This window comes from Haematobia irritans, chromosome 3 (assembly GCF_050003625.1).
Source record: "Haematobia irritans isolate KBUSLIRL chromosome 3, ASM5000362v1, whole genome shotgun sequence".
NCBI lineage: Eukaryota > Metazoa > Arthropoda > Insecta > Diptera > Muscidae > Haematobia > Haematobia irritans.
Window position 1 is genome coordinate 43264782 of NC_134399.1, and position 72089 is coordinate 43336870.

At 35.8% G+C, this 72089-nt stretch overlaps 2 protein-coding genes across 2 annotated transcripts; both read left to right on the forward strand.

The window, feature by feature from the left end:
• Nucleotides 1-32100: 32100 nt before the first annotated feature.
• LOC142230872 (uncharacterized) lies at nucleotides 32101-33306 on the forward strand. Its single transcript, XM_075301494.1, has one exon. The coding sequence runs from the start codon at nucleotides 32101-32103 to the stop codon at nucleotides 33304-33306; it is 1206 nt and encodes a 401-aa protein (XP_075157609.1).
• A 750-nt stretch (nucleotides 33307-34056) lies between these two features.
• Nucleotides 34057-40434, forward strand: LOC142230873 (uncharacterized). Its single transcript, XM_075301495.1, has 5 exons — nucleotides 34057-34876; nucleotides 35098-35489; nucleotides 35546-36943; nucleotides 37018-37200; nucleotides 40318-40434. Exons 1-5 carry the CDS (start codon nucleotides 34057-34059, stop codon nucleotides 40432-40434), a joined length of 2910 nt encoding a protein of 969 aa, XP_075157610.1.
• Nucleotides 40435-72089: the final 31655 nt, after the last annotated feature.

The following is a 72089-nucleotide window of genomic DNA, read 5'->3' on the forward strand; positions in this document are numbered from 1 at the left end:
GAGAAGCATATTTCATCCGATCCGGCTGAAATTTGGTACATGGTGTTGGTATATGGTCTCTAACAACCATGCAAAAATTGGTCCATATCGGCCCTTAATTATATATAGCCCCCATATAAACCGATCCCCAGATTTGGTTTGTGGAGCCTCTAAGAGAAGCATATTTCATCCGATCTGGCTGAAATTTGGTACATGGTGTTGGTATATGGTCTCTAACAATCATGCAAAAATTGGTCCACATCGGTCCATAATTATATATAGCCCCCATATAAACCGATCTCCAGATTTGGCTTGCGAAGCCTCAAAGAGAAGCAAATTGCATCCGATCCGGCTGAAATTTGGTACATGGTATTGGTATATGGTCTCTAGCAACCGTGCAAAAATTAGTCCACGTCGGTCCATAATTATATATAGCCCCCATATAAAACGTTCTCCAGATTTGACCTCCGGAGCCTCTTGGAGGAGCAAAATTCATCCGATCCGGTTCAAATTAGGAACGTGGTGTTAGTATATGGTCGCTAACAACCATACCAAAATTGGTCCAATCACACAAAAATTGGTCCATAATCATGGTTGCCACTAGAGCCAAAAATAATCTACCAAAATTGTATTTCTATAGAAAATTTTGTCAAAATTTTATTTCTAGAGAAATTTTTGTTAAAATTTTATTCGGTTCATAATAAAATTTTCATCATTGTCAAAATTTTATTTCTATAGAAAATTTTGTTCAAATTTTATTCGGTTCATAATCATGGTTGCCACTCTATAGAAAATTTTGTTAAAATTTTATTTCTGTAGACATTTTTTTCAAAATTTTGTTTCTATAGAAAATTTTGTGAACATTTTTATTTCTATAGAAAATTTTGTGAAAATTTTATTTCTATAGAAAATTTTGTTAAAATTTTATTTCTGTAGAAAATTTTGTCAAAATTTTATGTCTACTTTGTCAAACTGAATTATATACGTATTGGATCGATCTTTTTTGATTTAATATATACCACGTATGGACTTACATACAATTTAGAAGATGGTGTTAGGAGGTTTTAAGATACCTTGCCATCGGCAAGCGTTACCGCAACTTAAGTAATTCGATTGTGGGTGGCAGTGTTTAGAAGAAGTTTCTACGCAATCCATGATGGAGGGTACATAAGCTTCGGCCTGGCCGAACTTACGGCCGTATATACTTGTTTATTTCTAACACCCAATTCCAAACAGAGTAACTGTCAAGAGTTTCGTACATGGAATTGAACACTTGACCCAATGTATGCAAAACGGGTATGCTAACCATTACATCACGGTGGATCAGTAAAACTCTATCGTTGGAATATTTGGAATTAGGGTTAACCGTTAGACCCTAATTCCAAATATTCGAACGATAGAGTTTTACCGATCCACCGTGATGTAATGGTTAGCATACCCGCTTTGCATACATTGGGTCATGTGTTCAATCTCAGTTTGAATTAAATACCAAAATACTTTTCAGTGTTGGATTATGACAACTCAATAATGCTGGTGATAAGTTAATGCTTCTCTATGTTGTTTCACCATAATATGAATCGTCGTTCGGACTCTGTTATAAAAGGAAGTCCCTTATCATCGAGCTGAATATAGAAGCGTGCAGCACTCATTGATTAAAGAGAATATCACCACTTGTGGTATTACAATGGAATAAATATTCTAAGGGACAATAAAATGACGGGGTCCCACTATTTCCAACTTACCTTTTAGTGTAAGTTACATATGTGGACTTTCTGTTTGTAGGCCAATTTTCGCTCATGTAGCATCTTAATAGCTTCGACATAAAAATTTCAAGGAATCCCAAACATTTCTCGCCATTTCTAGCAATGTTCAATGGTTCTAAATCGTTTTTTTAGTATTGATAATTTTGAACGCTGTATGCTCAGCTTTCATGTGAAACTGAGGTGTTTTCCTATAAGTTTGTAAGTTTTTGGGTCCTGTAACATAGGAGTTGAAAATTGCTCACCTCGGGTGTATGAAATTTATTCTTATCTGTCAAATCCGCAATTATGAACCAATTTCGATGATTTTTTTTTTTGCTGGATAGAACTTGTAAAACTCTACAAAAAGGTCGCATATCTTTTTGAGTCCACGAGATATAGGTCCCACAATTTATTTTTTTTATATAAATTGGAATGTGATATCTTTATCCGTTCAAAAGTTTCAGCATTATTTCCAAAAATAATTTGCAAAGTATTTGCATTCCCTGTCAAACACTTTGGAAATGCCACATTTAAGTATTGCTTTCCATAATCGAGATGCAGGTGTCTACGACTGAAGAAAATGAAACTCCATTAAAATGTTTCACGTCCAACAGTAGTGGTTATTTCCAAATATTGTTACAGTCAAATTTATCATTGCTGTCATTACTCTAATAATGTATTTGAATAAACGGAAACGGAAGGAAATGAAATTTTGTCTTTTATTTCAACAATGATTTGCTTTACCTTTTATTCTTTTCATAATTTTGGTGGCTGCCTTCGATGGATGCACAGTTACATTGCATGGTGGCCAATATCTCATATTAAAACACCATTATATTTAATATTTGATATATACTCAATAGACTTATGGCAGTATTCAAATTAATTTGTATACAGATTATGGAAGTAGGTTTAAAGTTTAAGTTATTAACCCTCATTGGATATATATTATAAGACATTAGATCGAAATATATTATAGACATCAGATCCCATCAAGTATATATAGGCTAGGTCCTGGTGAAATTCTGAGTCGATCTAGCAATGTCCTCCATACGTCCGTCTGTTGAAATCACACTTTCGAAAGAAACAAGCTATCGACTCAAAACTTGCCACAAGTAGTTTTTATTGATGTATGTCGGATTGTATTGGATTCCTAGATTTGAGTTTCGGAGCCTACTGGAATAGTAAATTTATATATATATATATATATATATATATATATATATATATATATATATATATATATATATATATATATATATATATATATATATATATATATATATATATATATATATATATATATATATATATATATATATATATAAACCGATCCCTCGATTTGGCCGTCGTTGCCGTCCTCTGTAAATTTCAATAAAACAGGAGAAATTTAGTTTTTTACTGTACTTTTAAAAAAATCGGCCAAAGGGGTGGTCCCCCTCACCGACCAAATATCGAAAAATAAGGTAGCAGATCATAGACGCCACCTTTGAACATTTTAAGCAATTTTGAAAATGTCTGACAAGGGGTGGTCCCCCTCCGCGACACAGATGTCAAATACTGAGGTATTCTATTTTCACCACACAAACGTATAGTCGCAACTTTTATCCAAATATACAAACAGTTCTATACAAGTTTTATATCCGACAAACAATCATATAAAGTGACCTGTTCAAGATCTCCCAGTTTGTCTTATAGCCCGTTCACATTAGTCTCGAAATCTCCTAAAAGTGGATTTGAAATTTCTTTTTTTGTAAAGCAAATGACAGTTGAAATCTATTAAAAGTCGATTTTGGAAGTGTAATGTGAATGAGGTTTTACAATTACTTTGCGTGCTTGACATTTGTTATTAAATTTACATGGTAACACTGTTTAACCCTATTCGTACCAAGCAGTGACCTTGGATCACTTTTGAAATTTCCACAAAGCGTTTCCACAAGCGTTTGTTAAAACCAGGAAATTTTAATGCCCTGTTTTACTTTTTAACTGCAATTCACGAAATTACATCATCTCATAGAAGAAAAACTTAACTAAACGTAAAGATGAAAATCATTGGCGCCAAATCATGACTATTTTAACCATACAGTAGTTCATTCTTACTACTTTTGGGAACCGTACGAAAATCTTCTTTTGCTTTAGTTCATATTGAAGTTATGTGTACGGTCATTGAACTTTATACTCACGTTTATTTCATAAAATTTTTGAGACATACATAAAAAGTAAGAGTTCATTAAGCTGTGGAAAATTTCGATAAAAATAATTTTTTCCAATAAAAATAAGTTAAATTTAGCGTTAGTTTATCTACGGAAATTTTTTCTGTGCGGTAATGCAATTAGCAACAGATATAAAGACGACAAACAGTCTCAATATAAGACAAAAATTTAATTCTTTTTAGTGGTTGTACAGTTTAGTCGTGTTTTTGATCGGATTGATACAAACATTAAATTTGGTGGTGGATAAGTCTATACTAAAATAATCACTTTCAAATGATACGAAAAGCGTTTGGTTTTTTATTATATCTTTAAACTTGAATTCTCTTTTTAAAGTTTATATAAATAAAATATTAAAAAGTTTTCACAATTTCTCGATTTTTTAACACCACACGGATGAAAAAGACTGTTTTTCATATGTTTGGCTATAAACATTATACGTTTGGAACACAAATTTTTAAACATAATATTTTTGAGTGCAAGCATATAATGTTCATAAACTAGCATAACATGTTTGGGACATATATGTTAATATGTTAGAACATATTATGTTTGGGACATAAAATGTTTGTAAATATAATATGCTTGGATGCAAACATATATTAATTTAGAAATAGCCTATAAACATATATGTGTTTAGTAGCTTGGAGCGCTATTTAACAGGGAGCGATATTGAATTAAGTTGGTGGTTGTTGCTTGTTATTACAAAATTAACATTTTATTTTTCCTTGGGCAATTGATCAGCTACTTCTTTGATCCTTACAAACTGTGTGGTCCGCTGTTCGAATCCCCGTCCGGCAAAAGGTAAAATTAAAATAAAAAAAATCATACAATTGAATAATTTCTTCTACAATGTTTGTATTACAGAAAAAGGTGCTAAGAACTAAAAAATCTCGTGGAAGTGAGAAAGATGTGGGGGAATACACAATTGGGCAGAAACAAAATTTTGAGCATTCAGGTCGAAAACCTATGTTGTTAGCACCTATATTACCTGTTTATTTTCATAATTCATTATGATTGTAAATATATAAATAAATTTTTTTAGCATATAATATTTTTTTTAAGCATATAATATTTTTGGGTGCAAAATGCTTCCAAACATATTATATGTTCACATAATAACATATTGTTTTTTGGAAGACAACATTATTGAATTTGGGTGCAAAAATACAAAATGTTTGGAACTTAGACTACCCAAACATATATTGTTTAGACCAATATGCTTTCAAACATATTATATGTTGGAAGAGATGAAACATATAAATGTTTGGGCAATACCCAAAAATATATATGCTTGAAGCAAAATATGTTTGGGAGTATATGTTACAGAAGCGATTTTTTGTGAGCGTGCAGTGACTTATAGCCACTGCATGGTACACAAGTAGCTTGGTACGAATAGGGTTAAAACGACGTTTGCTAAATTTTTAGCACAACAGTGTTCTACGAAGTGAATTCAATCCATTCCAACGCAACATAGAATTCAACTTGGTTTGTGGTGCTTTTTTTACATTTTGCCTCACTTGCTGCGATGGTAGACAGTAAACGCACAGACATAAAGAGATAGAGAGAGAAAGTCGCATAGTCTCAGTAACTACTCATACACCCTCAAGTGTATCGAGTACCACGGTGGAAAAGAGTTGACATGGCAACACCGGAAATTGATTTCTTGTGAATATTTCATTAAATTACATTTCACTTTTTTATAGCGAAAGCATTTAAAAGCATTTATGTCGTCATTTCCGATAGCAATGACAACCGTAGTAAGTGCTAGAATAACAAACAAAAGCACACTTACGACTATAGCATATCACATAAATAATGAAATATTAATAAAAAAATTGCATTTATCTCGCAAAAGATGTGAAGAGGCCAAGCAAATGAAAGTTGTATTCATAAATATGTCATGAATATGAATATTAAGAGAATTCTGCATATATTTACCAACACACATAGTAGTTGGAGTTACATTTTTTAAATAAAGGATGATTTTTAAGAGCTATAGGAATATTTTTCCGAAAAAAATAAAGCACATAAAAGCACATGCCCAGGGCCCCGCGATAGATAAGGACCCCCTAGTTCCTACTAGATTGCTGAATTTTATTATGAAAATGAGAAAGAGTTAGAAATGGAATGTTTGCATTTAACAGAATACTTGACAATTGTGGACAGTGAAAATGAGGGATCTAATTCTATGTTAAATATATATCAACTTTTGAAAGAAAACAGCATTAACGAAACATTGCCAAATGTAGAAAACGCAATAAGAATCTTTTTAAGCGTGATAGTTACTAACTGCAGTGGGAACGTTCCTTCTCCAAACTTAAATGGATTAAAAATGAATTGAGAAGTACAATGGTTCAAGAGAGATTAAGATTAGGGAGATCGCTGATGTCCATAAAATGTGATGTGCATAAAAACATAGAATTTGAAGAAGTGATTAATGATTTTGCTTACTCAAATCTAGAAAGGTCCCTCTTCAAACGACATAAATTAGGCGGCGATCCTGATGATTTATGTCAATTCAGTAAATCGTGAACAAAATCAAAAGTTGTGCACCGATTGTAACGAAATAAAGGTCATTTTATTCGAAATATATTTAACTAACTGTTTCTGGATCAAAACTGTGATTTCTGTCTCATTTAGATTTTTTTTGGAATTTTTTAAGAACAAAAAATTTTTTTTTTGGTAAAAATTTCAATTTTTTATACCCACCACCATAGAATGGTGACGGGGGTATAATAAGTTTGTCATTCCGTTTGTAACACATCGAAATATCGATTTCCGACTATATAAAGTATATATATTCTTGATCAGGGAGAAATTCTAAGACGATATAACGATGTCCGTCTGTCCGTCTGTCTGTCTGTCTGTCTGTCTGTCTGTCTGTCTGTTGTAATCACGCTACAGTCTTCAATAATGAAGCAATCGTGCTGAAATTTTGCACAAACTCGTCTTTTGTCTGCAGGCAGGTCAAGTTCGAAGATGGGCTATATCGGTCCAGGTTTTGATATAGTCCCCATATAAACCGACCTCCCGATTTGGGGTCTTGGGCTTATAGAAATCGTAGTTTTTATCCAATTTGCCTGAAATTGGAAATCTAGAGGTATTGTAGGACCACAAATACGTGTGCCAAAAATTGTGAGTATCGATCCATATTTTGGTATAGCCCCCATATAGACCGATCTCCCGATTTTACTTCTTGGGCTTATAGAAATCGTAGTTTTTATCCAATTTGCCTGAAATTTGAAATCTAGAAGTATTTTATGACCATAAAGAGGTGTGCCAAAAATGGTGAGTATCGGTCCATATTTTGGTATAGCCCCCATATAGACCGATCTCCCGATTTTACTTCTTGGGCTTATAGAAACCGCAGTTTTTATCCAATTTGCCTGAAATTTGAAATCTACAGGTATTTTATGACCATAAAGAGGTGTGCTAAAAATGGTGAGTATCGGTCCATGTTTTGGTATAGCCCCCATATAGACCGATCTCCCGATTTTACTTCTTGGGCTTATAGAAACCGCAGTTTTTATTCAATTTATCTGAAATTGGAAATCTAGAGGTATTGTAAGACCACAAATGCGTGTGCCAAAAATTGTGAGTATCGATCCATATTTTGGTATAGCCCCCATATAGACCGATCTCCCGATTTTACTTCTTGGGCTTATAGAAATCGTAGTTTTTATCCAATTTCCTGAAATTTGTAATCTAGAGGTATTTTATGACCATAAAGAGGTGTGCCAAAAATGGTGAGTATCGGTCCATATTTTGGTATAGCCCCCATATAGACCGATCTCCCGATTTTACTTCTTGGGCTTATAGAAACCGCAGTTTTTATCCAATTTATCTGAATTTGGAAATCAAATGGTACTTTTGAACCGTAAAGAGGTGTGCCAAAAATGGTGAGCATCGGTCCATGTTTTGGTATAGTGCCCATATAAACCGACCTCCCGATTTGGGGTCTTGGGCTTATAGAAACCGTAGTTTTTATCCAATTTGCCTGAAATTGGAAATCTAGATGTATTTTAGGACCATAAATAGGTGTGCCGAAAATGATGAGTATCGGTCCATATTTTGGTATAGCCCCCATATAGACCGATTTCCCGATTTTACTTCTTGGGCTTCTAGAATCCAAAGTTTTTATCCAATTTGCTGAAATTGGAAATCTAGAGGTATTTTCGGGTCATAAAGAGGTGTGCCGAAAACGGTGAGTATCGGTCCATATTTTAGTATAGCCCCCATAAGAACGATTTCCAGATTTAACTCCTTGGGTTTCTAGATACCGTAGTTTTTATCTGATTTGCCTGAAATTGTAAATATACTGGTATTTGAGGCTTCGAAAAACGTGTATCGGATTAATTTTTTATCGGTCCATTTGGTAATGCCTTCATATAGACCGACTTCACTTCTGGAGGGTGTAGAAGGCGCACTGATCATGAAAATTGCTTGAAACTTAAGATTTCAAATCAAGACGTTATTTTATAAGTTTCTTGCACACTTACACTCACTCACTCAAACAAAAATTGTTCTTATAAATCCAGAACCTGATATAGTCCTCATAGGTGGAATCTTTAAATTTATCTTCCGGAAGTGTCCTCAAGCCCTCCTGAAATTTCAAAGGAAACCCTAATATTTGATTCATGGTGGTGGGTATTTAAGATTCGGCCCGGCCGAACTTACTGCTGTATATACTTGTTTTTTGGTAAAAATATCAATTTTTTTTTCAAAACTTGAACGATATCTCTAAAACTACTTGAAAATTGAAAAACAATGTAAAGACGGCTTAAAGAGAATATTGTTAGGGATTTTCTGATACTTCAAGTTATTCCGATATGTGTAGCGGAAGTGCCTTAAATTTTAATACAACGGTTTATCTCGAAACACGGTATATCTCGGGATGATAGAAGAAAACCATGTGCCTACCGGAAGTTCACCCCTGTGGTATCACAATGGACTGAATAGTCTAAGTGAGCCTGATACATCGGATAATAATAATAAAATATTTATTATTAATAATAATAATAATAATAATAATAAATAAATAAATATATATATATATATATATATATATATATATATATATATATATATATATATATATATATATATATATATATATATATATATATATATATATATATATATATATATATATATATATATATATATATATATATATATATATATATATATATATATATATATATATATATATATATATATATATATATATATATATATATATATATATATATATGTGTGTGTGTGTGTACCGCCGGTTTCGACAAATGGGGTTACGTTGCCCTTTTTTACAAACGGATCGTCACCAAATATAATCTATAATATAATATAAATATAATCTTTTTCATCGCCCTTCAAGTCTGCAAAAAATCATCCAAATCGGTTCAGAGTTAGATATAGCTCCCATATATATGTATAGCCCGATTTTGCCAATTTGGCCGCAAAACCCTTATTTATCAACCGCACTTACTCAAAGTTGGCTAAATGTAATCTTCTATAGCACTAACTACATGTGCAAAATTTCATCGAAATCGGTTCAGATTTAGATATAGCTCCCATATATATATCGCCCGATTTTGAAAATTTTTTTTACCATAGAGGCCTCATTTCTTAACAGATCTTACTCAAATTTTGCACAAGGTAATCCTTTGTGGTATTAATCAAACCCGCAAAATATTATGCAAATTGGTTCAGATTTAGATATAGGTTCCATATATATGCATCGCTCGATTTTCCCAAATTTGGCCATAGTACTCTTATTTATTAAACAATGTTACTCAAATTTCAAATTTTGATGTACTAGCCGATCGTACTTATACGTACCTGTAGGTTAGGTTAAGGTTAGGTTAAAGTGGCAGCCCGATTAAGATTCAGGCTCACTTAGACTATTCAGTCCATTGTGATACCACATTAACTAAAAGTACCTATTACATATGGGCACTTCTAGTTTTAACCGCTGAACCTTCTTGATTATTTTTCTTTGTTGAACCAACCAGATTGTTCCAAAAACATTAGCAGACTGCTTAAGTTAACGTTTTCCAGATCCGCCAGTAATCTGAAGCTATATGCTCCTAAAAGTTGCTTGCGCTTTACACAAAATGCAGGACACTCACACAAGAGGTGTTTAATTGATTCTTTTTCCTCCGCATCATGACAGCTCATACAATAGTCATTATACTTCGCGCCAATAGTTTTTGCAAAATCTCCTATCAGGCAGCGACCCGTTATAGCAGATATCAGGAGTGATATCTGACGTCTCGAGAACATTAGCATATCTAGTGTGCGGTTTAAGTTGAAATGGGGCCATATTTGCTTGGTGTCGTTACAACCCTTGCAATTCTCCCATCGAAAATTTGCCATCATAACAGCCTTCTCACGCAGCATGAGCTTGCACGTAGCTAGGGGCATACCAACAAATTCTAGTTCCCCTGGAATATGTAAGGTAGTCCCTAGCCTTGCCAACTCATCGGCTTCGCAGTTCCCCGGTATGTTCCTATGGCCAGGCACCCATATTAGGTGAATATTGTACTGCTCAGCCATCTCATTGAGAGATTTGCGGCAATCGATGGCCGTTTTCGAGTTGAGGAACACAGAGTCCAAGGATTTTATTGCAGGTTGGCTGTCTGAGTATATATTAATACCCATATTTTTTGGAACATTACTTCTCAGACAATTCGCCACCTCTCTTATTGCTAATATTTCAGCCTGAAAAACACTACAGTGATTAGGTAATCTTTTCGCTATTTGAAGTTCCAGATCATTAGAATATACTCCGAAACCCACTTGTCCATCCAATTTGGAGCCATCAGTGTAGAAATCTATATATTCTTTATTTCCCGGGGTCTGTGTGCACCACGCCTCACTGTTGGGGATTAGAGTCTCAAACTTTTTGTCGAAAAGTGGACTCGCCAAAGTGTAATCCACTACGTTAGGCACATCTGACATTATTTTGAGGACAGAACTGTGACCGTAACCATTTTCCGACCACAGCGATAGTTCGCGCAACCGCACAGCCGTTGTTGCAGCTGACTGTTTGGCCAAAATGTCTAAAGGCAATAGATTCAGCATGACATTAAGGGAATTTGTTCCTGTCTTGCTGAATGCGCCTGAAATACACAAACACGCCATACGCTGAACTTTATCTAAACCAGTCGGTTTCTGAAGTGCCGGCCACCAGACTACAACACCATATAGCATTATAGGTCTAACCACTGCCGTGTATAGCCAATGCACAATTTTTGGTTTTAGTCCCCACTTTTTTCCTATTGCCTTTTTGCACGAGTACAAAGCTACAGTTGCCTTCCTCGCCCTTTCTTCAATATTAAGCTTAAAGTTCAGCTTCCTGTCCAAAATAACGCCAAGGTATTTTGCACAATCACCAAAGGGAATTTCAATACCCCCTAAGGAAATAGGCCTAACCGTGGGAGTTTTGCGATCTTTGCAGTACATGACTAATTCTGTCTTTGCGGGATTTACCCCAAGACCATTGTCTTTCGCCCATTTTTCAGTCATCCGGAGGGCCCTCTGAATAATATCTCTGATTGTGGATGGGAATTTTCCCCTGACTGCCAGAGCTACATCATCTGCGTATGCCACCACTTTTATCCTTTCTTTTTCTAGAGTAACCAGAAGGCTATTTATAGCAACATTCCAAAGAAGAGGTGATAGAACTCCTCCTTGGGGAGTGCCTCTGTTCACATACTTTTGTATGTTTGCTTGTCCTAGCGTGGCTGAAATACGTCTCTTCATTAGCAGTTCGTCTAACAGCCTGAGTATACATGGATCAACATTCAGAGTTGTCAGTCCATTTAATATCGAGCTCGGATGGACATTATTGAACGCCCCTTCGATGTCTAGAAACGCCACGATTGTGTATTCTTTGACAGATAGTGAGCTTTCAATAAAGCTGACTAGTTCATGTAGTGCGGTCTCAGTAGACCTGCCCTTCGAGTATGCATGCTGTCGTTTCGAGAACAAACTTGAATCGATGCTAGTTCTAAGATAAATATCTATCATCCTCTCCAGAGTCTTAAGTAGGAATGAGGATAAGCTGATTGGTCGGAAATCCTTCGCCCTCGAGTGAAAGGCTTTTCCCGCTTTAGGTATGAAAACGACTTTTGTTTCCCTCCACTTTCCTGGGATATATGATAAGTTGATACATCCTTTATATATCACCGACAACCAGGGGATAATTTTGTCAGTTACAGCTTGTAACTCCGCCGGAGTAATTCCATCAGGTCCAGGGGATTTGAATGGTCCAAAGCTATTTAGCGCCCATCTTATTCTAGTTTCCGATACAATTTCCTCGACAGGAGACGACCGCTGAGCAACTGTGGCACCGCCAGTACATGGTTCAACCGTCTGATTTCCAGGAAAATGTGTGTCCAATAGTACCTCCAGCGTCTCCTCACTGGACGTTGTCCAATTGCCCTCCGATGTTTTAATGAAACCTGGAGCGGAGTTGGTGGATGCTAGAACCTTCCGTAGTCTGGAAGCCTCGGACGTATTCTCAATACTGCTGCAGTAAGCATTCCAAGAGTTATGCTGAGCCTTTCTCAGTTCTCGCTTGTATCCTCTCAGAATCTTCTTGTAAGCGTCCCAGTCCTCAGAAGCTCTGGTGGACTTTGCCTTGTTAAAGAGCTTCCTGCAGGATTTCCTCATATTACTTAATTCCGTAGACCACCATGGTGGTCGATGTTTCCCCCTTGGCTTTCCTCTAGGGCATGCAGCTTTCAGTGAGATGTTGAAGGCCTTAGTAATCCGCTCCACTGCGTATTCGATATCTTGCACATTTCTCATATTTGTCTCTGTTATTTCCGGTATCATCATATTGAACGATTCCCTATACCTATTCCAGTCAGCTTTCCTAACATTTGGCGGAAATATGATCTTGGTGATATGAACATCAAATTTGAAACTGATGTAGCGATGATCTGAGAAGCTGTGTTCACTTAAAACCTGCCACTCAGATATCATTTCATTCAGTTCTTGCGAGGCCAAGGTGATGTCCAAAACCTCTTGCCTGTTTTTAGTGACAAAGGTTGGGACATCTCCCTTGTTGCAAACTACCAGATTATTACGCAAAATAAACTCTATTAGCGACTCTCCCCTTGCATTAGTATCACTACTTCCCCATATACTATGATGTGCATTCGCATCGCATCCCATAATGAGTTTCGTCTTTGTTTTCCGTGACTCCTCCACTAAGGTCTTAACGGCATATGGAGGCATCTCCCTGTCATGTCCCATGTAGACCGAAGATACCCAATATTTGCATTTGGCTATTTCTAAACTGGCAACGACAGTGTCTGTATTGCACATTGAAGGAAGCAGAAACAAGTTGAGCTCGTTTTTAGCAATTATACAGGCTCGATTTACATCATTACCACTATACTGCAATAGTTTGAACCCCGGAGTACTTAATTCACATATTTTGTTTTTATAAACATATGGTTCTTGAATAAGAACTATATCTATGTCCCCTTTCATCAGGAGAACTTTTAAGGCAGCACATGCAGCCTTACAATGATGAAGATTTATCTGGAGGATCCGTAGGACCATCGAGATTTTCAACAACCGTCACATCAGCCGCTTCAATCGAGTCATCAAGAATGTCCTCTTCAGAGATATCGGTGACTCTCGCAATAACCATAGGTTCAACTTTGGTGAGTTCTGAGGCAGTAGAAGCCTCCTCACGCATACTGTATCTATCCATGTCTTCAAATGTCTTGGTATCCCCCTCGACTTCGCAAGAGGATCCGCTTACTTCTGATTCAGACAGAGGCTTGTCCATTTCTGAATCCTTTAGCTGATCGTTTTTATACACCTTCATTTGGATATAATGAAAGCCATAACATACACGGCCCTGGGACTTTGCTAGATGTGGCAAAGACTGAGTGTTCAATATAAACACTGCATGCCGTCTTGGCCCATCCACTTCATCCAAACGGCCAACCTTCCAATCAGCTGTTGGAAGATCTGGATTGCATTGTTTCAGTCTATTTAAAATAGATTCATGGTCAGGAGGGTTTGCAGGTATCCACGCATGTGCTCTTGGTCTAGCCGGTATGTCTTTCTTCTCGACTAACTCTAGAGCAGCTCCTTCCCAAACTTCACCAATTAGTATCAGAGCAGCTTTAAAACATTCTATAGACCTCTGGTCCTCAAATGCGACTAGCTTAAATCGTCCTTGATACCAACCAGCCTCTTGGTGTCGAGGATCTGGGCCGGGAAACTTTTCCAGCACCTGTGAGTAGACGCCAGACAAAGCATTCTCAATTTCCCCCCCCTGTAGCTCTTACATAAGAATATTGCTCGATTTTTACAAATTTGGATTTATTACCCACACTAATTCAACGATTTTCTCTTTTTTAATAATGGGTCCAATATCAGTAGCATACTAACTCCGTAGGTGCAATATCAACTATGTTACAGCCAGTGTTGTTAGTAGTAGGGGGAATTCCCTACGCCCAAAGAAATGTGTTAGTAGGGACAGCAGAAAAGTCTGCAAAAACAACAGAAAGTCTGCTGAAAAAGGGACAGCAGTTCGATTACTCTAAAACATGTTTTATTTTGGCTAAAACAAATAAAAATGTCAACTTAGGAGCTATCCTAACATAATTAAAACAACATTTTATGAATATCTATAGTATTTGAACAAAAATCTGAATATTTATCGAATTGAGGCATAAAAGCAAACAAAATATTTGCTGATCGTATTTAGGAGCTTGTAAGTATATTACAGTGCAAAAATATACCAAAAAACTACTTTTGGTTCTTAAATATGCTCTGGGGAAAAATTTATAACCTAAAAATCTTATAAATTGTTTTTCATTAGGCCCTGAAGTACCAAAATAGAACAGCAGACATCGACTGCTGTTTTTAGCAAACTTTTTTCCATGAGTGTATATATAGGGGTTTTCTAATATTTAGCATTTTGTAGGCACGTAGGACCACAATGTAGGGACATTTTCACTCAACACAATTTGTAATAATTTTTACACTTTGGTGGCTCTAGAGGAGGAAATTAGAAGCCGGCAAGGCTTGATCTTTAATAATGTGTGGTAACAACATTTACCACTCGTGCCAAAAAAAAATCTAACAAAAAGATTGCCACAAATCTACCAAACAAATATTTCTATAGAAATTTTTGTCAAAACTTTCTTCCTGTAGAAAATTTTGTCAAAATTGTATTTCTATAGAAAAATTTCTCACAAAAATTTGTTTATAGAATCTTTTTTCAAAATTTTCTTTTACCATTCGTCGTAACCTCTCTTCGATACCACTTGTACTTTATGCAAGTAGTGACAACTGTTGCAATGCGAACAGTGACGCAGTCAAGCAAGTGAGCATAGGTGTACGAAGGGGGAAAAATGGGGAAATTAAATTAAATGAGGTACATTGGTACGAGGGCTAAATTAATTAAATCGAAAAAAAAAACAGTATGTACGAGCAATTGGCTCGTTACACATAAAATGTTTGAAATATTATATACTTGGATACAAACATATATTAATTTAGAAATAGCCTATAAATATATATGTGTTTAAAGGGTGATACGGTCAAAATTTGGTCAATATAAACTTGACGTATTTCTTTCAATTTTGCATTTAAAAAACCTGAACACCCCTCATTTTGAAGTTGTGTGTGTGTAGTATGTTGCTCCTATTTTGATTTTGGAATTCACTCTTCAGTTGTCAAAATGCCGTCAAAAATGCGCATCGCGAAAATCCGAGCTACTCGCACGCAAAGCTGGCAAAATGGCTAAAAGTTGCCAAATCAATCAATACAAATGTAATTAAAGTGTTTGGGGAACGTTTGTCGACAACCAGGAAGTCTGGATCGGGGGGAAATCGAAAACCGGAAGCCGCTGAGACGACAAAGAGAGTTGCCGGTAGTTTCAAGCGAAACCGTAACCTCTCTCTCCGAGATGCCGCAAATAAGCTGGGTGTATCGTCTACAACCGTGCATCGAGCCAAAAAAACGATCCGGACTATCGACAAGAAGGTAGTGACTCCAAATCGCGATGATAAACAAAATACGACGGCCAAAGCGCGATCCCGGAGGCTGTACACGACGATGCTGACGAAGTTTGACTGCGTGGTAATGGACGACGAAACCTACGTCAAAGCCGACTACAAGCAGCTTCCGGGACAGGAGTTTTATACGGCAAAAGGAAGGGGAAAGGTAGCAGATATTTTCAAGCACATAAAACTGTCAAAGTTCGCAAAGAAATATCTGGTTTGGCAAGCCATCTGTACCTGTGGCTTGAAAAGCAGCATTTTCATAGCTTCCGGGACTGTCAACCAAGAAATTTACGTGAAAGAGTGTTTGAATAAACGTCTGCTGCCTTTCCTGAAGAAATACGGTTGTTCCGTACTGTTTTTGCCGGATTTGGCATCTTGCCATTACGGTAAAAAGGCCATGGCGTGGTACGCCGCCAACAACGTGCAGGTGGTTCCCAAGGACAAGAACCCTCCCAACACGCCAGAGCTCCGCCCAATTGAGAAATACTGGGCTATTGTCAAGCGGAACCTAAAGAAGACCAAAAAACTGCTAAGGACGAGCAGCAGTTCAAGGCAATTGGTCAGTACCTGAAACATGTGTACAATATAATTTCTATGGACAATTGGGATGTTTCGAGCATTTTGAAGACTGAGTATTTCAATTTGTACCAAATAGGTCATTCTACTACCATTGTACTTTTAAGAAGTGGGATTTACCAAATCTAGTACAATTGTACCAACTTTTACATACTTGAACCACATATCATGCAAGTCAAGCACATGTATTTTGGGCAAAAAAGTTGGATATCATCAGTTCATAAGCTGCTCCAAACTGCGACATTTTCTACACAGAATCATGACCATTTTAACCATACTGGAGTTCATTCCTACTATTTTTAGGAATCATATGAAACGTTTCTTTTGCTTTAGTTCATAATGAATATATGTGTACGGTCATTGAACTTTATACCCACGTTTAGTTCATAAAATGTTTGAGACATACTTAAAAACAAAAATAAAATTTCATTGGGCTGTTTAAAATTTCGAAAAAAATAATAAAAATTTAACAACAAACACATAAATAATTGCAATAAAAATAAGTTAAATCCAGCGTTAGTTTAACTACGAAATTGTTTCGGAGTAGATGCATTGGTCGTTTTTGCAATATTTCTGGCGGATCTTCACTCCAAAATGGACAATTCTGCTTATTTAGGTGCCTATTGAAAATGGGCTTCGTCGCTGAACACAACTTTTCAATAAAAAATTATAATGAACTTTCTTATGATGAATGTATTTTGTTAAATAAATTCAATAATTTGCAAGCGTTTCTCGTTTTTAAGACAATTCATGGTTAAATTAAAAAAATATTTGTAAAAAATCACCCTTTATTATAAAAACGCTATGATTATGTACATAAGTATAATATTGATTTAATATTATTTAAGACTTTATTTAATAGCGTATTTTTATATCCTCCGCCATAGGATGGGGGGTACACTAACATTTTCACTCCGTTTTTAGCACATCGAAATATTGACCTCGTACCCCATATATAAGTATATAAACCGGCAATATGTCTAGTATCTTTTATTATTTTCATAAGGTTTAACATACACTAAAAAACGTATTGTGAAGCCAGAGATTTTTTGTTCCTACAATAAGAATGCGAGTTTTGCTTAGCATAGAAGAAAAAAAATTTAATTTTCAAATACGGCTCCTAGTATCAAGTATTCCGAACTCAAATTTAAAAGAGAAATATCTTAAATGTGTTCTTACATCAACTCTCCGTTTCTTTGGCTCGGAATCAATACGAAAGATCTTTAGAATAAAGACAAAATCTTTTTAACCGGAAAAGCTTTTTATTTTATATAATTATACCCCCCACCATAGGATGGGGGTATATTAACTTTGTCATTCCGTTTGTAACACATCGAAATATTGCTCTAAGACCCCATAAAGTATATATATTCTGGTTCGTGGTGAAATTCTGAGTCGATCTAAGCATGTCCGTTCTTCCGTCTGTTGAAATCCCGCTAACTTCCGAACGAAACAAGCTAACGACTTGAAACTTGGCACAAGTAGTTGTTATTGATGTAGGTCGGATGGCATTGCAAATGGCCTATTTCGGTCCACTTTTACGTATAGCCCCCAAATAAACGGACCCTAAAATTTGGCCTGCGGAACCTCTAAGAGAAGCATATTTCAACCGATCCGGCTGAAATTTGGTACATGGTGTTGGTATATGGTCTCTCACAACCATTGTGAAGATGCTTCTTCACATTGTTTTACGGCAGTTATGTCTAAGTAGCTTTCCAATGAAAAGGGTTTCTATAGGAATGTTGTTCCCATAGGAATTTGAAAAACAAATAAAAATTTAAAGATTATTCATTTTAAAAATTTCGAACTGATACAATCAGTAGTCATTTGGTGTCGTTATAAAATTTTGCTTTTGTATTGGAAAAATAAGGAAGCACATAAATAACATATTTATTACTATTGTGCGTAAGGATCCTCCAAAGAGTTCATAGTATAATCATTTCCCGTCTTCCAGAGAGTGCTCATATTATCACTTAAAGACAAGATTTTCATTTTTCATCTGAGAAAGGCTGTGGCAAATATAAAAATAAGGAGTGGCTGGACGGTCAGATCGAAAGAACCCGAAGTTTTCCGGTACTCCTTATTTATTACCATCCCGAGCAGTACTAATTCGTAGCGTACAATAATCGCTAATATTTACATCATTTGGGCCAACAAACTAAATTTATTGTAACTTTCGTAGGAACTAATGATTCTCCCGAAACCAGAATAGTCTAGGATTGTCACGAAATTTTAATAACAAATACTTTCAAAACACGCGGATTTTGATGGATCATTATAATTTCTTTAATTAAGTTACCACCACAATATAATTTAATTCAAAACAACTTATGTACAGAGCTATTCACATTAAGAGTACAATTTGTAAATGAATGTAGCACAGTGAACCTCCATCAAGAAACAGGCCTGTTTACAACGATGTATGGTGAGTCCAATTTCATATACTTACATTTGTAATAGCTCTCTTATATAAATCATTACACAATATTAGCCTAAAGCACAGGTAGAAGTCCTTAAGGAAGAATGTAAACGAAATAGGAAAGATATTAACTGGCTCCAAAATCAAATACAATCTTGCAAGCTGTTCATTAAGGGTTTGAATAATTCCAACAATCCTCGAAAGCAGATTGTGGACTTAATGAACGACGTACTCGAAATAAACCCGGAAATAAAATCTGTATCTAAGGTTTTCGAGCGTAATGGAAAAATGTCTGTGGCAGTTCAATTAGAAAATTCTCATGGGATAAACGAGGTTTTCAAAACATAAAGAAACTAAACAATTCCAACATAATTATAGAATGCGACATTCCCCCAAGTAAATTGATAAAAAAGAGAATTCTTCGGTATATTAGGCGTGAAATTCTTGAAATCAGCAAGGCGTATAAGATATGGGTAAGAGCGGATTCGATGGTAATAGATAGTAAATATTTTACCTGGAATGAACAAAATCAGTTAGTCTGCGGAAAAATGACTGCAGAGCAGGAGCTGATAAAACTTTACGGAGAAGATATAAAATGTTTGAATATGAACTATAACAATATAGAACAGATCTTGAATTCAAAAAACTAAGGCTATCAAAACACGAAAACTTTAACTTTAATAATATTGAAATATTATCGTACAATGTAAATGGAATAGAGAATAAATTAGTACACCCTTCATTTTTTAATTATGTAAACCAAGCACATATTTTTGTATTAGTGGAAACACATCTGTCAACAGAAAAGTTTGATCAATTAAAAAAATACTTTCCAAAACATTACTTACACAATAAACCAGCAACAAGAAATCAACGATATGGAAGAAGAATTGGGGGAATTTTGGTTGGCGTCAGCAAGGATCTAGATGAAATTGGTATTACATTTGAAAGTCTTAATGACGAAATGTTCTTATGTTTCATATTTAAATCAAAACAGTATGCATTTACCATCATTCCGCTATACTTAAGGCCGGCAACATGGGACAATGATCTTGTTCAGTTAAAGAATAAATTAGAGAATGGTGAGCTTATAAACCCTATTCTAATTGGAGATATGAATGTGAGAATTGGAGAGGATAACCAAGAGGTAGATAAATGTATTATCGATAATTACGCAATGGGATATGTAACACGAAGATCGAAAGACAAAACTCTAAATAGCAAGGGCCAACGTTTCTTAGAGCTGTGCACAGATTATAGCATGCTGGCTCTAAATGGAAGAACCCAAGGAGATGAGAATGGCGAGTACACATATATTGGAGCTAGAGGCAACTCCGTAAATGACATCTGTGTAGTTTCATTCGATATTCTGGAACATGTTGATAAATTTAAAGTTGACTCCAAAACTTGGTCAGATCATCTACCAATAACATTAAGTCTAAGGTCAGTTAGTCCAAACAATACCAAACCGTTAGGCCTTCTTCCAAAATTGATATGGAGAGAATCATTTAAGAACATATATCAATCAAGACTGAATAATAAACTTGGTGGTGTTTTAGAAGATAATGAAGAACCTACTCTGGAACTGCTTAGTAATATTATTAAACAATCTGTTACAGTCGAAACACAAACACAACAATGCTAGGAAGAAGAGTTTTGAGATGCTTGAAAGATTTAGAAAATCCAATAACTTATCCGACAAACAAATATACATGCAAGCTTTAAGTGAATACAAACGTATTGGCTACGATAGCAAGATGATGTACATTCAACAACTCGTTATTAAAATAAACAATGTATGTAATAGCAAAGAATGGTGGAGCCTTGCACGCGAAATCCGAGGGCACAATCCCCAAATAGGTGCTCAAATTAAGTCTGCTGAGTTTAAAAACTACTTTAAATCCCTACTTTATCAAAATGAACAGAGGATTGAAATCCAATACGCTCATATGCTCCATGAAGATGTCGATTTAGATGGACCCATCACCACAGATGAATTATACCATGTATTAAAGAAAGCCAAATTGAACAAAGCGCCGGGAGAAGATCGGATCCCGTATGAACACATAATCAACGCAACACACAATTTTCATATAATAATGGTTAAAGCGTTTAATAGAATTTTAGATAGCGGTCAAATTGAAGATTCATTTACCAAATCAATCATATTCCCTATTTATAAGAAAGGAGATCCCAGTCAACCATCTAATTATAGAGGAATTTCCTTTATGAACACTATTAGCAAAGTTATGATGGGCATACTTAACGAGAGGTTACATAATTGGTTGGAAAAACACAATATTTTACTTGAATACCAGGCCGGTTTCAGAAGGCATTATTCTGCAGCAGATAACGTATATAATCTTGCATCTATAGTACACATAAAATTAGCTGAAAAAAAGAAAGTATATGGGTTCTTTGTAGATTTTAAAGCGGCATTTGATAAAATATCAAGATCATCATTGATTTATAAATTACATGCTATGGGTGTGTCATCAAAATTCGTAAAACTCATCGAAAGTATATATAGAAATACCAGATCGGCGGTATGGACCGGTAATGAAATATCAGATTATTTCGACACCAAAGAAGGAGTGAAGCAGGGATGCCTATTATCACCATTGCTGTTCGCGCTATATATTAACGATTTACATGAACATCTGCAAGGAGGAGTCAACATTGACTAAATCAATATCAGAATATTATTATACGCATATGATATTGTTATTTTGGCGGATGATTCTAGAACTCTTCAAAATATGATTCAAAAACTAGAAGATTTTGATTTATGGAACCTTGAGGTCAATATGGCAAAATCGGAAGTACTAATTTTTCGCAACGGAGGGGTGCAAAGGAGTGATGAACAATGGACTTATAAAGGCGCAAATATAAAAGTATCAAAAAACTATCAATACCTGGGTGTTCTGCAAACTCCACGGATGAGCTTCAAAACCCATGTTATTAATCGCACAAAACAATCGAAAAATGCTATAAACACAACATGGAGAGAGTTTTTGGGGAAAAAGGATATTTGCTTGAGCATGAAGTGGGGAATATATACAGCAGTATGTCGGTCGATACATATATTGTCTTAACAGTGATTTCATCAATCATATTCTTAAATCTATTGCTTAATTTAACTACATTTTTATACATAATTAAATTCTATACCACAATAATCAAAACATTATAATTATTATTTATATCATCCATATATATATTCGCCTTAATTTCATATTGAGTTCTATCAAATATATGTAATTAATTCTAATTTAATTTTTAAATGAAAAACTAATTTGTTTTAGTATTTTCCACGAAAGGTAAATGAGTCTTCGACGGGATATAGTAACAAAAGTTGACCATTGGTTCAGCTTAGTATATAAGGTAACGAAAGTTTGGTAACTATGTAATTTAAAACTAAGCCATTATGATGGTATGTCATTTCCTTTTCTCTCCCTCTCTTTCTATTTTCTATGTTATTTAATTCCTCCCGTACTATACTAAGAGCTACCTTATGTTTTCTTTTATGGAGTCGCATCCGACTCCTTCTCCGATGAACAAGAACTGTCCCAAGATTGAGCACAGCCGGGGCCAGAAGGTAGCCATGTTCAAAGCAGAAGGAACCCGAGTGGTGGATCGTCACACCATATAACCCCCATATAGCCCCCACACTCTTAGAAAAATATGTTTTTCATATGTTCCGATATAAACAAAATGTGTTTCGGGCACAATTTTAAAACACAATATATTTAAGTGCAAACAAGGTGTGTTCCTAAACGAACACTAAATGTTTGGGACATCTATGTTAATATGTTAGAATATATTATGTTTGGGGCATGAATGTTTCATAAAAATCATATGTGTGAATGCAAACATATATAAATTTACAAATTTCGACTAAACATACATATGTTGTGATATTTTATTCAAAGCGACAGAGAGTATAGAGAAAGAAATAGAGATGGAAACCGGGAGAGTTGACTGGAGAGTCCACGTGGCAAACAAATGTATGTTTCTGTTAAATAATGTTATGTTTGCATGGGCTCGTGGGCGCTGCAAACTATGCTATATAAGTGTAACTTATAACGATAATTATCTACTGGTGACTATAACAGCTACGTAGTCCAGTGGGTAGTTTGTTGGCTTACAAACTGTATAGTCCTCGGTTCGATTCTCCGTGCAGGCGAAAGGTAAAATTTAAAAAATGTATAAAAGTGAATAATTTCTTCAACATTATTTGTATTACAGAAAAAGGTGCCAAGAACTAAAATATTTCGAGGAAGTGAAAATTACGAGTATTAGGCAATGAGCACAATCGTCTTTGGGAAAAATTCTTCCAAGCATATAATATTTTTGGGCTCAAAATGCTTCCACACATATGATATGTTCACATAAAACAAACATATTAATGTTTCGGCAGTATCCAATAATATATGTGCTTCCTGCAAAATATGTTTGGAACATATGTTAAAGAAGCGATTTTTTTTGAGGGTGCATATAAACGAACCCCCAGATTTGGCTTGCGGATCCTATAAGAGAAGCAAATTTCACACGATCCGTCTGAAATTTGGTACATGATGTTTGTATATGGTCTTGAACAACTAAGCCAAAATTGGTCCATATCGGTTCATATTTACATATAGCCCCCATATGAACCGATCCCCAGATTTGGCATGCGGAGCCTCAAAGAGGAGCAAATTTTATCCAATCCGGCTGAAATTTGGTACATGGTGTTGGTATATGGTCTTTAACAACCATACAAAAATTGGTCCATATCGGTTCATAATTATATATATCCCCCATATAACCCATCCCCACACTGTTAGAAAAATATGTTTTTCATATGTTCCGATGTAAACAAAATGTGTTTCGGGCACAATTTTAAAACACAATATATTTAAGTGCAAACATGTAATGTTCCTAAACTAACACAAAATGTTTGGGACACATATGTTAATATGTTAGAATATATTATGTTTGGGGCATGAATGTTTCATAAAAATAATATGCGTGAATGTAAACATATATAAATTTACAAATTTCGAGTAAACATATATATGTTGTGATACTTTATTCAAAGAGCGACAGAGAGAAAGAGTTAGTATAGAGAAAGAAATAGAGATGGAAACCGGGAGGGTTGAATAAAAAGATATCAACATAACACAGCGAGAGATTGAAATGAGAGCAATTTCTGTGAAACCGCTTGTATGTTGTTTCGGAAAACTGTTTTATGATAAGGCCATAAATATTATTTAATTTGAATAAAGAGAATAGACATTCGGAACAAAGAGAATAGACTTTTGAAAAACAAACAAGTATATAAAGCAGTAAATTCGGCCGGGCCGAATCTTAAATACCCACCACCATGAATCAAATATAATAGTTTAGTTTGAAAATTCTTCGTCGTAGTGGGTTCCTTGATCATATATAGAATTGTAGGGGGTTTGATGACAAATCTTCTCCCAAGCAAGTCAATGAAGACCAGATCAGATTCTGGATTTATGAGAACCAATTTTGTTTGAGTTTTAGAGAATTATAAACATATCGTGTATATGATGAAATTACGACTTGATTTGAAATCTTAAATCTGTAGATTATTTCCGCCATTATTTAAACAAATACGATGAGTTAATTCTGGAAATTCTACTTTCAGTTTCAAGCAATTTTCATGACCATGAAATAAGTGTTTTCTTTTTTGAGAAACGTAATTTTAGGCAAGTAAAGTTTTTTTTTTTTTTGACATAAATTTTAGAGACAATCGTTGAATAAACGAAAATACTTTATACGAAAAGGAAATTTCGTTTGTCTAAAATTTCATTATAGATTACTAATTTCCAGCAAATCGTATAAAAACTACGGATTCTAGAAGCCCAAGAAATAAAGCCGGGAGATCGATCTATATTGGGGCTATACCAAAACATGGACCGATAGGCATCATTTGCTACTCACATATATGTGTTCTTAAAATACCTCCAGATTTTCAATTTCAAACAAATCGGCTAAAAAATATAGTATCTACACGCCCATGAAGTAAAAATCGAGAGATCAGTCTATATGGGGGTTATACCAAAAAATGGGCCTCGATATACCTCAATTTCGGCACACTTATTAGTGGTCCAAAAATACATCTCGATTTCGAATTTCAGGCAAATCGGGTAATAAATAAAGTTTATAGAAGCTCTAGAATTTCAGGCAAATCGGATGGTAAATATAGTTTTTAGAAGCCCAAGAAGCAAAATCGGGAGATCGGTCTATATGGGGGCTATACCAAAACATGGACCGATGGGCACCATTTTCGACACACCTTTTGATGGTCCCAAAAGAACTCTAGATTTTCAATTTCAGGAAAATCGGATAGGAAATATAGTTTCTAGAAGCCCAAGAAGCAAAATCGGGAGATCAGTCTATATGGGGGCTATACCGAAATATGGACCGATGAGCACCATTTTCGGCACACCTTTTTATGGTCCTCAAATACCTCTAGATTTCCAATTTCAGGCAAATCGGATGGTAAATATAGTTTCTAGAAGACCTAGAAGCAAAATCGGGAGATCGGTCTATATGTGGGCTATACCAAAACATGGACCGATACGGACCATTTTTGACACACCTCTTTATAGTCCCACAATACCTCTAGATTTTCAATTTCAGACAAATCGGATAAAAAATACTGTTTCTAGACGCGTAAGAAATAAAATCGGGAGATCGGTCTATATGGGGGCTATACCAAAACATGGACCGATACGGACCATTTTTGACACACTTCTTTATGGTTCCAAAATAGCTCTAGATTTCCAATTTCAGGCAAATCTGATAAAAACTACGGTGTTTATAGGCTCAAGACCCCAAATAGGGAGGTCGGTTTATATGGGGACTATATCAAAACTAGGACCGATATAGCCCATCTTTGAACTTGACCTGCCTGCAAACAAAAAACGAATCTGTGCCAAATTTCGGGACGATAGCGCCATTATTGAAGGCTGTAGCGTGATTACAACAGACAGACAGACAGACAGACAGACGGACATGCTTATATCGTCTTAGAATTTCTCCCTGATCAAGAATATATATACTTTCTATAGTCGGAAATCGATATTTCGATGTGTTACAAACGGAATGACAAACTTATTATACCCCCGTCACCATTTTATGGTGGTGGGTATAAAAATGCTGCTCGCCTTGAGAGCAGCATTTTATGTATGTGTGGACATGTGTTTTGTTTATCATTTTGGCATTATGGGCACAATTTTTTTCTTGGTTCGTTAAAAGAAATCAGGGGTCTTCATAAAAATAACGAAAGGGCACTATACTCTTTTTAGAGTTGGAACAGTAAAATGAAATATGGAAGAAATAGTGAAAAATGACCCAGTAAAATGTATAAAAACAAAGTTTAGTTCCTCTTTATTAATAAGTAGTCCACGAGGAGTTGACGGGCATTAAGTTCGAGTTTTGCAGCTAAAACAATTTAAAAAGTTTATTTTCTTTAAAATGAATTATTAAAGAAAAATAAAAGGAATTTTAGAGCGTATTTAACACCATATACTAGTAAAAAACTGTTCACGCCTAAATAAGTTTATGTTTATATTATAAAATTATTTATGTATGTTTATACTCGACTCCACGTTCTTCTTTTGTTAGAGTTTTTTAATTCCTTCCAAATTTTAAAGTTTTGTACCAAAAACAGTTTTTTGTTACAAAGGTGTTATTTTTGCAATAAAAAAATAATATTTTATCCAAAAATCAGTCAATTTCGTTTATACCAAGCACTGTTCGAAGTTTCATTATAAAAATTTAATATAGTATAGATATAAATGTGTAAATTAAAAAAAAATGTTCGGTCGGAGCAGGGATTGAACCCACGACCCTTTGCATGCAAGGCAGACATGCTAACCACTGCTCCACGTGGCAAACAAATGTATGTTTCTGTTAAATAATGTTATGTTTGCATGGGCTCGTGGGCGCTGCAAACTATGCTATATAAATGTAACTTATAACAATAATTATCTACTGGTGACTATAACAGCTACGTAGCCCAGTGGATAGTGTGTTGGCTTACAAATTGTATGGTCCTCGGTTCGATTCTCCGTGCAGGCAAAAGGTAAAATTTAAAAAATTTATAAAAGTGAATAATTTCTTCAACATTATTTGTATTACAGAAAAAGGTGCCAAGAACTAAAATATTTCGTGGAAGTGAAAATTACGAGTATGTTAGGCAATGAGCACAATCGTCTTTGGGAAAAATTCTTCCAAGCATATAATATTTTTGGGCTCAAAATGCTTCCAAATATATAATATGTTCACATAAAACAAACATATTAATGTTTCGGCAGTATCCAATAATATATATGCTTCCTGCTAAATATGTTTGGAACATATGTTAAAGAAGCGATTTTTTTTGAGGGTGCAGATTTGACCTCCGGAGCCTCTTGAAGAAGCAAAATTCATCCGATCCGGTTACATTGCGCTAGTATATGGCCGATAACAACCATGCCAAAATTGGTCCGTATCGATCTATAGTTATATATAGCACCCAGATAAACTGATCCCCAATAAAAGAAAAATCACGATTGCCACTCGAGCCAAAAATAATCTACCAAAATTTTATTGCCATAGAATATTTTGTTAAAATTTCATTTTATAGAAAATTTTGTCAACGTTTTATTTCTTTAGGAAATTTTGACAGAATTTTATTTCTGTAGAAAATTTTGTCAAAATGTTATTTCTATAGAAAATTTATGAAGCATCTCCTACTTGGAAAGGAATATATTGCAGAATCTTCCAAAACATCAAGAATTCTACCAAACAGTAAAAAAATCTGCCATTTTTGGTAGACTCGTGTTCATAATTGTATATAGCCGACCCCCATATTTCAATTCTGGCTCTATAATTACCGCACAAAAGTTCGTATCGGTTCGTAATTATTTCTTCCCTATATATACCGGTCAAGAACTGAATATATACAAATTTAATCGACATTTCTTTTGTCTAGTATATATCCCGCATGGACTAACTTACAACTTAGAAGATGATGTTAAGAAGTTTTAAGATGCCTTGCCATCGGCCGCAACCCAAGTAATTCAATTGTGGATGACCGCAATCAATGGTGGAGGGTACATAAGATTCGGCCTGACCGAACTTACGACCGTATATACTTGTTTTTTAATAATCTTGTAAACCAGTTCTTAACATATAAATTAAAATATACTATTAAATTAAACATACTACCTCAAGAACACCGAATCACATGATACGCTTCCCGAAGTTAAATATAAAGTTTCTACGTATTAAGACTAGAAGATTCTGAATTTGAAGATATTAAATTTATAAGAAGAAATTTTGTTTGAGTTTTACACGAATCTTAACCCTAGAAAGCTTATCCTACTGAATGTCACTGAAAAGCTAAAACATACGTCTGTGGGACATATAATAGTTTGTCATCACGTGGAGAAATTTTGTGGTTTTTTGTTATACATTTTTGTACTTACACCGATTCTATATACAAATCCTTATCATTAAACACGTTTTTGGCTAAACTTTTATTTATTGTGTAACAAAAAAATCACATTTTCGGTACCCATTTTTATGAGAGAGAGCGAAAAACTAAAAAACGCATACGTCTCTCAGACGTAGATAAGCTGTTTGGGGTTAAACATTCCGATACAGGGTTTTGTGTGCCTAAAATACCACAAGATTTACAATTTCAGGAAAATCGGATAAAAGCTACTGTTTCTAGAAGCCCTAGGAGTAAAATCTGGAGATCGGTCTATATGTGAGCTATACCAACACATGGACGGATGCATCCCATTTCCCTTACACCTATTTGTGATCCTAAAATACCTCTTGATTTCAAATTTTAGGCAAATCAGATAGAAAGTACGTTTTCTAGAAGACGAAGAAAAAATAATCGGGAGATCGGTCTATAGGTTAGGTTAAAGTGGCAGCCCGATTAAGATTCAGGCTCACTTAGAGTATTCAGTCCATAGTGATACCACATTAACTAAAAGTACCTATTACATATGGGCACTTCTAGTTTTAACCGCTGAACCTTCTCGATTATTTTCTTCTGTTGAACCAACCAGATTGTTCCAAAAACATTAGCAGACTGCTTAAGTTAAAGTTTTCCAGGTCCGCCAGTAATCTAAAGCTATATGCCCCTAAAATTTGCTTACGCCTTACAAAAAATGCAGGACACTCACACAAGATGTGTTTAATTGATTCCTTTTCCTCCGCATCATGACAGCTCATATAATAGTCATTATACTTCGCGCCTATAGTTTTTGCAAAATCGCCAATCAGGCAGCGACCCGTTATAGCAGATATCAGGAGTGATATCTGACGTCTCGAGAATACTAGCATATCTAGTGTGCGGTTTAAGTTTAAATGGGACCATATTTGCTTAGTGTTGTTACAACCCTTGCAATTCTCCCATCGAACATTTGCCACCATAACAGCCTTCTCACGCAGTATGAGCTTGCAGGTAGCCAACAGATTCTTGTTCCCCTGGAATATGTAAGGTAGTCCCTAGCCTTGCTAACTCATCCGCTTCCCAGTTCCCCGGTATGTTCCTATGGCCATCTCATTGAGAGATTTGCGGCAGTCGATGGCTGTTTTCGAGTTGAGGAACATTGCTTGGAACATTACTTCTTAGCCAATTCACCACTTCTCTTATTGCTAATATTTCAGCCTGAAAAACACTACAGCGATTAGGTAATCTTTTCTCTATTCGAAGTTCCAGATCTTTAGAATATACTCCGAAACCCAATTGTCCATCCAATTTGGAGCCATAAGTATAGAAATCTATATATCGTTTATTCCCCGGGGCCTGTGTGCACCACGCCTCACTGTTGGTAATTAGAGTTTCAAACTTTTTGTCGAAAAGTGGTGTCGCCAAAGTATAATCCACTACGTTAGGCACATTATTTTGAGGACCGAACTGTGACCGCACAGCCGTTGTTGCAGCTGACTGTTTGGCCAAAATGTTTAAAGGCAGTAGATAAAGCATGACATTAAGGGAATTTGTTGCTATCTTGCTGAATGCGCTTGAGATACACAAGCACGCCATACGCTGAACTTTGTCTAAACTTGTCGGCTGGTGAAGTGCCGGCCACCAGACTACAACACCATATAGCATTATAGGTCTAACCACTGCCGTGTATAACCAATACACAAATTTCGATTTTATTCCCCACTTTTTTCCTATTGCCACCAAAGGGAATTTCAATACCCCTAAGGATATGGGCCTAACCGTGGGAGTATTGCGATCTTTGCAGTACATGATTAATTCTGTCTTTTCAGGATTTATTCCAAGACCATACTCTTTCGCCCATTTCTCAGTCATCCGGAGGGCTCCCTGTATAATATATCTGATTGTCGATGGGAATTTTCCCCTGACTGCTAGCGCCACATCATCTGCGTATGCCACCACTTTTATCCTTTCTTTTTCTAGGGAAACCAGAAGGTTGTTTATAGCAACATTCCAAAGAAAGGGTGATAGAACTCCTCCTTGGGGAGTTCACATACCTTTGTATGTTTGCTTGTCCTAGTGTGGCTGAAATACGCCTCTTCGTTAGAAGTTCGTCTAACAGCCTAAGTATGCCGGGATCAACATTCCGAGTTGTCAGTCCATTTAAAATCGAGCTCGGATGGACATTATTGAACGCCCCTTCGATGTCTAGAAACGCCACGATTGTGTGTTCTTTTGACAGATAGTGAGCTTTCAATAAAGCTGACTTGTTCATGCAAAGCGGTCTCAGTAGACCTGCCCTTCGAGTATGCATGCTGTCGTTTCGAGAGCAAACTTGAATCGACCCTAGTGCTAAGATAAATATCTATCATCCTCTCCAGAGTCTTAAGCAGGAATGAGGATAAGCTGATTGGTCGGGAATCCTCTGTTGAGTCACTTTAAATTCCCGTGTTTTTTATAATTTTTGAAATTCTAGTTTTAAGTGTAACCACACCTTAGTATATTACATGAATACGATTACTTTGAATTCGATTACTTTATATCTCTCAACATAGCAAAGAAATATTGCTTTTTTGTACTCTTTTAGTTGTTAAGTCTACTTTGTACAAGAAGAACGTTTTCGACCATTAAAGTGGAAGCATCAAAATAACTTGTCGTTGTCTTTCATTTTAATCCAAACATAATTTGGCGACCGTGACAGGACCCAATTATATGACAAATATTTTTTGGGTTCTTTGAAATATAACAGTATAATTTGCAAAAAAGCAATATTATCGTTTGATGTTGTTATAAAAAAAATCTAAATTTCATCGAGAAACAAAGCCGACGCTTCGCTTATACAGCTGGAAGCAACGGATTTTTTACCATCGTTTTTTGTGATCATATGCCGACGCTTCGCTTTACAGCTGGAAGCAGGAGGATTTACATCATCATTGAATGTGCTAGCCACCATACCCCCCGAAACCATCGTCACTTCTTTCTGCATTCATCATCTCATATCGTAGCAGCATTAGAATTTAGCAGCAGCGTAGGTACAACAAAAAACATTACTGATTGGCATAATCATTAGCCTACAGACATAGTCGTCGCATTGTAAGTACATCTTGAGTTTTATTTGTCTCAACCATCAACGTTGGATATAAAACATATATTTGTGCATATATCGAATATACATACCGACGAATACCGTTTTCTTATATAATTGTCATCGTTTGAATTTATCTCAACAACACTCTTCGATTATCTCGCGCTCACTTACTCTCTACACATCACTCTCGCTCATTGTCTCTTCGAATATCACTCAATCCATCGTTTCGTTCATTCTCACTCAATTTAGATTCCTTTTACCTATCTTTCGTTTGGAAGCACTCTCACCTAAAGCTTCATTATTCCCCCTTCGTTTTATAAATTATTTGTCGTTAATATTGCGGCAATTCTTTTTGTATGTCACAATCGATCTTTGTAATGTAAACAAACGAATATATCAAGGTTTACATACAAAATTTCCTATTTCTAAACATATGTACATCAATTACTGTTAACAGAGTTATTGTAACATTTGCTGTCAATTCATAACATTTATTGAACATTGCAACACATAATTAACATTACGAAGATAGGTAACGGCGAAAAACAAAAAGATGAGCCCAACCAGGAATTAACAATGTTGAAGTCCCAGCGAAGCTCAATGAAACGAAATATTGGAATGTTAAAAACAAAAATAGAAAAAGATGGTGATTCATTGGATAATACGATTCTTGAATGTAGATTACAAATTCTAGAATCTTATTTCAAGCAGATAAGCCACATTCAATCGCAAATAGAGAAAATGTGCCCAACAGACAATGCAAGATCTGACATCGAAGACACATTTGCTTCTGCAAAAGCTGTCATACTAAGGCGGTTGAATACTCATCGTCGTTCAAGCACCATTGAGCAAAGTATTTTAAACACAAGTGCTCAAAGTTTATCACATCATTCTCGATTACCACAATTGAAATTACCCAAATTTGATGGTAAATATTCGGAATTTGCTCGATTCATGAGTACATATAAAACATTGGTTCACGAAGAGGCAAGCATTCCTACCATTGACAAATTCAATTATTTGTTAAATTGTTTATCAGGACAAGCACTAGCCGTAGTAGATGCGTTTCCTGTTAGTGAGGAAAATTATCAAACGGCAGTTGATCGCTTAAATGAGAGATATGGAAACAAGTCATTGATTTTCATCGATACGATAAATTCATTATTTTCAATTAATGCGATAACAAGACCAAATGCACCAGGTCTGCGGTTCATACTGGACAATGTTTCCGCTATTCGTTCATCTTTGTTATCAATAGGCTCGGAAGTAGATGTGGTCAACGCTATGTTGATCCACATAGTTTTATCGAAGATAGACCAAGAATCGAAGAACGCTTACAACGAAAAACGAGACTTAAAATCACTGCCTTCGTGGGATGATTGCTATAACATTTTGAGTAGACGTTGTCAGTTTCTAGAAACGTCATGCTCCACAGTCCCTCAAATTCATGACCGTGACAAGCAACCTCGATATAAAGATAGGCGTCCAGGGACTTCCCTTATGACCTCAAACGCTTTGTGTGAGTATTGCCAAAGCAAAGATCATGGAATTAGTAGCTGCTCTACATATTTAGCACTACCAGTGGCTCGTAGATTTGATTTTGTTAAATCTGCTTCTTTATGCATTAATTGCTTACGAAAAGGACACAGAGTTGCCAAATGCACATCGAAAACAAAATGTCGTGAATGTCGTGTTTCTCATCATTCTTCGCTACATAATCCTTTCTCGTCTAACAACACAGACCAAAATGTTTCTTCGCATCCAGCTAGTCATCGATTATAGTCAAACGTGCCTTCGTTCACTTCATCTTCTTCTACTTCATCGACAAACAAATCGACCCCACAGCCAACTCCTTGCACATCAAACCAAGTTCCATCGACACACATTACGAGAAAAGTAGCATTAGTAAATCGTAGTTTTCGCCAAAGCATTTTGCCGACTGCTGTTGTTTTGATGAAAGATGGTTTAGGCATCTTTCAGCCAGTTCGTGCTTTACTCGATTCTTGTTCCGAAATAAATTTGATCACTCAAGAAACAGCCGATCGTCTTCGTTTGCCTAAAACTAACACTATGCAACAAATTGAAGGTGTTTCAGAGATCAGAACCAAAATTAAGCACTCTGTTACTGCAAATGTAAAGTCTCGTTCATCAAGCTATGAATTCACCTCTCGCTTTCTGGTTATCAAATCCATATCGTCTCCACAGCCATCAAATCGAATAAACATTTCGCAATGGTGTATACCAGAAGGTGTCGAATTTGCCGATCCCCATTTTTTCGTGCCATAACGTATTGAGGTTTTGATTGGCTCAGATGTTTTTTTTTTTGATTTACTCATTGAAGGAAAAATTGTGCTTGGTGAGGGGCTCCCCGTTTTAACAAATACTGTTTTAGGATGGATTGTAGCTGGTACAATCGATACACATGTCCCCTCGAAAGTGATTACGTGCAACGTCATTACTAAATACGATGAGCTAAATACTCTCTTAAAACGATTTTGGGAGGTTGAAGAGTGTTAGCCACACGACTCGTCAATGACAGAGGAAGAAGAGCGCTGTGAAGCTCATTATGTTAATACAACAATCTTCGATGAATTTAACAGAGTAAAAGTTCGACTACCATTCAAAGAGTCTGTTAGTAAATTGGGAGCATCGTTAGAAATAGCCCAACGTCGATTTACATATTTGGAAAAAAGATTTTTGAGAGACGAATCGTTAAAAAATTTGTATGTTGATTTCATGAATGAATACTCTCGGCTTGGTCATATGACAAAGGTATCATGGGATAATATTGATAGACCACATTATGTCATACCCCATCATTCTGTTCATCGGCCTGAGAGCACCACAACAAAGCTCAGAGTCGTTTTCGATGCCTCGTCGCGTACATCAACGAATATTTCACTTAACGAAGTTTTAATGGTGGGACCTATCATTCAACAAGACTTGATAATAACAGTTCTTGGTTTCCGATTAAATAGATACGCCTTGACTGCGGACATATGTAAAATGTACAGGCAGTTTCTCGTGGATGAAAGTGATTGTAGTTTCCAATTAATTTTGTGGAGAAGTGACAGCAACCAGCCACTTGAGTTATATCAATTGAATACTGTCACCTATGGGACTTCGGCTGCGCCATTTCTTGCAGTAAGAAGTTTGTTTTTCATCGCAGATAGTTACAAAGAAATATTCCCTATTGGCGCACACGTTTTAAAACAAGATGTCTATGTGGATGACATTTTGACTGGAGCGGAGACTATTTCTGAAGTTTTAGTTAAAAAAGAACAAATAATCAATATTTTGAAAACAGCTGGGTTGAAATTATCAAAATGGAATTCAAATTGTGATAGTGTGGGTATTGTAAACGGGGAACAAATTTGCCAATTGAATAAAGATTATATCTCAAAAACTCTGGGGATGTCCTGGAAATCAAATTCTGATCGTTTTTGTTTTCGATTTGAGCTTAAAACACCACATATAGTGACAAAACGATCCATATTGAGTTGTGTGTCGAATTTTTTGACATTCTTGGTTTATTGAGCCCAATCGTTGTGTCGATGAAAATTCTAATTCAAGATATCTGGAAGAGAAATGTCGATTGGGATAAGCCTGTTGATGAAACGATCGAAAATCGTTGGCTACAAATTCAAGAAAGTCTTCCTCATATAAACGAAATTGAGATTCCACGTTTTGTACTAACATCAGTTCAATACCAATTTGAAATTCATGGTTTTGCTGACGCATCGCTGTTAGCATATGGGTGCTGTATTTATATTCGAGCTCCTGTGGAAAACGATTTCAAAGTGACTTTACTAATTGCAAAGTCCAAAGTAGCTCCAGTTGTACAGCAATCACTCCCCAGACTTGAGCTGTGCGCAGCATTGCTTCTTAGTAGAACATGGGAGAAAATTCGAAACAAATTTGACACATACAATTATCGAGTATTCTTTTGGTCAGATTCGAAAATCGTATTGAGCTGGCTCTCAAAACACTCATCGTCATTTGTATGCTTCGTCGCCAATAGACATCAGAGATACAAAATCTGACTCATAACATCTCTTGGAAACATGTCTCGTCCAAAGAAAACCCAGCAGACGTCGTTTCTCGTGGTTGTCTTGCAAATGAACTGGAATCAACCATATGGTTTACTGGCCCACAATTTCTATCAAGACCTGAAAGAGAGTGGCCTAATGGTGCAAACATTTTTACTGAGTTGCCTTCGAAAGAAATGAGAAAGTCTGCTCTTAAAATAACAACAACAACAGAATCCATCATCGGGAGCATTATAACTCGTTCGTCGTCGTATCTTCGTATCTTACACGTCATCGTTTACGTTCATCGGTTTATTGATAGAGTGAAAAAGAGTTCATATGTAACAGCAGAAGAACTTCAAATAGCATTTTGGACAGTCGTCCATCACATACAGAAGACTACATATGAGGAAGAGATTGAGCGAATTAAGAGTGAGTTGGATTTGAAACCACATCTACAAAAATTATCGCCTTTTATACATGAGATAGAGTTTCGCAAACAAAAGAGAGGCATTCTTCGGGTTGGTGGGCGGCTAGCAAACTCACCACTACCATTCGACGCAAAATTTCCAGCGCTGCTACCTAAAGATCATCGTTTTTCAAAACTCTTCGTGGAATATTTACATAGAAAACACTACCATGCGGGAGCAAAATGCCTCATTGGAATACTTCGACAAAACGTGTGGATTGTCAATGCACGAGATTTAGTACGAAAAGTTGTTCGAAATTGCATCCACTGCTTTAAATACAAGCCGAAGCTGCAACAACAAATAATGGGTGATCTGCCAGCTGACCGTCTAAATGCTCATCGGCCTTTTTTAGTATCTGGAGTAGATTTTTGTGGCCCATTTTACACCACTTTTCGTATTAGGGGAAAAGCGCCTTACAAAACTTACGTGGCTATCTTCGTTTGTTTTGCCTCTAAGGCAGTTCATATTGAAGTGGTGTCGGATTTATCTACTGATACATTTCTGTTGGCACTAAAGCGCTTCATTGGCAGACGTGGAATACTTATTCGGCTCTACTGCGATAATGCAACCAATTTTGTGGGAGCTAATTCAAAACTGGCAGACTTTAGAAAACGATATTTAGATTCAGCAAACATTGAAGCACTACAGAAATACAGCGCTATGACTGGATTTCAATTTTCGTTCATTCCACCACGATCTCCACATTTCGGTGGCCTCTGGGAGGCTGCCGTGAAATCGACAAAATCCCTTCTCGTTAAAAACATATCTCAGGCCAACATAACTTATGAAGAGCTACAAATTGTTTTAGTCGAAGTTGAGGCAATATTGAATTCGAGACCATTGACCGCTCGGTGCGACGATCCAAATGATGGTGAAGCTCTTACTCCGGCACACATGCTTATTGGTTCATCGCTTTTATCGGTGCCAGATACAAATGTTGAGCAATATACCAACACAAACTGTTTGAAGCGTTACCAATTGATCACTTTTTGAAGCAGCAATTCTGGAAACAATGGTCTCGCGATTATATACTTGATTTACAGCAAAAATCGAAATGGTACAAGACTTACCCCAATATCAAAGAAGGTACTCTTGTTATTGTGCACGAGGACAACACTCCACCTCAACATTGGTTGCTGGCTCGGGTAACAAAAGCAATACCAGCGCGCGATGGCAAAGTAAGGGTGGTGGACCTGAGAACTATTAACGGAATATTTCGGCGATCAGTCCAAAAAGTAGCACCATTACCCATCGGAGAAGATTATTGAAAGTGTCCTTTCAATGGGGGCAGGATGTTGAGTCACTTTAAATTCCCGTGTTTTTTATAATTTTTGAAATTCTAGTTTTAAGTGTAACCACACCTTAGTATATTACATGAACGATTACTTTGAATTCGATTACTTTATATCTCTCAACATAGCAAAGAAATATTGCTTTTTTGTACTCTTTTAGTTGTTAAGTCTACTTTGTACAAGAAGAACGTTTTCGACCATTAAAGTGGAAGCATCAAAATAACTTGTCGTTGTCTTTCATTTTAATCCAAACATCCTTCGCACTCGAGTGAGAGGCTTTTCCCGCTTTGGGTATGAAAACGACTTTTGTTTCCCTCCGCTTTCCTGGGATATATGCTAAGTTCATACATCCTATATATATCACCGACAACCAGGCGATGATTCTGTCAGTCACTGCTTGTAACTCCGCCGGAGTAAATCCATCAGGTCCGGGGTATTTGAATGGTCCAAAGCTATTTAACGCCCATTTTATTCTAGATTCCGATACAATTTCCTCGATAGGAAACGACCGCTGAGCCCCTGTAGCACCGCCAGAACATGGTTCGAACGTTTGATTTCCAGGAAAAGGTTTTAATGAAACCTGAAGCGGAGTTAGTGGATGCTAGTTAGTACCTTCAGTAGTCTGGAAGCCTTGGACGTATTTTCAATACTGCTTCAGTAATCATTCCAAGAGTTATGCAGAGCCTTTCTCAGATCTCGCTTGATTCTCTCAGATTCTTCTTGTAAGCGTCCCAATCCTCAGGAGCTCTGGGGGACTTTGCTTTGTTAAAGAGCTTCCTGCAGGATTTGCTCATATTACATAACTCCGTAGACCACCATGGTGGTCGATTTTTCCTTCTTGGCTTCACTCTAGGGCATGCGGCTTTCAGTGAGATATTGAAGGCCTTGCATCGCATCCCATAATGAGTTTTGTCTTTGTTTGCAATGACTCCTCAACTAAGGTGTTAACGGCACGTGGAGGCATCTCCCTATCATGTCCCATGTAGACCGAAGATACCTAATATTTGCATTTGGCTAATTCTATACTGGCAACGACAGTGTCAGTTTTAGACATTGAAGGAAGCAGAAACAAGGCTCGATTTACATCATTACCAGTATACTGCAATAGTTTGAACCCCGGAGTACTTTATTCACATATTTTGTTTCTATACACATATGGTTCTTGCATAAGAACTATATCTATGTCCCCTTTCATCAGGAGAACTTTTAAGGCAGCACATGCAGCCTTACAATGGTGAAGATTTATCTGGAGGATCCGTAGGATCATCGAGATTTTCAACAACCGTCACATCAGCCGTTTCAATCGAGTCATCAAGAATGTCCTCTTCAGAGATCTCGGTGACTCTCGCAATAACCATAGGTTGAACTTTGGTGAGTTTTGAGGCTGTAGAAACCTCCTCTCGCATACCGTGTTCATGTCTGCATCTTTGGTATCTCCCTCGACTTCGCAAGAGGATCCGCTCATTTCTGATTCAGACAGAGGCTTGTCCATTTCCGAATTCTTTAGCTGATCGTTTTTATATACCTTCATTTGGATATAATGAAAGCCATAACATACACGGCCCTGGGACTTTGCTAGATGTGGCAAAGACTGAGAGTGAGTAGACGCTCTATGGGGGTTATACCAAAACATTGACCGATAGCCATCATTTTCGGCACACCCATTTGTGGTCCTAAAATACCTCTAGATTTCAAGTTTTAGGCAAATCGGAAAGTAAATACGGTTTCTAGAAGCCCAAGAAATAAAATCGGGATGTCGGTCTACATGGGGGCTATATAAATACATGGACCGATATGCACCCTTTTCGGTACACCTATTTGTGGTCCCAAAATCCCTGTAGATTTCCAATTTCAGGGAAATCGGATATAAACTGTTTCTAGAAGCCAAAGGAGTAAAATCTGGAGAGCGGTCTATATGGGGGGCTATACCAAAACGTCATCAATCAATTCCATTTTATCATTATAAAGACTTGGAATATATTGGAAGTATTTTTGGCCTCTAAAGGTGAGTACCAAGTTCGAGTTTAGCCGCTAAAGTGAAAACTAAATCAGCAAAAACAGGCATACAATTATACATATTTGTTGCAAATTTTATTATAACTGGATTGGGAATAGCCCAAAGCAAATTTTCACAAAGTTTGTATTCCTTAAAATCGATTATTAAAGAAAAATAATCGTAAAAAAATTACGAGTTTAGCGGCTAAACTCGAACTTAATACCCTCCTTAACTCCATACAGCACCGACCACTATGGGTTGGAGTGCAATCGTATGAAATGCCACACAATGTCCCACATTCGTTCTAACCCATGTCCCCGTATTTCTATAATTTTCCATTGATTTTGAATAACATAACATTGTTTAGAACATAACATAACATTGTTTTAAATTTCACAAATAGATCGTTTTATCTTTCGAGCAAACCCGGAATATACCAGTAGAAAGTTTTAAGGCATTTCATGCATATCGTGCATACCGAATATTTGTGGTCAAACACAAAACAGAGTGAATAAGTTTGGCACACTCCATGCTGACACATTGATACGCCAACTATCATCCTAACATCATGAAATCAAAACTACTCTACTAAATTATATCACTTTATCAAGGAATAACTTTCATATTTCCACTTGACCTCTAATTTGGTGCCGAGATTTCTTGCAAGGCATGAGCAATATGATGCAATTTACCAGAAGTTTGGCGCTACCCTCTATGCGTTGTGATTCCATAGGGATTCAGGTGAACCATACGATGCTCTTATGGTTGGTGCTAATGATGATGATGATGTTGTTGGGAGTGGTTGATAGCTCTAACAGCCATGCCCTGTACCATATCGATATAGTCAGCTCTTTTTGCCATTTCTTAATTCCAAACTGCCGTTTGCAAAAGTGTTCACCTCAAAGGAACTGTACAGGTGTTTCCCATTCATTCGTTTATTGTTTTTAGGCAAGTCCATAACAATGGCACACTTATCTGTACATGAGCTTGTAGTTTCCACTACTTAGCCATGTAATGGTGCACCCACACTTTATCCTTCGTATGTGGCTGGTGATATTTCTGCTGGTTATGTTTCCATTGTTGGCTTTGTTGCTGCATTTTCTGCAGTGATGATGCTGTACTAAAGTATTTAGAATCTCTTCGTAAGTGTGGGTAGAATGGCTCAAGTATATGTTCGAGTTCATGTGATTGTTTGTACGATAAAGAACCCACTTAAACATTGCCCCTTTCACCCGAAGGAAACACCCAATATGCAATAAACAAGAACATAAGGAACATGAGTAGAAGCAACATTTGACGATTTTAAAATTCATTGAAAATCCCAGAGTTACCAAATATCTTCAAAACACCAGATTGTAAGTGAGTACACACAAAAAATTATCACCGAAATTTTTTCGATTATAGACTTAATTGAATTTTGAAACGGATTCTATTAATATGCTAATTGATTCAATTAACTATTTAATCAAATCCGAATAAAATCCAACCAAAAAAATTATTGACATTTATTACGTTTCCATTTAAATATTAATTGATTCACTCAATTTGTTAATCAATTCGGAAATAATTTTGAATTACAAACGTGATTGAAAAAATTTTCGTTCCCAATTAAACATGTGATTGATTCAATCACCTTTGTGATTGAAATTGAATAGTTTTGAGCGAAGGAGAGAAAGAGCAAAAAGAGAACAAGACAATGTGTATTTTTTCAACAACACGTGATAGAGGGATCAGTCTGTGGAAGTAACTCGTAGCGAACGGTTGGGAGTTTGTTTTCCAGTAAATTGAAAAACATGCACACAAAAAAATAACTGCAAATAAATATTAACTACTTTATTTGTATGTAAAATCTGCTGATGCTCAACAAATTTGTCTATTGAATATGAGGCATTTGTTGTTGAAATGTGTTTGTAGATGCTTGATGGAGGAAATAATAGAAATATTCTGAATTTTTAACAAATTATTTTGTTGAGAAAATAGTTGACTGCTACCGATATAAAAACAAAAACAAAAATACAAGACTGGGAACATGTACGAAAGCTAAAAGAAGTATGCGAAGAATACCGTTAGAACAAAATGAGTATGAGCACATGCACGTGTATGATAGCAAGCAAAGAGCTCATTCATCAGAGAATACAGAAAAGCATTTATAAATGTCTGTGCAAAATTCATATGTTTCAATTTGTTAGTTTCTTAAATGTGTTTGTTGTATGAGATAATTAATAAAACCATATTAATATCGGGATTAGAGTTATTACAATTCTAATTAACTAGAATATTTCACTGGGCAAAAAGTTGTCAAAATGCTTGCTAGACCCTGGACTACTCAAATTTAAAATCGTCATACATTTACAAAACTGAGTATAGGATTTTCGACACAAAAATGTTACATGTTCCCGTCCAAAAATAGCATTTTGGTCATATAGGAATATGTGTGTACTTAACAAAATATCTCCAAAATTGTTCCGCCAATTTTGCAATATTGGTGCAATAATTTTGTCAATTCCAATTTAATTTTTTGTCAATACACCAATAAATTTGTTACAGGTCATTGATAGACTCCAACAAACCGTATACAAATTTTTTCGTTCAAATTCAAAAATATTTGTTGAGGATTAAACGTAACGTTCAACAACAAATATTTTGTACTGTTGGATGCTCAACAAATTACTTACAAATTATGTTATTGAGAACACAAATTATTTGTTGCCTTCTGATGGTAACGATTGCTAACAACTTTTTTGTAATAATGGTTATTAAAAGTATAAATTAGTTTGTTGCAGGAAAATTAACAAATTTTGTTATTGGTTTTCCAACAAAAGTTATTGGTTCTCAAACTTATTTTTATCTGTGTGGTTGGCGACATTGTGTCTGCTGCGTTCGAAATGTGTGCATAAATATTTTGAATACAATAACAAGTCAAAAAGGGTCGACAAAAATAAAGTGTGCAACAACAAATGGCCATGCGGTAAAGGAATGCATTTGGAATTACCTTTTTTAATGTTTTGCAGTATTGTAAAAATGGAGTATAATCTACATTTATGAAGGTAAGCACACTGTTAGAAAAATATGTTTTTCATATGTTCCGATACAAGCAAAATGTGTTTCAGGCACAATTTTAAAACACAATATATTTAAGTGCAAACATGTAATGTTCCTAAACTAACACTAAATGTTTGGGACATCTATGTTAATATGTTAGAATATATTATGTTTGGGGCATGAATGTTTCATAAAAATCATATGTGTGAATGCAAACATATATAAATTTACAAATTTCAACTAAACATACATATGTTGTGATATTTTATTCAAAGCGACAGAGAGAGAGAGAGAGTATAGAAATAGAGATGGAAACCGGGAGAGTTGACGAAAGATATCAACATAACACAGCGAAAGAATCAAAAGAGAACAATTTCTGTGAAACCGCTTGTATGTTGTTTCGGAAAACTGTTTTATGATAAGGCCAAAAATTTGATATGCTTAAGTCTAAATATTATTTAATTTGAATAAAGAGAATAGACATTCGGAACCAAGAGAATAGACATTTGAAAAACGAACAGCATATGTTTTCGCCTTGAGAACAGCATTTTATGTACGAGTATGTGTGGACATGTGTGTTGTTTATCATTTTGGCATTATGGGCACAATATTTTTCTTGGTTCGTTAAAAGAAATCAGGGGTCTTCATAAAAATAACGAAAGGGCACTATACTCTTTTTAGAGTTGGGACAGTAAAATGAAATAAGGAGGAAATAATGAAAAATTACACAATAAAATCTTTTATACATTTTATTGTGTATTTTTTCATTATTTCCCCCTTATTTCATTTTACTGTCCCAACTCTAAAAAGAGTATAGTGCCATAGTTTAGTTCCTCTTTATTAATAAGTAGTCCACGAGGAGTTGACGGACACCCTCAAATATAAAAGCGGGCATTAAGTTCGAGTTTTGCAGCTAAAACAATTTAAAAAGTTTATTTCCTTTAAAATGAATTATTAAAGACAAATAAAAGCCATTTTAGAGCGATGGTGTTAAATGCTAGTAAAAAACTCTTCACGCCTAAATAAATTTATGTTTATATTATAAAATTATTTATGCATGTTTATACTCGACTCCACGTTCTTCTTTTGTTAGAGTTTTTGAATTCGTTCCAAATTTTAAAGTTATATTAAACAAGTAAGGAAAGTCTAAAGTCGGGCGGGGGCGACTATATTATACCCTGCACCACTTTGTAGATCTAAATTTTCGATACCATATCACATCCGTCAAATGTGTTGAGGGCTATATATAAAGGTTTGTCCCAAATACATAAAATTAAATATCACTCGATTTGGACAGAATTTTAAAGACTTCTACAAAATCTATAGACTCAAAATGTAAGTCGGCTAATGCACTAGGGTGGAAAACAATGTTAGTAAAAAACAAGTAAGGAAAGTCTAAAGTCGGGCGGGGCCGACTATATTATACCCTGCACCACTTTATAGATCTAAATTTTCGATACCATATCACATCCGTCAAATGAGTTGGGGGCTATATATAAAGGTTTGTCCCAAATACATACATTTAAATATCACTCGATCTGGACAGAATTTGATAGACTTCTAAAAAATCTATAAACTCAAAATTTAAGTCGGCTAATGCACTAGAGTGGAACACAATGTTAGTAAAAAACCAGTAAGGAAAGTCTAAAGTCGGGCGGGGCCGACTATATTATACCCTGCACCACTTTGTAGATCTAAATTTTCGATACCATATCACATCCGTCAAATGTGTTGGGGGCTACATATAACGGTTTGTCGCAAATACATACATTTAAATATCACTCGATCTGGAAGAATTTGATAGACTTCTACAAAACCTATAGACTCAAAATTTAAGTCGGCTAATGCACTAGGGTGGAACACAATGTTAGTAAAAAAATATGGGAAACGTTTAAATCTGAAGCAATTTTAAGGAAACTTCGAAAAAGTTTATATATGATTTATCGCTCGATATATATGTATTAGAAGCTTAGGCAAATTAGAGTCATTTTTACAACTTTTCGACTAAGCAGTGGCGATTTTACAAGGAAAATGTTGGTATTTTGACCATTTTTGTCGAAATCAGAAAAAACATATATATGGGAGCTATATCTAAATCTGAACCGATTTCAATCAAATTTGGCACGCATAGCTACAATGCTAATTCTACTCCCTGTGCAAAATTTCAACTAAATCGGAGTTAAAAATTGGCCTCTGTGGTCATATGAGTGTAAATCGGGCGAAAGCTTTATATGGGAGATATATCCAAATCTGAACCGATTTCAAACAAATTTGGCACGCATAGTTACAACGCTAATTTTACTCCCTATGCAAAATTTCAACTAAATCGGAGCAAAAAATTGGCCTCTGTGGGCAAATGAGTGTAAATCGGGCGAAAGCTATATATGGGAGCTATATCTAAATCTGAACCGATTTTGCTGATATTTTGCAAGTTTTTCGAGACTCATAAAATATTCGGATGTACGGAATTTGAGGAAGATCGGTTGATATACACGCCAATTATGACCAGATCGGTGAAAAATATATATGGCAGCTATATCTAACTCTGAACCGATTTTTTCCAAAATCAATAGGGATCGTCTTTGAGCCGAAACCGGACCCTATACCAAATTTTAGGACAATCGGACTAAAACTGCGAGCTGTACTTTGCACACAAAAATACATCAACAGACAGACAGACGGACAGACAGACAGACAGACAGACAGACAGACAGACAGACAGACAGACGGACAGACAGACAGACGGACATCGCTAAATCGACTCAGAATTTAATTCTAAGCCGATCCGTATACTAAAAGGTTGGTCTATGATTACTCCTTCTTGGCGTTACATACAAATGCACAAACTTATTATACCCTGTACCACAGTAGTGGTGAAGGGTATAAAAATATAGGAAACATTTAAATATTAACCAATTTTGAGGCAACTTCGCAAAAGTGTATTTATGATTTATCGGTCGATAGATGTGTAATAGAGTAATAGGAAAATTTGAGTCATTTTGATAAGTTTTCGACTTAGCAGTGGCGATTTGATAAGGAAAATGTAGGTATTTCGGCCAGTTTTGCCTAAATAGGAAAACATATATATATATATATATATATATATATATATATATATATATATATATATATATATATATATATATATATATATATATATATATATATATATATATATATATATATATATATATATATATATATTATATATATATATATTATATATATATATATATATATATAAAAATATATATATATATATATTATATATATATATATATATATATATATATATATATATATATATATATATATATATATATATATATATATATATATATATATATATATATATATATATATATATATATATATATATATATATATATATATATATATATATATATATATATATATATATTTATATATATATATATATATATATATATATATATATATATATATTATATATATATATATATAAAAAAGTTTCAAGTCCAATATTAAAGTTTCAAGTCCAATACTACTCTCTCTGCAAATCAGAGTAGCACTTTTGCCTCTGTGGGCATATTAGTCCAAATCGGGCGAATGATATATATGGGAGCTATATCTAACTCTGAACCGACTTCAGCTAAATTTTTCACAATTAACGATAAAATAAAACGTACTCCTGTGCAAAATTTCAAGCAACTTCAGGGCAAAACTCTGGCTTTTGAGGCCATATAAATCCAAATCGACGAAAGATATATATGGGAGCTATATCTAAATCGGAACGATTTTAACCAAATTAAGCACACTTAACGATACTATTAAACGTACTTGTTGTGCAGAATTTTGAAGTAAGTCAGGGCAAAACTCTGGCTTTTGGGGCCATATAAGTCCAAATCGGTCGAAAGATATATATGGGAGCTATATCTAAATCTGAACCGATTTCAACTAAATTTGGCACAATTAACGATACTATTAAACGTACTCCTTGTACAAAACTTTAATCAAATCAGGGCAAAACTCTGGTTTTTGAAGCCATATAATCACAAATCGGACGAAAGATATATATGGGAGCTATATATAAATCTGAACCGATTTAGCTGATATTAGGCAGTTTTTACGAGACTGACAAAACATTCAGATGTACAAAATTTGAAGAACGTCGGTTCATAAATACGTGAATTATGATCATGAATCGGTGATAACTATATATGGGTGCTATATCTAAATCTGAACCGATTTTTTCCAAAATCAATAGCGATTGTCTTCTACCCGAAGAATGACGTTATGTCAAATTTGAGGACGATCGGACTTAAACTGCGACCTGTACTTTGTGCACAAAATTACATATACAGACAGACGGACGGACAGACAGACGGACATCGCTAAATCGACTCAGAATTTAATTCTAAGCCGATCGGTATACTAAAAGATGGGTCTATGACAATTATTTCTTGGCGTTACATACAAATGCACAAACTTATTATACCCTGTACCACAGTAGTGGTGAAGGGTATAAAAAGAGGAAATGGGTCAATTAGTTGTGGGTAATAAATCCAAATTTCTGCAAATAGGGCAATAGATTTATGTAAGAGCTACATGTAAGTCTAAATACGATCAGCTAGTATATCAAAATTTGAGATTTGAATAACATATATTAGGTTAATAAATAAGAGTATTATGGCCAAATATGACAAAATCGAGCGATGCATATATAACATATGGTACCTATATCTAAATCTGAACCACTTTGTATAATATTTTGCAGGTATGATTGATACCACAGAAGGTCACTTGGTGTAAAATTTGAGTACGATCAGTTAATAAATGAGGCCCCTATGGTCAAAACTAAGGTTATTAGGGGCAAATTTTTCAAAATCGGGCGATATATATATATGGGAGCTATATCTAAATTTGAACCGATTTCGATGAAATTTTGCACATACAGTTAGTGCTATAGAAGATTTCATTTAGCCAACCTTGGTTACGATCGGTTGATAAATAAGGGGTTTACGGCCAAATTTGGCAAAATCGGGTGATACATATATATGGGAGCTATATCTAAATCTGAACCGATTTCGATGAAATTTCGCACATACAGTTAGAGCTATAGAAGATTACATATAGCCAACCTTAAGTACGATCGGTTGATAAATAAGGGTTTTACGGCCAAATTTAACCAAATCGGGCGATACATATATATGGGAGCTATATCTAAATCTGAACCGATTTCAACCAAATTTGACACGCATAGCTATAATGCTAATTCTACTCCCTGTGCAAAATTTCAACTACATCGGAGCAAAAAATTGGCCTCTGTGGGCAAATGAGTGTAAATCGGGCGAAAGCTATATATGGGAGCTATATCTAAATCTGAACCGATTTGGCTGATATTTTGCAAGTTTTTCGAGACTCATAAAATATTCGGATGTACGGAATTTGAGGAAGATCGGTTGAAATACACGCCAATTATGACCAGATCGGTGAAAAATATATATGGCGGCTATATCTAAATCTGAACCGATTTTTTCCAAAATCAATAGGGATCGTCTTTGAGCCGAAACAGGACCCTATACCAAATTTTAGGACAATCAGACTAAAACTGCGAGCTGTACTTGGCACACAAAAATACATCAACAGACAGACAGACAGACGGACAGACAGACAGACGGACATCGCTAAATCGACTCAGAATTTAATTCTAAGGCGATCGGTATACTAAACGATGGGTCTCAGACTTTTCCTTCTTGGCGTTACATACAAATGCACAAACTTATTATACCCTGTACCACAGTAGTGGTGAAGGGTATAAATATGGGAAACATTTAAATCTGGAACAATTTTAAGAAAACTTCGCAAAAGTTTATTTATGATTTATCGCTCGATATATATGCATTAGAAGTTTAGGAAAATTTGAGTCATTTTACAACTTTTCGACTAAGCAGTGGCGATTTTACAAGGAAAATGTTGGTATTTTGACCATTTTTGTCGAAATCAGAAAAACATATATATGGGAGCTATATCTAAATCTGAACCGATTTCAACCAAATTTGACACGCATAGCTACAATGCTAATTCTACTCCCTGTGTAAAATTTCAACTAAATCGGAGTTAAAAATTGGCCTCTACGGTCATATGAGTGTAAATCGGGCGTAAGCCATATATGGGAGATATATCTAAATCTGAACCGATTTCAACCAAATTTGGCACTCATAGCTACAATGCTAATTCTACTCCCTGTGCAAAATTTCAACTAAATCGGAGCAAAAATTGGCCTCTGTGGTCATATGAGTGTAAATCGGGCGAAAGCATAGCTACAATGCTAATGCTACTCCCTGTGTAAAATTTCAACTAAATCGGAGTTAAAAATTGGCCTCTACGGTCATATGAGTATAAATCGGGCGAAAGCTATATATGGGAGATATATCTTAATCTGAACCGATTTCAACCAAATTTGGCACGCATAGCTACAATGCTAATTCTACTCCCTGTGCAAAATTTCAACTAAATCGGAGCAAAAAATTGTCCTCTGTGGTCATATGAGTGTAAATCGGGCGAAAGCTATATATGGGAGCTATATCTAAATCTGAACCGATTTCAACCAAATTTGGCACGCATAGCTACAATGCTAATTACACTCCCTGTGCAAAATTTCAACTAAATCGGAGTTAAAAATTGGCCTCTGTGGTCATTTGAGTGTAAATCGGGCGAAAGCTATATATGGGAGCTATATGTAAATCTGAACCGATTTCAACCAAATTTGACACGCATAGCTACAATGCTAATTCTACTCCCTGTGCAAAATTTCAACTAAATCGGAGCAAAAAATTGGCCTCTGTGGGCAAATGAGTGTAAATCGGACGAAAGCTATATATGGGAGCTATATCTAAATCTGAACCGATTTGGCTGATATTTTGCAAGTTTTTCGAGACTCATAAAATGTTCGTATGTACGGAACTTGAGGAAGATCGGTTGATATACACGCCAATTATGACCAGATCGGTAAAAAATATATATGGCAGCTATATCTAAATCTGAACCGATTTTTTTCCAAAATCAATAGGGATCGTCTTTGAGCCGAAACAGACAGACAGACAGACTGACAGACGGACATCGCTAAATCGACTCAGAATTTAATTCTAAGACGATCGGTATACTAAACGATGGGTCTCAGACTTTTCCTTATTGGCGTTACATACAAATGCACAAACTTATTATACCCTGTACCACAGTAGTGGTGAAGGGTATAAAAAAGGTGTTCGGTCGGAGCAGGGATTGAACCCACGACCCTTTGCATGCAAGGCAGACATGCTAACCACTGCTCCACGTGGCAAACAAATGTATGTTTCTGTTAAATAATGTTATGTTTGCATGGGCTCGTGGGCGCTACAAACTATAATATATAAATGTAACTTCTAACGATAATTATCACCTGACTATAACAGCTACGTAGTCCAGTGGATAGTGTGTTGGCTTACAAACTGTATGGTCCTCGGTTCGATTCTCCGTGCAGGTGAAAGGTAAAATTTAAAAAAATTATAAAAGTGAATAATTTCTTCAACATTATTTGTATTATAGGAAAAGATGCCAAGAACTAAAACATTTCGTGGAAGTGAAAATTACGAGTAACATATGTTAGGCAATGAGCACAATCGTCTTTGGGAAAAATTCTTCCAAGCATATAATATTTTTGGGCTCAAAATACTTCCAAACATATAATATGTTCACATAAAACAAACATATTAATGTTTTGGCAGTATCCAATAATATATGTGCTTCCTGCAAAATATGTTTGGAACATATGTTAAAGAAGCGATTTTTTTAGGGTGCAATTGTGAAATGCGAATACAGTTTCCCATTGAAGCCTACTTATATTAAACGGACTAAAATAATATATATATACCCTTCACCACTACTGTGGTACAGGGTATAATAAGTTTGTGCATTTGTATGTAACGCCAAGAAGGAGTAATCATAGACCAACCTTTTAGTATACGGAGCGGCTTAGAATTAAATTCTGAGTCGATTTAGCGATGTCCGTCTGTCTGTCTGTCCGTCTGTCTGTCCGTCTGTCTGTCTGTCTGTCTGTCTGTTGATGTATTTTTGTGTGCAAAGTACAGCTCGCAGTTTTTGTCCGATTGTCCTAAAATTTGGTATAGGGTCCTGTTTCGGCTCAAAGACGATCCCTATTGATTTTGGAAAAAATCGGTTCAGATTTAGATATAGCTGCCATATATATTTTTCACCGATCTGGTCATAATTGGCGTGTATATCAACCGATCTTCCTCAAATTCCGTACATCCGAATATTTTATGAGTCTCGAAAAACTTGCAAAATATCAGCAAAATCGGTTCAGATTTAGATATAGCTCCCATATATAGCTTTCGCCCGATTTACACTCATTTGCCCACAGAGGCCAATTTTTTGCTCCGATTTAGTTAAAATTTTGCATAGGGAGTAGAATTAGCATTGTAGCTATGCGTGCCAAATTTGGTTGAAATCGGTTCAGATTTAGATATAGCTCCCATATATATGTTTTTCTGATTTCGACAAAAATGGTCAAAATACCAACATTTTCCTTGTAAAATCGCCACTGCTTAGTCGAAAAGTTGTAAAAATGACTCTAATTTTCCTAAACTTCTAATACATATATATCGAGCGATAAATCATAAATTCAGATTTAAACGTTTCCCATATTTTTTTACTAACATTGTGTTCCACCCTAGTGCATTAGCCAACTTAAATTTTGAGTCTATAGATTTTATAGAAGTCTATCAAATTCTTCCAGATCGAGTGATATTTAAATGTATGTATTTGGGACAAACCTTTATATATAGCACCCAACACATTTGACGGATGTGATATGGTATCGAAAATTTAGATCTACAAAGTGGTGCAGGGTATAATATAGTCGGCCCCGCCCGACTTTAGACTTTCCTTACTGCTTTTTGATTCACTTCCTTTAAAGGGTGATACGGTCAAAATTTGGTCAAAGGAAAACGCGTGTAAATCGGTGAAATCGTTTATTTAAAAAATCAAATTAAATTTCTTTTTCAAGTTCAATTAGTATAAAATTCAGGACAAATATTCAGTTAGGCTTTCGCTTTTCCAAATCCGAATAGCCGGGCCTCACACTTGACACCTGCCATCAGATTTTGTACAGCCACCTTCTTCGCCGCAGAAAGCCAGTTTGCCTTGAACTGCTGCTCGTCCTTAGCAGTTTTTTTGATCTTTTTTGGGCGGAGCTCTGGCGTGTTGGGAGGGTTCTTGTCCTTGGGAACCACCTGTACGTTGTTGGCGGCGTACCACTCCATGGCCTTTTTACCGTACTGGCAAGATGCCAAATCCGGCCAAAACAGTACGGAACAACCGTGTTTCTTCAGGAAAGGCAGCAGACGTTTATTCAAACACTCTTTCACGTAAATTTCTTGGTTGACAGTCCCGGAAGCTATGAAAATGCTGCTTTTCAAGCCACAGGTACAGATGGCTTGCCAAACCAGATATTTCTTTGCGAACTTTGACAGTTTTATGTGCTTGAAAATATCTGCTACATTTCCCCTTCCTTTTGCCGTATAAAACTCCTGTCCCGGAAGCTGCTTGTAGTCGGCTTTGACGTAGGTTTCGTCGTCCATTACCACGCAGTCAAACTTCGTCAGCATCGTCGTGTACAGCCTCCGGGATCGCGCTTTGGCCGTCGTATTTTGTTTATCATCGAGATTTGGAGTCACTACCTTCTTGTAAGTCGATAGTCCGGCTCGGTTTTTGGCTCGATGCACGGTTGTAGACGATACACCCAGCTTATTTGCGGCATCTCGGAGAGATGCTCTTCTTGCTTGGACGGCATTTTGACAACTGAAAAGTGAATTCCAAAATCAAAATAGGAGCAACATTCTACACACACACACACCTTCAAAATGAGGGGTGTTCAGGTTTTTTAAATTCAAAATTGAAAGAAATACGTCAAGTTTATATTGACCAAATTTTGACCGTATAACCCTTTAGTGATCAAATTTAATTCGTCAAATTGGGCAACCCATCATTTTAATAAAAAATAAGAATATTTTTCAATCAAAAAGATTTAAAAGATTAATACGATAATTAATCTTTATACCCTCCACCATAGGATGGGGGGATATTAACTTTGCCATTCCGTTTGTAACACATCGAAATATTGCTCTAAGACCCCATAAAGTACATATATTCTGGGTCGTGGTGAAATTCTGAGTCGATCTAAGCATGTCCGTCCGTCCGACCATCTGTTGAAATCATGCTAACTTCCGAACGAAACAAGCTATCGACTTGAAACTTGGCACAAGTAGTTGTTATTGATGTAGGTCGGATGGTATTGCAAATGGGTCATATCGGTCCACTTTTACGTATAGCCCCCATATAAACGGACCCTCAGATTTGGCTTGCGGAGCCTCTAAGAGAAGCATATTTCATCCGATTGGGCTGAAATTTGGTACATGCAAAAATTGGTCCACATCGGTCCATAATTATATATAGCCCCCATATAAACCGATCCCCAGAATTGGTTTGCGGAACTTCAAAGAGAAGCAAATTTCATCCGATCCGGCTGAAATTTGATATTTACATGGTATATCAAGGTCTCTACCATATATCAAGGTCTCTACCAACCATGCAAAAATTGGTTCAAATCGGTCCATTATTATATATAGCCCCCATATGAACCGATCCCCAGATTTGACTTGCGGAGCCTCAAAGAGAAGCAAATTTGGAAAGTGGTGTTAGTATATGGCCGCTAACAACCATACCAAAATTGGTCCATATCGGTCTATAGTTATATATAGCCGATCCCCAATCACACAAAAATTGGTCCAAATCGGTTCATAATCATGGTTGGCACTCGAGCCAAAAATAATCTACCAAAATTTTATTTCTATAGAAAATTTCTTTAAAATTTCATTTCTATAGAAAATTTTGTCAAAACTTTATTTCTATAGAAAATGTTGTCAAAATTTTATTTCTATAGAAATTTTTGTCAAAGTTTATTTCTATAGAAAATTTTGTTAAAATTTCATTTCTATACAAAATTTTGTTAAAATTTTATTTCAATAGAAAATTTTGTTAATTTAATATATATTACGTATGGACTTACTTACAATTTAGAAGACGGTGTTAGGAGGTTTTAAGATACCTTGCCATCGGCAAACGTTACCGCAACCCAAGTAATTCGATCGTGGATGACAGTGTTCAGAAGAAGTTTCTACGCAATCCATAGTGGAGGGTACATAAGCTTCGGCATGGCCGAACTTACGGCCGTATATACTTGTTTACTCCTAGTTTTCTAGGCATTTATCCTTTTCCCGACGTTTGTATGTGTTCCTATAGAAATGCAAGTTTTCCGATTGAAATTTGAAGGAAAGCTATAAGAAAAATATATGGCGAAGAAGAGGTAGCCCAGTAAGGGGCTATCTTGAAGGCTATCCTGGGATAAAAACAGTGCAGCTCAGTGAATAAAGAATTTTACTTCATATTTCCAAACTCAAACTTTATTTCGGCTTCATCTGCTTTTATACTAACATACACAGAAAAAACATTTGACGAACATTTTTCCAATTAAAATTTTAATTGAGTTTTAAAAAATATTCAATTAAAAATTGAATTGATTCAACAAATTTTTTAATTGAAACAAAAATCAATCACAAAAATTAATAGTATCAATTAATTTTTTAATTGACCTTAAATTATTTTTTTAATTGATACTATCATTTATGTGATTGAAGACATTTCAATTAAAAAATTAATTGGATCAATTAATTTCGTGATTGAACCAGATTTTTTTTTTGTAACTCTCGCTTTCCTCCATGCACCACAAATGATAAATCTGACAACGTAAACCTGAGAACTTCCGTAGTAGCACCACATTCAAATAACATAATATAATTTCGACAAGGACACTGTTCATATATTGGGCAACTCTGACAATAGCGACATTCCAGAATATTTGCTGCAATTTTTTTGCTTACTCCAACGATTGTTGAAATGTTGTTATTTTGCTGAGGGACCATAGTGAGTCGATTACCTTTTAACCATTTCCAAAGAAACATAAGTGGGCTGCAGCAACGTCATCTCCAACTATGAACTACAATAATGATAACAATGGTTGAACCACAGGTTGTCTGTAGTATTCTGGGAAACACTTAAATTCTGCTGAAATTTCATGCAAAGAAATAAACGAACTTGTGTTTAGAGCTAACTATGGGTAATGTTCAGTGGTACATGGATATACAGAAAACTGGAGCCTGGAAACGAAGATGCCTAGACATCCGTTATTTAATATGAAATTACGATTTGTATTTTATAGTTCAAATAAGACATGGTAAAACCACATTGAAAGGCTTCAGAAAAGTTTTCAACATATCCTCTACACTACCCAAGGCCGTATTCAGGGGGGGATGAGGGGGATCAAACCCCCCCCGAAATGAATGAATGTTTTTATATAAATATATATAAATATTTTTAGCTGCATAGAAAAATCTTATCGAAGATGTTGAAGAAAAGCTGGAGGTTTTAATTTGAAAAACGCTTACCTATAAAACTTGCACAATTCATAGAATACTAGTTGAAAAGTCCGTCAAACGACGGTCGAAAAAAATCAAATTGTTTTTGTTCTCGCACCACAAATTTCATTTTTGGAAAATGTCTTTCTGCTTTTTATGTGTGTTTGTTGTTCTTTTTGTGAACATGACTCACATTGTTTGGCCATACAACAACGAAACAGCCAAACACACATTTGTAAATTAAATGGCGCAAAACCTGCGAAAAGAACCTGCCTAATTCAGCGATGGAAGCTCTTGGAGAGTGCAATAAAGAGATATTTCCAAACGTGCATATTCTTTTAAAAATTTTGGTCACTCTTCCAGTTACTCAGGGATGGAAAATACAATTTTTAAGAAAGTACAAAAAAGGTATTTTTTGAGCGGAAAGGTACTTTTTACTAAATTTCAACAAAAATTTCACTGGAAGAGACTGAATTTTAAATAAAATAAAATTTTGACAAAATTTTCTATATAAATAAAATTTTGCAAACATTTTCTATAGAAACAAAATTTTGCAAAAAAAATCTACAGAAAAAAAATTTGCAAAATTTTTTCTATAGAAATAAAATTTTGCAAAAATTTCCTATAGAAATAAAATTTTTACAAAATTTTCAATTGAAATAAAATTTTGACAAAATTTTCTATAAAAATAAAATTTTGCAAAAATTCTATATAGAAATAAAATTTTGACAACATTTTCTACCGAAATAAAAAATCGATAATATAGAATCGCATTATTTTTTCGACTAAAACATTCTTGAAGTTCAATAAAATCCTGTTTTTATACCCTGCGCCACACTGTGGAACAGGGTATTATAAGTTAGTGCATATGTTTGTAACACCCAGAAGGAGACGAGATAGACACATGGTGTCTTTGGCACTAATGCTCAGGGTGGGTCCCTGAGTCGATATAACCATGTCCGTCTGTCCGTCCGTCCGTCCGTCTGTCTGTGAACACATTTTTGTGATCAAAGTCTAGGTCGCAATTTAAGTCCAATCGCCTTCAAATTTGGCACATGTTCCTAAATTGGGTCAGAATAGAACCCTATTGATTTTGGAAGAAATCGGTTCAGATTTAGATATAGCTCCCATATATATCTTTCGCCCGATATGCACTAATATGGACCCAGCAGCCAGAGTTTTATACCGATTTGCTTGAAATTTTGTACAAACATAACACTTAGTCGTATAGTCAAGTTCGCAAAATTTGATTGAAATCGGTTGAGATTTAGATATAGCTCCCATATATATCTTTCGCCCGATATGGACTTATATGGCCCCAGAAGCCAGATTTTTGGCCGAATTTGGTTGAAATTTTGCACTAGGAGTACAATTCAGATTTAGATATAGCTCCCATTATATATTTCGCCCGATATGGACTAATATGATCCTAAAAGCCAGAGTTTTGGCCCAATTTGGTTGAAATTTTGCACAGGGAGTAGATTTAGCATTGTAGCTATGCGTGCCAAATTTGGTTGAAATCGATTCAGATTTAAATATAGCTCCCATATATATCTTTCGCCCGATATGCACTTATATGGACCCAGAAGCCAGCGTTTTATCTCGATTATCTTGAAATTTTGCACAAGTAGTACAATTGGTAGTGTAGTCATGTGTGCCAAATTTGATTGAAATCGGTTCAGATTTAGATATAGCTTCCATATATATTTTTCGGCCGATATTGACTTATATGGCCCTAGAAGCCAGAGTTTTGGCCCAATTTGGTTGAAATTTTGCACTTGGAGTACAATTAGTAATATAGTCATATGTGCCAAATTTGATTGAAATCGGTTCAGATTTAGATATAGCTCCAATATATATGTTTTTCTGATTTCGACAAAAATTGTCAAAATACCAACATTTTCCTTGTTAAATCGCCACTGCTTAGTCGAAAAGTTGTAAAAATGACTCTAATTTTTCTAAACTTCTAATACATATATATCGAGCGATAAATCATAAATAAACTTTTGCGAAGTTTCCCTAAAATTGCTTCAGATTTAAATGTTTCCCATATTTATACCCTTCACCACTACTGTGGTACAGGGTATAATAAGTTTGTGCATTTGTATGTAACGCCAAGAAGGAAAAGTCTGAGACCCATCGTTTAGTATACCGATCGTCTTAGAATTAAATTCTGAGTCGATTTAGCGATGTCCGTCTGTCTGTCTGTCTGTCTGTCTGTCTGTCTGTCTGTCCGTCTGTCTGTCTGTCTGTTGATGTATTTTTGTGTGCAAAGTACAGCTCGCAGTTTTAGTCCGATTGTCCTAAAATTTGGTATAGGGTCCTGTTTCGGCTCAAAGACGATCCCTATTGATTTTGGAAAAAATCGGTTCAGATTTAGATATAGCTGCCATATATATTTTTCACCGATCTGGTCATAATTGTCGTGTATATCAACCGATCTTCCTCAAATTCCGTACATCCGAATATTTTATGAGTCTCGAAAAACTTGCAAAATATCAGCCAAATCGGTTCAGATTTAGATATAGCTCCCATATATAGCTTTCACCCGATTTACACTCATTTGCCCACAGAGGCCAATTTTTTGCTCCGATTTAGTTGAAATTTTGCACAGGGAGTAGAATTAGCATTGTAGCTATGCGTGTCAAATTTGGTTGAAATCGGTTCAGATTTAGATATAGCTCCCATATATAGCTTTCGCCCGATTTACACTCATATGACCACAGAGGCCAATTTTTTGCTCCGATTTAGTTGAAATTTTGCACAGGGAGTATAATTAGCATTGTAGCTATGCGTGCCAAATTTGGTTGAAATCGGTTCAGATTTAGATATAGCTCCCATATATAGCTTTCGCCCGATTTACACTCATATGACCACAGAGGCCAATTTTTTGCTCCGATTTAGTTGAAATTTTGCACAGGGAGTAGAATTAGCATTGTTGCTATGCGTGCCAAATTTGGTTGAAATCGGTTCAGATTTAGATATATCTCCCATATATAGCTTTCGCCCGATTTACACTCATATGACCGTAGAGGCCAATTTTCAACTCCGATTTAGTTGAAATTTTACACAGGGAGTAGAATTTGCATTGTAGCTATGCGTGCCAAATTTGGTTGAAATCGGTTCAGATTTAGATATAGCTCCCATATATATGTTTTTCTGATTTCGACAAAAATGGTCAAAATACCAACATTTTCCTTGTAAAATCGCCACAGCTTAGTCGAAAAGTTGTAAAAATGACTCTAATTTTCCTAAACTTCTAATGCATATATATCGAGCGATAAATCATAAATAAACTTTTGCGAAGTTTTCTTAAAATTGCTCCAGATTTAAATGTTTCCCATATTTTTTTAATAACATTGTGTTCCACCCTAGTGCATTAGCCGACTTAAATTTTGAGCCTATAGATTTTGTAGAAGTCTATCAAATTCTGTCCAGATCGAGTGATATTTAAACGTATGTATTTGGGACAAACCTTTATATATAGCCCCCAACACATTTGACGGATGTGATATGGTATCGAAAATTTAGATCTACAAAGTGGTGCAGGGTATAATATAGTCGGCCCCGCCCGACTTTAGACTTTCCTTACTGGTTTTTTACTAAACTTGTGTTCCACCCTAGTGCATTAGCCAACTTTAATTTTGAGTCTATAGATTTTGTAAAAGTCTATCAAATTCTGTCCAAATCGAGTGATAGTTAAATGTATGTATTTGGGACAAACCTTTATATATAGCACCCAACACATTTGACGGATGTGATATGGTATCGAAAATTTAGATCTACAAAGTGGTGCAGGGTATAATATAGTCGGCCCCGCCCGACTTTAGACTTTCCTTACTTGTTGACTATGTCTTTTACAAAATCGAGATTTTCTTCCCACATGAACATGTCTGTTTTGCCATATTTGTAAAAGACTATTAGCAAATAAGGTTGATAAAGACTTTCTCAAAATATTAAAATATTTTGTCAAAGCTATTGTACCATAAATCTGATATCGACTCAAAAATGTCTACACAAAAGGTACTAAATCCTTCGCGGGGGTACTACGGTACTGACCGGGGTGAAAAAGTATTGAAAAAAGTACTATAGTACTGCATTTTCCATCCCTGTAGTTACTACGTGCTAATCCGAACGTTCATTTTCAACAATGAAGAGTTTAAAGACGTATCTTAGAAATTCGACTAGCGAGTGTAGACTCAATGGATTGGCATTAATGTCGGTTCATCGCCGAATAAATGTGCCGACTGAAGAAGTCATTGATTTATTTGCTGCCCAGAAAGCCCGTCGGCTCAATTTAATATTATAAAAATATTGTATACATACCTATGCATAAATAAAATTTTCTACACATGAGATTATATGAATATTTTTTTTAAAGTTGAACCCCCCCCGAATTAAAATCCTGGCTACGGCCTTGACACTACCCAGCAAAAACCAGAGCTTCCACAAAAGTAGTTTGCATCCCCAATCTGTGATTCGGAAGCAGGGCAAACTTGGATCATACCCAATGAATTTTACATGGGCTTGTCATAGGAATGAGGTATTCCGTTTTTGGATCCTTTGCATTGCTTTAGAAGTTGTCCCTTCGAAGTTAATTTGTATGAAGAATCAAATTCACTTTTAATTTTTATCAATATTTTTTATTTAACACTTTTATTATCTTATTATCTAATTTTTACAATTTGAAAAACTTTTTCGGTTTGAACCTCGATCTGTTGGCACCATAATAGACCGCCTTAGCACACTCAGCCACAAACGCCATTGAACACGATGCATAAAAATCTCAGTTCAAATGTTGTGATATGAACCTAATATCACACTAATGCATAACATTATAACTACTTCTTAAGATCTTTCTTTATTATTATGATTAAAAAAATATGGAACGCTGGTTCACATCTTACCAAATCTTATCAAATATTTTTCTAAAATATTATTTTTATACCCCCACCATAGGATGGGGGGTATAAAAACTTTGTCATTCCGTTTGTAACACATCGAAATATTGCTCTAAGACCCCATAAAGTATATATTAGAAGTCTGCACAATTCCATTTGTAAATGATGAGTACACGTGTACTTGCTACATGAGTACATCTATTTGAGAGAATCGCAAAACAATTGGTACACATTTTGATGAACACCAAAAGCCACGAGTAACTTCTTGTTGCTACTCTGATGTCTTCACTACCAACAAACACATATTCCTCTTTCTCTCTTATTGAAGTGTTCTCAGAGTGATCACGTCGAGTATGTTGCGAGAACAAAACTTCATAGAGTACTCCATGTACCACGTGCAGTTTCAGAAATACAAAAAACAGTTACTCTCCATAATATATGTTTTGGTTTGTTATAAAGAACGGCAAACGTTCAGGTAAGTGTGTGACATACATAAATATATGAAATATGTGACATACATACATATCTATGATTAATAATAATGGAAAGTTTTGCTTCGCACATAACTGAGAAATACTTGTGGTACCACATGAAGTGAAGAGAATCCATGTTGTACTTTTTCTCAAGTATTTGCATTTTTATTGTTCCTTTTTTTCGGAACACATATTTTTTCGGATAAGTACTTGGTGGTATTTGACAAGCAAGTGTTCTCTTCACTTCACTACTTGCGCTCTGAGAGAAAGACAGTGTATGTACTATATCCGACAGCGAATTGCATACATGTAGTGAAAAGTTATTCGATGCAGACCTCTAGTATATATATTCTGGGTCGTGGTGAAATTCTGAGTCGATCTGAGCATGTCCGTCCGTCCGTCTGTTAGCTATCGACTTGAAACTTGGCACAAGTAGTTGTTATTAATGTAGGTCGGACGGTATTGCAAATGGGCTATATCGGTCCACTTTTACGTATAGCCCCCTTATAAACGGACCCCCAAATTTGGCTTGCGAGGCATCTAAGAGAAGCAAATTTCATCCGATCCGGCTGAAATTTGGTACATGGTGTTAGTATATGGTCTCTAAAAACCATGCAAAAATTGCTCACATCGGTCCATAATTATATATAGCCCCCATATAAACCGATCCCCCGATTTGGCTTGCGAGGCCTCTAAGAGAAGCAAATTTCAACCGATCCGGCTGAAATTTGGTACATGGTGTTAGTATATGGTCTCTAACAACCATGCAAGAATTGGTCCACATCGGTCCATAATTATATATAGCCCCCATATAAACCGATCTCCCGATTTGGCTTGCGAGGCCTCTAAGAGAAGCAAATTTCATCCGATCCGGCTGAAATTTGGTACATGGAGTTAGTATATGGTCTCTAACAACCATGCAAGAATTGGTCCATATCGGTCCACAATTATATATTGCCCCCATATAAATCGATCCCCAGATTTGTCCTCCGGAGCCTCTTGGAGGAGCTGAATTCATCCAATCCGGTTGAAATTTGGAACATGGTGTTAGAATGTAGTCTCCAACAAACACGCAAGAATTGGTTCATATCGGTCCATAATTATATAGCCCCCATATAAACCGTTCCCCAAATTTGATCTCCGGAGCCTCTTGGAGGAGCAAAATTCATCCGATCCGGTTGTAATTTGGAACATGGTGTTAGAATGTGGTCTCTAACAAGCACGCAATAATTTGGCCATATCGGTCTATAGTTATATATAGCCGATCCCCAATCACACAAAAATTGGTCCATATCGGTTCATAATCATGGTTGCCACTCGAGCCAAAAATAATCTACCAAAATTTTATTTTTAAAGAAAACATTGTCAAAATGTTATTTCTATAGAAAAATTTGTCAACATTTTATTTCTATAGAAAATTTTTTCCAAATTTTATTTCAATAGAAATTTTTTTCCAAATTTTACTTCTATAGAAAATGTTGTCAAAATTTTATTTCTATAGAAACTTTAAACTTAATTATATACGTATTTATCGGCATTTTTTAGTTTAATATATACCACATATGGACTATGTGGTATATATTACGGTGTTAGGAAGTTTTAAGATACATTACCATCGGCAAGTGTAACCCAAACCCAAGTAATTCGATTGTGGATGACAGTCTGTAACGACCAGATCTTCAAACTCATATTAGGTATCTGCCATCGGCAAGTACTGGTAAAGGTCTAGCTCGTCGGCAACCGGGGTGAGTCTTTGGAAGTACCTAAAATGAAGTCGTCAACAAAAAAAAATCTACGTGCCTAAAAACAAAACAAAAATAATGAACTCTATTAACTATAAATCTTTCAAAACTATTTAAACTATAAACCACCCCACAGACGGAATCTAAAAATAGACGAATATCGGATACAGAGTTAGATGTAAATTCTCTGTAGTAAAATGTGCCCACCCTACCTTAGGTTCTTATAACCCTCGAAATCCCATTAATAAGAACTCCTCTACGCTACTCTGATCGACGGTTAGCCTTAGTGAAAGTACTTTAGTTATTCATGACAGTTAACATCAACGTTTATTCATTAGAAGCTCAAAACAAAAAAATATAATTCTTATGAATGAATATAATCAAAACAAACTTAAAAAATTATCAAATGTATATATACTCGGAGTAATTCAAGAGACAAAAACAATGTTATTAAAAATATGTAACGCAATAATATCACAACAAGAAATTATCAATAGTAGAAACCTACAGAAATAATGAATGAATGAGTATTTATAGAGAGAGCAAGAGAGTTAAGACAAAAAAATTTACGCATTACTATGATCATCTCTCGTTTGGGGTTTTTTTTTGTAAGAAAAAGCAAAAATTTGGGGAAGTTCCTACACCATATGTTTAGAATTTTTTATACCCTCCACCATAGGATGGGGGTATATTAACTTTGTCATTCCGTTTGTAACACATCAAAATATTGCTCTAAGACCCCATAAAGTATATATATTCTGGGTCGTGGTGAAATTCTGAGTCGATCTAAGCATGTCCGTCCGTCCGTCCGTCTGTCCGTCTGTCCGTCTGTCCGGCTGTCCGGCTGTCCGTCCGTCTGTGGAAATCACGCTAACTTCCGAACGAAACAAGCTATCGACTTGAAACTTGGCACAAATAGTTGTTATTGATGTAGGTCGGATGGTATTGAAAATCGGTCATATCGGACCACGTTTACGTATAGCCCCCATATAAACCGATCCCCAAATTTGGCTTGGGGAGCCTCCCGGAGTAGCAAAATTCATCCGCTCCGGTTGAAATTTGGTACCTGATGTTAGTATACGGCCTCTAACAACCATGCAAAAATTGGTCCATATCGGTCCATAATTATATATAGCTCCCATATAAACCGATCCCCAGATTTGACCTCCGGAGCCTCTTGGAGGAGTAAAATTCATCCGATCCGGTTGAAATTTAGTACGTGGTCTTAGTATACGGTCTCTAACACCCATGCAAAAATTGGTCCATGTCGGTCCATAATTATATATAGCCCCCATATAAACCGATCCCCAGATTTGACCTCCGGAGCCTCTTGGAGGGGAAAAATTCATCCGATCCGGTTGAAATGTGGTACCTGATGTTAGTATACGGTCTCTAACAACCATGCAAAAATTGGTCCATTTCGGTCCATAATTATATATAGCCCCCATATAAACCGATCCCCAGATTTGACCTCCGGAGCCTCTTGGAGGGGCAAAATTCATCCGATCCTGTTGAAATTTGGTACCTGATGTTAGTATACGGCCTCTAACAACCATGCAAAAATTGGTCCATATCGGTTCATAATTATATATAGCTCCCATATAAACCGATCCCCAGATTTGAACTCCGGAGCCTCTTGGAGGGGCAAAATTCATCCGATCCAATTGAAATTTAGTACGTGGTGTTAGTATATAGTCTCTAACAACCATGCAAAAATTGGTCCATATCGGTTCATAATTATATATAGCTCCCATATAAACCGATCCCCAGATTTGACCTCAGGAGCCTCTTGGAAGAGCGAAATTCATCCGATCCAGTTGAAATTTGGTACATGGTGTTAGTATATGGTATCTAACAACCATGCAAAAATTGGTCCATATCGGTCCATAATTATATATAGCAAAAGTCAACCGATGCGGTTGAAATTTGGTACATTTTGTCAATATATGGCCTCTAACAGCCATGTAAAAATTGGTCAATATCGGTCTTTAGTTATATATAGCCGATGAAAATTGGTCCATATCGCCAAAAATAATCTACCAAAACTCTATTTCCATAGAAAATTTTGTCAAATTTTATTACTATAGAAAGTTGTGTCAAAATTTCATTTCTATAGAAAGTTTTGTCAAACGTTTATTTCTATAGAAATGTTTGTCAAAATTTTATTTCCATAGAAATTTTTGTCAAAATTTTATTTTTATAGAAAATTTTGTAAAAAATTTATTTCTGTTGAAAATTTTGTCAACATTTTATTTCTATACAAAATTTTGTCAACATTTTACTTCCATAGAAAATTTTGTCAACATTTTATTTCTATAGAAAATTTTGTCAAGTTTTTATTTCTATAGAAAATTTTGTCAAAATTTTATTTCTATAGAAAATTTTGTCAAGTTTTCATTTCTATAGAAAATTTTGTCAAACTATATTATATACGTATTTAATCTGCCTTTTTTTGTTTAATATATACCCCGTATGTGCTAACTTACAATTTAGAAGACAGTGTTAAAAAGTTTTACGATACCTTGCCATCGGCAAGTGTTATCGCAACCCAAGTAATTCGATTGTGGATGACAGCCTTTAGTAGAAGTTCCTACGCAATCCATGGTGGAGGGTACATAAGATTCGGCCTGGCCGAACTTACGGCCGTATATACTTGTTTTATGTTATGGAAATTTATATATTTTATTAGGGGTGACCAGTTGCTTCTTTTTCTTTTTTTTCAAGGGATTCTATAATGATATAATAGTACATACACACCTACTAATTTTTTTCAATGGTCTTGATTGTACTCACGTACTTTCCTTCGGCTGGCCAGATTCAGGAACACGGTTGCAGCTTCGGTATGCTATTAAATTGAATTATGAATGCCTTGAGAAAAACTAAATATATCTTTAGATAATGGCAACGGATGAAGGGAACTTAGATCCAATTATTGCTTATTCTTTTTCTAAATTAATTTTATAATCCAAATTCTCTAATTTCTATTGAAATGGATGATGTCGTATATATTCGGGGCCAGTATATTTGATATTCCTCAATTCATTAATTAGTTCAAAAGTGATTTAGTGGTATCCAAAAATGTATTTGAGGCCAACGTTCCTCGAAACCCAAAGCGTGTTCCGCGTCACGTGGATTTTTGGCGTTTCGAGCCTTCGGCCTCCAATCTATAGAAAATTTAACATTTTATTGAAATGTAAGTTAAGATTTAACATAGGTCTTATTACCTTTTAAAAGCATTTTCTTCAGCATAGAATAATTAATAACAATTTAAAAAAATAATAATTTAAGTTCCACGTTTCGGAAAATGTAAAAACGGTATCACGGGTTTCCAATAGATCAATACTGGGTTAAAATTTTTTTTCCAGATTTTCTTTTCTTTCGATGTCGTCTCTTCAACTTAACACGAGGAATGAATATCAATATATGCTTTAAGCAAAATCCCAACGACTAGCGGTGAATGTAAAAAAAAATAATTCGCGCTAATTCTCTCTTACTCTCTCTACTACAATCGATTATTATTAAGTTCAGGAAGCTATAATCATTTCTGATTATTAAGCGATGATCGAATAATAGGGATGCCACTAATAAAATTTTCAACTGGTTTATTCGGTTGTGTTGTAATGAAAATTTTTCCTACGCGATTACTACAAGTCTTCAGTAGAAGTTTCTACGCATCCATGGTGGAGAGTACATAAGCTTCGGCCTGGCCGAACTTACGGCCGTATATACTTGTTTTTATTTACTTTAATTTTCTTTTAAAACAGCCAAATTCCGTGCTTTCTAAGACATGTCGAAAAGGACTGCATCGGAAGTGGAAAAATATTAATGGTGCGATTCCGGGATGCGTTTTAAAAGAAATGTTTGTGGAACAACTTCCAATTGTATATGGTTTTTCCTAATTACCACGGGTTCGCTGGAACTCAAGAGTAAGGCTGCTGAAGCACCCAAATACACATTTTGATGGGGTATAACAACATGTTCGTAAACATAACATAACTACACACTACATAACTCCCCGTTTCATCGACCATTCAAAGGCAAATGTGCAAACGTTTTATTTTTGTGAATCCATTTATCAATAATAATTGAGATACAAAATCACTTCATTCAATTCCTCCAGGCAGTGTCCTAATGTTGGTGTTGAACGTAATCAATTCGTTGCTGCCATAAAGGAAGTTCTAATAAATCCTAATAATTTTCAATTTTCTCGAAATAAATACATCACGTAATCAATGCTTAATTGTTGATTAACAAACAGCAAAACAATAAAAGAAAATACCAATACACATACACCAGACATTGGAAAACGTACAGCACAACTTTTCCAATCGAAATCGTTAAATCTCGTTTCAATAAAGTACAAAATTCATTAAACTCCACGGACTACATAGGTTATTGGTAAAAGAGGCACGTATCTGGGAATTCACATAGACATTGCTGCAAAAGGATTCATTCCAATGGCTGTGTTAACTGCTAAAAATCGTACTTCCGGTCACACACACACACCCATAGCTACTCTCATTCATTTTTGCACTCTCACACACACACATAGAGAAAGCACAAAGGTTTATCCTTCTAACCATTACGTGATAAATTAGAAGTGAATCTCTTCTATGGTAGTCCTATTTGAAGAGTATAGTTTAAATGCGTCTCACAAACAAATTACAATAGAAATGCGGGTATTAAAGCAATACGTCATAAGCTAATGATCCATTTCAGTATCCGAACCTTTGGAAACAAGAGCCAGCCAGCCTGCAGGAATCTGAAATCACAACAATCCATTTTCGGAAAATTTGCAATGACAGTGCAATTGATTTACATTCCTGATGACATGGCGGTTACTTTTGTTTAAATAAATATTTGTACACTTTGTCGAGCAAGTTATAAAAATTATTCAATATTGCTTGTGACATAAATGTCTTGGAAATGCTACTTTTCGGTATGTTATGGCTGTCATCCATTGGAATACAACAGACTACTCTTCTGAGCAAAAGCATCATCCAAATAAAAAGCAAGCATCATCCAACTGAACTTGTCATGTGGATGTCAGGCAAACTGTCTCCGACTTTTTAGGTTTCACTTTGAAATGTCTGCAGTTGAACCATTCATAAACTGTAAAAATGTTGTGCATTTATGGTTGACTCTATGGTAATGCATAATTGGCTCCTTGACGATGGAAATATGATTTTGGAATGCAATGTCACATTCGCTTTATTTTTCTCTGGCAGAGAGAGATAGAGAGAGAATGTTTCCAACATTATGCATTAAATACTTTGGTAAGAACTGTTGTATTAACTATGGATACAAAAGTCGACACCAATTTTTGTAAGTAAGGTGATTAGAGATTATAGTAAGACTATTTGTGATGTTCAACTGAGTATATTCGCCCATTCACAATCAGAAGAAGGCAATAACGCACACTTCATTCAAGAAAATTATCGTGACTCATATTGAGTCATATGTTACGTTTACTGTTTGAGAGTGCGTAGATGCGAATATACGAGAATAATGTGGCAGCCGTTTAAAACATATGGTCCTCCTAGAATCTAAGAATTTACCTAGCGAATATAATTGAGAACGCGAGGACGAATAAAATAGAGCAAGGTATTAGAGTCTAAACACCATAGGTGTAAATGAGCGAATTTAACTACTGCGGGTGATTTTGTTCTTGAGCGTATTTTTTCCGAACATATTATTACTATGGGGGCTATGCATAAAAGTGGTCCGATACGGGCCATTTGGAATATCAGCCGACCTACATCAATAACAACTATTTGTGCAAAGTTTCAAGTCGATAGCTAGTTTCGAAAGTTAGCGTGATTAGCGTCAAACAGAGACAGTCTGTCGTAAACTGTAAGGTATTTGCGACGTATTTTACCATACGTCAAAAACGTTGTAAACCATCTGAAAATACTTAGTTTTTGACAATATAGGAATTTGTTCCGGACACTTGTCTTAGAACCGTTGATTTCGTACTTTTTTATAATTTTTGTATTTACGAAAGGCATTCTTTCCTTAAAAGAAAATGTTAACCTGTTAAATACTTAGTTTTTTTGCAATATAAGTATTTTTGTAAATTATACGTTTTTAGAATCATTTATGCTTAACTTGATTTGAAAATGCCTTTTCCTTATAAAAAATAGTAAAAATAGGCGCACTACTTTGGATGGACTTACGCGTTGTACCTAAATCCGATTTTTGCTGCAACAATTTTCACACTTTCAGCAAATTGAAAACGCGTTCGCATTTAAACGTTTTGTGCAAATGGCATTTGAATAAAAATTTGAAAATATTATTATAAAAAAATCTAAAATACTTCAATATGACGTTTCCATGACTTAGGATACTAAAAATAGTTTTTGAAATCAAATCTAAGGATCTGTAGGTGTTTTTAACATTTACTACATTTTTTACGTTTTATACAGGTATATGACGTTTACAAATTTTTGACAGTAGAAAACTCAAAAAAAAAATGCTAGTCGGACCATCCTTGGCGTCAACAGCCGCACGGACGGACATACATCGCTCGATCGACTCAGAATTTCGCCACGACCCAGAATATGGGGTTTTAGAACAATATTTTAATGTGTTACAAACGGAATGACAAAGTTAATATACCCCCATCCTATGGTGGAGGGAGAGAACTGGTGAGGTACTGCAAGGATAAAAACAGGGATTTGTTAATTGGCTGTGACGCGAACGCTCATTAGGAATTATGGGCTAGTACAGACACGAATTCCAGAGGGGAGAGTCTTATGGAATACTTTCTTGAGAATCAGATAATGGTACATAACTGAGGAAAAGGATATACTTTCGAAACCCGTATGCGAAGGGAGGTGCTCGACCTGACATTCAGCAATCTTACAAATAAGATTACAATATCGGATTGGAAAATCTCTAAAGAAATGAGCTAAACGGACCACAAATATATAGAATTCAGGTTAGGAACAGGAAATAGAAAATCTTCAGGCAAGTTTAGGAATCCAAGAAGAATAAGTTGGAACAAATTCCGGCACCATCTTATAGACGCGCCGACTTTGAGTAAAGACAGAAGGCTTGTCGGACCCGACGACATTGAAAAAGCAGCAAATGATTTGGAACACTGGCTGTCACGATCTTTTGTCAAATCATGCCCTATCAGTCGGCCACGAAACAGCAACCAAGCAACCAAACCAAGCTTGGTGGAAAGAGGATCTTATGAGTATCAGGAAGAAATCTAGGAAAATGTATAATGCGGTCAGGAAAAACGACACAGAACAGTCATAGAATGAATATAAGGAACGTCTGAGAGAGTACAAAAGGGAAACAAGAAAGGCGAAAAGGAACGATTTCATCGGGTTCTAGAGGAACTATATAATATAAAGGAATGAATCACCAGAAGAAACACTATATATGCTACTTGATACAAATTTTCCGGAATGTGTGATAAACATAGCACCGGACCCGTGTGGTTTTAAAGACTTCGAGGGAGGAAGAGAGGAGGTCTCAGATATTATTACAAGATGAAGCATTAGTTGGGCACTAAATAGTTTCCGGTCCGCTCCGGGACTGGACCGAATTTACCCATGTATGCTGCAGGAGTCCTTCGATATCCTGGTGGACACTTATGTGGAACTTTTCAGGGCGTCACTGGAACGCGGGTATATATTGCCAAAGACTTCAAACCTATCAGCCTAACGTCCTTCTTATTGAAGACGCCTTTAATAACACAAAGATCGAGAAGGTACTACTTGTACTAGAGAGGAATGGTGTGAGCGAGATCGTAACGAACTGGATTGAGGCAATGCTACGCCACAGGAGCATCGAAGCGGAATTCAGATTCCAAACGACTACGACGAGAGGACTTTCGCAGGGAGGGGTAATATCACATGTGCTCTGGCTAATTATAGTGGATGAGATTCGTAGCGTCCTGAGTAATAGGGGTATAAAAGTGGTGGCGTATGCGGATGACATTGTCATAATGGTTGCAAATTCTTGGAGTGAGACACTGAAATCCCTATCAGAATGGGCCAGTGGTGGTGGATTAGGAGTAAATCCTAGGAAAACGGATTTGGTGCTCTTTACCAGGAGACTGGATGGATACAAAAATCCAGAACTTCAGGGGACGAAATTAACACTCTCGAAATCGGCATGTTACCTGGGGATTGTCCGGACTCCAAACTGAATTGGCTCGAGAATTTAGCGGATCGTATGATCCTATGTGGCATTATACGCATGTCAGAAGCTTGTTGGGTAGCGGTGGGGAATGAAACCGTCCCTTTTCAACTGACTTTAAACAGCTGTGATAAGGGCAGTAGCTGTGTATGGATGTGATGTATGGTGCCACATCAAAAACCACCACAATCATATACTGAGATTGGCCAGAATAAATAGAACGGTCCTCATCTACATGGCCGGGGCGATGAGGACAACGGCCACCGCTATTTTTTGCTATTGCAAAAGCTGCGGAACTTCTATTGATGAGGCCGTTATTTAGATGCGATATAAGCATTTTCATCGATAGTCAGGCAGCTATAAAGGCCCTGGGCAATACGAACCTAAGGTCGAAGGTAGTCAGCCGCTGTCGTAGAGAGCTTACGGTTCTCACTGTACAGCATAATGTAACTCTGTGCTGGGTACCTAGACATTATGGCATAACTGGGAATGAAGTGGCAGATGTGCTGGCTAACGAAGGCACAGGTTCCGTGCCACAAACGTCATTTCGTACGTCAATAGCAAATATAAAGATTTATGGAAGAGACAATGGGCTTCTTCTATAGGCTGTAAACAAACGAAACTGATATGGGACGAGTATAATATTAGGAGCTCTGAAATCCTGATGTCATTGCAAAGAGAGGATGTGAGGTCGATAACAGACAACATAGCAGGACTCAACACTCTGGGAAAACACGTGGTAAGGATCGGTCTAGCGAATGATGATATTGTAGGTGGTGTCTGGACCCCGAGGCTACGGAAGATTCATTTCATTTCCTGTGCCAGTGTCCAGCACTATCTTTCAGAAGAAACAAGATACTGAGCTCTTATTTCTTTGAGACTATGACCGACTTGCGAGAATGCAGCCTGAGGAATATTCTCGCCTTCATCAAGGCATTGGGTAAAGGACCTAGGCGCATCCGGAGGACACATTATCATAGAATGGAGTCATTCCGGCCGGAGTGAGACAGACACGAAGAGGAAGATGGAAAGAAGCTTGAGGAACCGCAATGGACCAACTATGGTCTAAGTGGACACAAATCCGCTAGTTCGGATTCGTGTCATCCTCCATAACCTAACCTAACCTATGGTGGAGGGTAGAAAAACTTAATTGTCTGTTCATGAAACACAAAATCGACTCGAGACGAATCGTTCGTCTAGATTGAAACTAAAATAACTTTAGATATATTTGCTATAAAATGCTGAATTTTGTCATTAACTCATTATTAATGATTTACTATCGAACACCGAAACAATTGGTATTCCACAGACTCTGGTTTTCGAGATATCAATATGGGATTTTTGACGAATCGTTCGTCTAGAGGCGAACGAAAATTCCATGAACAGGCAGTAAATCAAAGATTATGAACTTGTTTGATATAAAATTGCTTTATATTAATGGAATTTTGTCCTAAGGTCGAAGGTAGTCAGCCGCCTTAAATATTTTTTCAATGCACTTACAGGATTAGGTCGACTCAGAATTCTACCACAATCACGAATATATTTACAATATGGGGTCTCAGACCAATATTACGATGCGTTACAAACGGAATTATAAAGTTAGTGCTATGATGGAGAGTAAAAACATAACAACAATAACAATTCTTTAAAACATAAATTAAAAACTTCCTTTTAATCAAATTTCTTTGTAATATTGTGTCATAAACTGTAGGTTTCGTTCCAAGAACTATAGGCGATTTCATTTATGCACTATATTTTGCGAATGTTTTGTGAAATGAACTTAGATAAACTTTTAAACCCTCATAATTAATGAGGAAATATAATGCCTGGATGAACAAAACTTGGGTATTGCTCCAGGATTAGATATTTGGCTTACCAACAATAATTATTATATATAAGGCTGAAAGGAAGCAATAGCAACTTCAGATTGTCTGAAGTTTGGAATAAAGGAATTA

Bases quoted from the DNA above. Each gene is read 5' to 3' on its own strand.
- LOC142230872 (XM_075301494.1), top strand. From the start codon at position 32,101: ATGTTGAAGTCCCAGCGAAGCTCAATGAAACGAAATATTGGAATGTTA.
- LOC142230873 (XM_075301495.1), top strand. From the start codon at position 34,057: ATGACAGAGGAAGAAGAGCGCTGTGAAGCTCATTATGTTAATACAACA. The intron at 35,490-35,545 runs GTATTGAGCTGG...CGTCGCCAATAG, and splicing joins TTTGGTCAGATTCGAAAATC to ACATCAGAGATACAAAATCT. The intron at 37,201-40,317 runs GTAAGGGTGGTG...TCCACTACTTAG, and splicing joins TACCAGCGCGCGATGGCAAA to CCATGTAATGGTGCACCCAC.